The 72,089-nt window shown below is 35.6% G+C and overlaps 2 protein-coding genes and 1 pseudogene across 2 annotated transcripts; all 3 read right to left on the bottom strand.

Moving 5' to 3' along the window:
• Positions 1-22,891: 22,891 nt before the first annotated feature.
• Positions 22,892-34,022, bottom strand: LOC110265172 (putative alpha-amylase 2; annotated as a pseudogene).
• A 6,864-nt stretch (positions 34,023-40,886) lies between these two features.
• On the bottom strand, positions 40,887-41,814 carry LOC107608130 (calcium uptake protein, mitochondrial-like). The gene is made up of 4 exons (XM_088493018.1): positions 41,800-41,814; positions 41,638-41,677; positions 41,136-41,203; positions 40,887-41,051 (listed from the first exon to the last, which is right to left on the bottom strand). Exons 1-4 carry the CDS (start codon positions 41,812-41,814, stop codon positions 40,887-40,889), a joined length of 288 nt encoding a protein of 95 aa, XP_088349144.1.
• A 4,745-nt stretch (positions 41,815-46,559) lies between these two features.
• On the bottom strand, positions 46,560-47,526 carry LOC107607182 (26S proteasome non-ATPase regulatory subunit 12 homolog A-like). The gene is made up of 4 exons (XM_016309159.3): positions 47,467-47,526; positions 47,005-47,109; positions 46,865-46,921; positions 46,560-46,760 (listed from the first exon to the last, which is right to left on the bottom strand). Exons 1-4 carry the CDS (start codon positions 47,524-47,526, stop codon positions 46,560-46,562), a joined length of 423 nt encoding a protein of 140 aa, XP_016164645.1.
• Positions 47,527-72,089: the final 24,563 nt, after the last annotated feature.

The raw sequence follows: 72,089 nt of genomic DNA, 5'->3' as shown, positions 1-72,089 counted from the left end.
TTGCTTTAGTAAAGGTCAACTAAGTGGAATTTAGATTCAACTTTCATTATTGTTGAGAGAGATAACTAAGTTGGACTCACTACAAGAAAAATACCCATTTAGCCACACTTTTTTTAAGCTACATTTGAAAAGCGTAGCCTATTCATAGAATAGGCTACGTTTTTCTCCGAGTTGCCCTTTTATATGAGAAAAAGATACACAATTGTGGCATCATTTAAAAAGTGTAGCCTTAGGTATTTTAGAAATCACTTATAAAACGTAGCCGTAGGTTAATATCTATAGGTTCACTTTTTGTATCAAAGGGGACGCTTTTAGAGAGTAGCCTATTCATTAAGTTTTGGGTGCGTTTTAAAAGTGATGCCTAATGTATGAGACCAAATCCTAACACTTAGTGAAATTTTTATTCCTCTTTCAATTCTCTCCAAAAGCACACACGCACACAGCACCTTCAATTGGAGGAACCCTCACCTTCGCCAATCCACCAGGCACACAATCCTCACCTTCTTCATTCTCACCTTCAACACACATCACCTACGACACTCATCACCTTCGCCTTCTCACCGTCGCTGTTGACCGTCGCCACCCAGTCACCACTCACCACATGGCTGCGCCACTCACCAGTCACCAGCTCACCACTCAAAAGCTCACACTCTCATCCTCACTCACACACACACAAAAGAGAGAAAAATCAGAAAAGGGGAGAACGGGAAGAAGAAGAGAAGAGAGGAGAGGGGAAGGAAGGAGAGGACGACGCCGGCTAGGGCTCTGCCGTGCGGACCATCGTCGTTGCGTGCGCTGACCGTCGCCTCGCATTGCCATCTCGTGCACTCACCGTCGCCGCTCAGCATCATCGTCGCATGTGCTCACTGTCGCTGCTCAGCATCGTCGTCGTCGCTCAGCATCCTCATCGTCGCTCACCTGAGAAGGTATGTATCGATTTTCAGTTTGTTCTATGAAATTTGGGAGGTTTTGGGTTCCAATTTTAGGGTTTTTAATTAGGGGTTGTAGCTTCTGGATATGACTGATAGGAATTGGGGGTTTTACTGCATGAATGGTTTTAGCTTCCTGGTAGCCGAGAAGCATGTAGCGCAGAGCACTCGACTCCTTAGCTGATGAAGAGTCCTTGATCAAATTCTTGATCTCCTTCACAACATCCAAGTAATCTGAATCCAATAACCACAATCCATTAGTGGAAATTCTTCAGCTTTATCACAACAATACAAATTCAGCATTTTCTATATTGGGAGAGAATCACACAGAACAGAGGAATCGAGACAGAGCACCTGAAAAGAAAATAGGAGAAGTGCATGTAGAACATGTGGTTGAGACAGCATACTTGTGCTCTCCATAGGAGGAAGGGTAAGAGAAGAGAGGATCCTGAATTGGATCCAAAGGGGAAGATCTGAATAAGCATTTGGATTGAGAGAGAATGGTGTAGAGAGCGAGGAAAAGAGTTGTGAAGAGGTATACCAGAGAAAAACAGAGGAGCTTGGATTGGAAGATTAGAGGTTTGGTAGTGGTAAAGCCATTTTTGATGTGTTTTGATGTGAGAATGCAGACAGTAACTTGTGTCTTTGTTAGCTGCAAGCCTTCCAGGCAATGCTACTTTCTTCTTGACCTATGTGGCTCTCAAGTAAGATAATATTTCATGTTTCATTTATTTATTTACTATTATTCTTCTAGCAATGCTGATTAAGTCTGTTTGTTATATATGCTAAAGGGTGCATTAATGCAAACTTGATTTACAAATGGTGTTTCCATGATCTTGTTAGTTATCATCTTCTTATGAAGTTGGGTTGTGCATATGATTTAATGTTCAACCAAATTAAATGACTTCTATTATATTTGTTAGATTTTTTGTTGGCTATGGTCTTGAGCTGTCCCGGTTAGTTCCTCTTATTTTATTCCATTTGAAGAAAAAGTATCTTTGCAAGACTGATGTGGAGGTGAAAGAGGCTTAGGCTCCTAGAGATCTTGGTTATGGGACTAGAGTTCCTAGTGACATGCTCATTGTCACAATCGTTTTCTGCTATTCTGTGATTGCTCCTCTGATAGTCCCATTTGGTGCTCTGTATTTTGGCTTCGGATGACTTATACTAAGAAATCAGGTGAAGTTCTCATGATTCTATTTACCCATCCAGGATATTAATTGATCTGTGTCATTTTAATAGCTTAAAATCTCATGAATGAGTAGTGTCTTTTTATTATGCTGTAGTTGGTTTAAATTCATACCTAATTTAGATCCCTTCACTATTGAAAGTCTACATTTATCTTCCTTTTAAATAAATAAAAAAGGTAGACAGATCATGCACTTTGGATTCATTGATTAACACCAGATCATATATCTCGCCATAATTAGTTCAACATATTATTTCATTGTAAAATCGTGTTTAATAGATCATATATGATTAATGTGAATGAACAACACTAGGTTGAGTTGAATTGAATTGAATCATAGATAAGAGCATGTTAGCTGGTTTGGAATCACTTCCAGAAGCTTATCAGCAAAGAACGGCGTCCATGATGGAACAAGTTCAAATCTGTGACAGGCACCTCCTTTTCACTCTATTTGTTAACTAATTCCATGTGTTTTGAGTTCAGCTTCATGTTCCTAAATATTCCTATCATTGAATTCAGCATTTCAAAGTTTGTTCTTTCTCTAAGACTGTGCCAACTGGAGTTAAAATTTGAGTGAAGCAAAAGGAACATATTTGTTCTTTATCTTACCTTCTAATAAAGAATAGAATAGTGTCCTTATGTTTATCAATTTGCCTGGTTTTTATTTTTGACATTAACTCCACCTTAAACAATTTTGATACTCACACTTATTCACTTACTTAACATGTCAGGTGCTAATCAATGCCACTGCTGATCGAAACTGCACGACACTATCGCAGGTCAGATATTGGCAATAGATTCTTTTGTTTTTTATTTATTTGGTCCAATTTATCAAAACCTTGCATGTTTTAATGTCACCCTATTTTGCTATACTCCTTTAATTTTCTTAGTGCCAACTACTCTATCTACACATCATGTGTAATTGTAAAACAGATTTGCATAACAATCTTTTTATTCGTCGCTATCACTTTTTGGTACAATAGCAATGGGAGAGAATATGGATCATGGTATTTTGTAATTTGACACTAGTTTCATGTGACTGATAAGGGTGAATGTGAATAAATATTTGTAGGCACATAAATTTACATAAGTACTTAACTTAAAAAGTGATGAATAAATATTTATTTGTTGGCAGAATATGTATAGGATTCTTTGACATTGATTCTTTCTATTCTACCATTTTTGAAATGCTTCATAGTTGGTCTTTGGCATACATTTAATCATCATATAATTTATTTATTATGTCTAATTTGATTTATTTATTATGTCTAATTTGATTTATAAATCATATTTTTGCCTAATTATTCTTTATGGTTTTATCCTAAGCTTAATTAATTGGTTTTATCAGGTTGCATCCAAAAAAAGTTCAGGAGAAGTTCCTTCAAGAGAAGATTAAGGTTGGTGGCAAAGCTGGTGCTCTTGGTGATTCTGTCACTGTCTCCCGTGAGAAGAACAAGAGAGGATTAAGGTTGGTGGCAAAGCTTAATTTTTTTCCCCCTTAATTTTTCCTTTTCTAGTTCTTACATGCATTTGTAAAGATTTAGGTGCTCCAATTGAATATCTATAGTTTCTGTTTCATGATTTGTTAGTTTGTTTGTGAATATTTGAAATTTGGAATGCTCTGGCTGAGTTGATATTGTTGCTGATTTTGAACCTAAACTTTGGCTTTTGTGTTTGCATTTTCATTTGAATTTCTGGATATATTATAATCAGTTCATATATACAAAATCCACCAATATCATGGTTTTGCAGATTGACGGAGAGCTTCTTCAGGAAGTGGTTAATATGGGATTTGACAGAAATTAATTGGTTGAATCTTTATGCAACAGGATCCAAAATGAGGTCTGTGCCCTTCATTTCAGTCGGAATCAGTTGCGCTCAATGGGATAAGCCAAGAATTTGCTTCAATATATGTTCAATTCAGTCACAGATGTTAGGTGATCTATTTGACATTAATTTGTTTTTTCTCTTCTATCAGAAGATTAATAACTTTTATTAGAAGATTCCTATGTAAGATACAATATTTTGGTTTTTTATAGTTTATTAGTAATAAATTCTAAGTGGTCTAATGTATATTTTAATATGGGTATGTTTAATTTAGTGTGAGATGTATGAATACTCATTTATGATCATCCCAATATTTTTAGTTCATTATAAATATATTTTGTTAAAGGATAATTTTTATTATTTAAAGAATATTGTATAATATTATTATGTATTTATTTTTATTTTATAAATTTTGACTAATTTAATTAAAAAAATAGGATTATATATATAATCATATTACTAAATATTAGGTTTTAGAAAAAAAATTATTAGAATATATATATATATATAGAAAAAAAAACAATGAGGGACCTAAGGCTACACTTATATACAGTAGCTATAGTATACAAAAAAAAAGAGGGACCTAAGGCTACGCTTATAAAAAATAGCTATGGTATACAATGTGGCTACGCTTTACAAGTGATGCAGTAGCGTTGAAAAGCGTAGCCTATTCTGGAAAAATGAAAGCTGAAAAGCGTAGCCTTTGGTCCTGGACAGCATCAGTTGAAAAGCATAGCCTATTCTCAAATGCCAAAAGCGTAGCCCTTGGTGCAGAAAAGCGTAGCCTTTGAGAATAGGCAACGGCCGAATAGGAATCATCCCAAAAAGCGTAGCCGTAGCCTAAGGCATCATTTTTTTTCACTTTTGACTACACTTTTCAAGTGTACCTGAATGGGTGTTTTTCTTGTAGTGACTTCCAATTTCTCTTACCTTGCCAGAAGTTTGCTTTACAGTATTCATTTATTTTAATTGCCATCTACTTTACTTGTCATTTAAATCACTTGCTTCTCACCTTCTAAACCCCGATTACAACCTTTATAGCCAATAATAAGAACAAACTTCCTTGCAGTTCCTTGAGAAGACGACCCGAGGTTTGAATACTCGGTTAACAATTTTTAAAGGGGTTTGTTACTTGTGACACCCAAAATGTTTGTACGAAGGGATTTCTGTCGGTTTAGAGACTATATCTACAACGCGATTGTTTTTATGAACTTCTTTACTGGCAAAATCCCCAACGTCACTTAGATCAAGAGTTGATAAAACTACTCAAAAACTAAAGAGAACATTTCATCAAACACATAGAGTGCAATAGAAGCAAACATCATAATTTTGCAAAAATAATAAAATCTAACAACTACTAAGTGCAAGAAAAGTAAGATCACAACTCAATTCATCAATTAAAGAAACATCAACATCAAAATTTCATTAAAAGTAAATCAAATCCAACATGATTTCATCACCACAAAAGAGAGCAAAATGAGAAATTAACATCACAATTAAGAGAATCAAGATGTAGAAATGAGAAATTATAAAAGAAACAAGATGGAATCAAGTAATTAAACATGAATCTAAGATAATCTAACCTAACCCTAACCTAATTCTAGAGAGAAGAGGGAGCTTCTCTCTCTAGAAAACTAACTAAAGGCTCATGTTGGCTAAACTAATTGCTCCCCCTTTGCTTGGACTTCAATTCTGCATGAAATACACTCAGAAACAAGTTGGATTTGGGCCTGGGTAGCTCAGAAATTGCCCCCATCATTTTGCCTTTAAGTGGGCAATGTAAGAGTATTGGCGCGTGCGTGCCATGTACGCGTGCGCGCCATGTGTGCGTGCGCGTCAATTGGCAAATTCTCCATCCGCGCGGAAGCGGCATGTACGCGTGCGCATCTATGGACGGGACCACTTTTGCGCGTGCACGCCTTGTGCGCGTGCGCGTCCTTTGATGCATTTCCAATCTTTGTTTCTTCATGCATTCTCCCCTTTGTATGCTTTTCTACTCATTTCTTCCATCCAATACTTGCCTTATAAACCTGAAATCACTCAACACACATATCAAGACATCGAATGGAATTAAAGTGAATCAAAATTACCAATTTAAGTCCTAAAAAGCATATTTTTACACTTAAGCAAAATTCAAGGGAGAGTTACAAAACCATGCTATTTCATTGAATAAATGTGGGAAAAGGTGGTAAAATCCCCCAAAATAAGTACAAGATAAATCACAAAATCGGGGTTTATCAAATCTCCCCACACTTAAACTAAGCATGTCCTCATGCTAAAATCAGGAAAGAAGCAAAGGGTGTTAACATTTATTCAATGCAACTAGCTAAATGCAATCTGTCTATATGCAATCAGTTTACATGATGCAATGGCTTAGTCAAAATAAATCAATTTTCAAGAATACACATGCAAGCACAAGGGCTAAGGTATTAGCAATCAAAGCAAACCACAATTGGATTGAATCATTTGAAAGAGTTCATAAACTTTCAAGAAAAGATGATCATGGGTGGAAACATGTAATTGAGCGATTGAACCCTCGCCGGATGTGTATCCGCTCTATGCACTCAAGTGTATGGGGTTGATTCACTCAATTCTTTCCTAATCATGCTTTCCAAGATTTTTTTTTCATCTAACAATCAACAATTACTTTATGCATGCATACAAATATCATGAGGACTTCCCATAGGTTGTAATGGGGCTAGGGTCAAGGTAGGATGCATATGGTCAAGTGAGCTTGAAATTTGAATCTTTGATTAACTTAAACTTTCCACCTAACCTATGACAACCTAGACAATTCTAAACAAACCTAGCTATTCATTCTTCACTTTTCACACATTCATGCATTTCCTTTTTAATCACCACCCATATAAATTGACTTTTATTAAACTTCAAACTTTAGGACATTTTGTTCCCTTCTTGTTGCATTGTAAATTTTCTAAATTTTTTTTTTGACATCAATGCATATGGTTTACACATGATTAATACATGAGCATGTACCCAATTCTTGAGAACTTTTCAACAAAAATACATACACTTTTATCTCTACCCAATGTTCCCAACTTTCCAAAATTAATTGATGAACACTCTCACTAACCTAAGCTAATCAAAGATCCAAATTAAGGACATTTATTGTTTTTCACTTAGGCTTGTAATGTGCTACAATTAAGAATAAATGGGTTAAACATAGGCTCAAAATTGGCTAGCAATAGAAGATAAAAGGTTGGCTATTTGGGTAAGTGAGCTATTTAAATAATGGCCTCAATCATATAAATGTATGTATACACAAAATAATGGACATAAAGAATCAAACAAATCAAAGATTACAATCATAGGAAGAGAATAATGCACACAAGAAAGAAAATAAGTGGTCATAGGATGTAACCACACAATTAGGCTCGAATCTCACATGCTTGTGTTCTTAGCTCAAAACATGATCCACAAGTGCATAATTCAAGCAAGTTCTAAAAAAGAAAAAAAAAATTTTCAATCAATTGGGTGGTACCCTAAAAATGAATTTCTTGAAAATTTTCATCATATTGACTAAGCTTATTCTAATGCAATGTTGTGATTTAGAAAACTTAAAAAGAAAAATTTCCCTAGTTTACCCCTTTTTCGATCAAAACACAATTCTTATATAAAAAGGGTTAACTAGATTTTTAACAATCCTGAAACACTTTTCTAATCACAATCAAAAACTAAGATGCAAAATATATATATATATATACTAAAAGTGTGCAACTACCAAAATAAAAGTGTCCACAATAGCAAATATGTACAGTAATCCTAAAATGATCTAAAACAGAAAGTGCAAAGTAAAATAAAGTAGCAGAAAATAGAAATAGATGTTCGAAAGTTCACCACATAAATGAAAACACTGGTCACGAGCGGTGACCTCTCCACACTTTAGAATCAAGCATCGCCCTCGATGCTACTGCTAAAGTTTGGGATGGGGGTCAACAATCGCGCCGGGCTGTGGCTCAGGCTCAGGCTGTGGGACTAGGACTGGCTGTGGCTCTGGATGTGGCTGTGGATCCTCAGGAGGGTGTTGGACCTCAGTGGTGGCCTGTGTCTCTGCAGGTGCATCCTGATGAGTCGGCTCCTCAGCCAGCTCCTCCTCCTGATCCTGCTTATCGGAAGCGGGAGAGTCTGGGAGCGGCGGTAGCTCGATGCCCTGTGATACAAATACCTAGTTGATGCGGTCGAGACGTCGCATGATACGACGCTCGATGTGGTTGTGCTGCACCAACAGATAAGTCGGCTCAGGTGCTGGTGGTGGTGGTGGTAAGGATGCTGCGGCTACTGAGGAGGAGGCGGGTCCTGCTGCCGTGGAGGATGAGGGTCTAGCTGCCTCAACCATCGCTCTCTCTTGAGAACGGCGGCTGGTCGGGGGCTTCTCGTGCACCCATCCCCTTGTCGTCGTCCTCTGAGGGTGGTGATGTCACATTATCGTCCTCCCACGGGACATCAGCTAGCTCAACGAAACTAGTGACCAGTGTAGGAAACGGTAGCAAGCCGCGAATATGAGCTCTCCACATGCTATGTCTGATCAGCCGGGGGAAATACACCTCTTTCCCCTCCAGGACACACCCAATCAGAACTAGCATATTCATCGGAATCTCTGAGAAGTGAGTGGTAGGCAAGACATAGTGGGCAAATATCTGCTGCCAGGTCCTTGCCTCCTTAGACATATATATGGATAGCATCCCCTTGGGCTTCTTATTGTTCAAATCCATCACCCAGGGAGCGTCTGGTGTGGCAATCACGCGCTTAAGCGCCTCATAGTCAAAAGTCATGGAGAGAAGAGCTACCTCTGCCTGATGGTAGGCACAAGTGTCAGGAGTACCAACTCTGCAAAGCAGTGCATCCCCTGTGGCAGCCCCAGTGACCATAATCTCTCTACCCCTTAAGTGCACTGAATCCAAGCCCGCTCGGAAGAAGTTACAGTAGAACTCCTTAACCCATGAGATGTTAATCCTTCCCAAGTCCTTATCAACGAAATCTAGCCCCAACTCTGAGATGCGGGTGTTTATGGCACGCCTCACTTCATTGGGAAGGTTCAGCTTCTTTTCAATGTTCAGATTTTTCTTCTTATAACTGGAGAAGCGTAGCTCGCAATAGAGGTTTGGGAATTTGATCGGGTTAGTGGGTGGCAGCAGCTGATTTTCCTTATCATCTTCGTTTAACGGATTCTTGGCATAATTAGTATATGGTGAGAGGGTAGAGGTCTTGGAGCGCTTTCCCTTTTTGGAGGTAGTGGCTATAGCCTTTCCCTTGTCTGACATCTTGAAAAACAGAGATGATACAGTATAAACAGATAGCCAAATAGATACAAAACACTCAAAGCAAAGCATATTTAAGAAGTGAATAAAGTAAAGAGATTTCTTGGAATGTAAGCAACAAAATTCAGAATTCAAATCATACTTTAAACCAAGAATTCAAGTTACATTTGCACATTATTCGTTCACTAAGCCTAGGAAACACCATATCCAAAATAATGATCAAAAGAGTTAGGTTGAAACCCAAAAGAAGTTAGTTGGTTAAACAGATTAAAGTTAGAAATCAGTTTGAAAATCAGTGATATGGTGGTTACTGGCTCAATTCAAAAGGAATGCACAAAATAGGAATGTAAGCACGTTCACAATCATGAAATGCATCAAGTCATTGATGATGAAATGTGGTATAGCTAGAAAGCAACTAATATGAAACAAACCATCAATCAATGCAAGGATCACTAGAGTTAGTGAATTGGTGTTAGTGGGAGCAAAACCTTGAGAAACAAGTATTTTAAGCACGTTTAACACCAATTCCAACCATGCATGCAAGTCACAAGGATTGAGGTGAGATTTGAAAATTCACGCGCCATGTGACCAAGGGTATATAGGAATTGAATCACAATGGCCACATAGGTAGAAGAGACCATCAATCTTGTGAAAGCAAGTAAGTAGAGCTTAATTCTAATTGAAAATCAAGTTTATGGTAAATTTGAAAACTTACTCAATTATGCAATGCATATAACAAATTAGCATTGCAAGCAAGTAAAGCGCATTAGGAGCATAACCAAAAACCTATAAACATGCCTGTTTCGAGGGTTACCTGAAACTGTAGGTCGATCTCGGACGAGATCTTCTGTATTGGTCGGAGATGATGTGTCCGGCTGGTGGGTGGCAGCCGGAACTATCATGTCCGACTTGTTGGACTGGCTGCACTGCTGATCTTTGGTCACCGGAAGGTGGGGGGTACCTGCAAGAGACTCCGATGCTTAAGTTAGCATGGGTATTAAGCAGGTTTTTGGTAGAATCAGAGTATGAGTTATACCTGGGTGCTCCAGTGTATTTATAATGGTGTGGAGTGACCTTTCTGGAGATAAGATAGTTATCTTATCTTATCTTATCTTATCTTCGAGTGAGGTCATCTTATCCTCAAGGGAATTGCCCTTATCTTTGTAGGCTTGGACTGCCTTTGGATTTGGGTCGTGTTCCTCTATTTGGGCCCTTTATTGGGCTTTCTTGTCGATTTGACCGAGCTCTTTAAAAAGAGGTCGGATAATCTGACCTGAGGAGGTCGGTCACTTTGTCGCTATCATCCCGGGTCGGACAGCTTGACCCAGGGTATGAACAATGCCCATGAGGATTTTTCAAAACCCTTTAGGTAACAAAATTCTAATTGATACAGAAATCATCAACTAGAGTTAGTTACACCAATCAAAGCATTGTTAATTCATGGAATGTGGTTAGGAAAAATTCGGCAGCATTTTAGCAACAAATTGGCTATTTCCAAGTTTAAACAGCAAATCAGGTTCCATATGGATTTATCAACAATCAAAACACAAAACCATATATATGAATTCATATGAATGCAACAAATAGCCAATAGTTCAGCAGCAACGTAAATTAAACAGCACAAAGAACAGCAGCAGTTCCTTTCATTAATCAAACACAGCAAGCAGCATCACAGATTAAACGAACATAGAATAATCCAAGAAAACAGAGGAATTTCACACAGCAGCAAAGATTCAGTTAATCCTAAATCCACTACTCAACCCAGATTTGCTAACCACCTAAGTAAACTAAACTAACTAACTAAGCTAGCTAATTAATGAAATTAACATAAAGCAGTAAAAGGGAAGCAGAACAGGGGAGGGTATGGAAACCTGGGAGCAGGGAAGTTAAAGGATGGAACAGAAGACGGGGAAGGAGAATGGAAGAGATGGACCGGCCAGAGCAGAACGGCAGTCTGGTGGCACAGGGAAGCAGGTGCCGGCGACAATGGGGTCGCAGCTGGACTCACGGCGGAGCAGGGGCGTTGTGCGAGAGAGACAGAGCCGAGATAATTGAGTGAGAGAGAGGGAGAGAGGAAGAAGGGGGGTTGGGGTGTGCGACGATGGCGGCAACAGCGGCGGTGCGCGCCGGGTGCCTGGTCGTGGAGGGAGAACGTGGTTATGGGTGTTTCTGGTGAGTAGGGGAGAAGGAGAAGAGACGTTGGGTGAGGGACGAAGGGTTTGCGCGAATGCGCTAGGGCTTCATGTCCCTGGGTAAGCAAAAATTTGAATCCACGCGTGCGCGCACCGTGCGCGTCCGCGTGGGTGAGAAAATAAGGGAGTGGCGCGGGAGCGCAACACGCGCCTACGCGTAGATGGGAATATTGGGAATCGGCGCGGACGCGTACAGTGCGCGTCCGCGCAGGTGTGCTAGGCCAGAGGCATAAAAAAGGCTCAGAGTTGGCATAACTCTCGAGTCTTTTGGCCTGGGTGATGCTAAAACGCATCGACGCGTGCGCGCACTGTGCGCTTGCGCGTGGATGGTTCGATCTTAAGGGATGGGCGCGGAGGCGCCAAGTACGCCAATGCGTGGATAGTGAAACAGGGAATGGCGTGGACGCATACAGCATGCGTCCGCGTGGGTTGAGGCGCAGAGTTGGCCCAAAAGTGGCACAACTCTCTGGTCCTTGGCCCAGAAAGCTAAAATATGCAGCCGACGCGTGTGCGCGCTATGCGCTTTCGCGTGGCTAGTTTTTTTTTTTTTTTTAATGAGCATCAAAGAGAGCTCATAACCTTCTCATCCTTCTCTAAGACCCTAGACTAGCTAAGATGAAAAATCAAGCACATTTTGAAATATAGGGAATTTTTCAAACAAATTGAGGAAACTCGCAAGCCAAGCAAAAACTCAAATTCAAAGAATCATCCCCAATTAAAGCATAGAATGTATAAACACCTTAGCAAGCAAGCAAAATATGCCAAGAAGTAAAGAAATTATATACAATAGAAGTCAATTCATTCATTCATTATATCTACAAGAGAATGGAAAGAGTTTACCATGGTGGGGTGTCTCTCACCAAGCACTTTTAGTTTAAGTCCTTAAGTTGGACATTTGGGAGGCTTCTTGTCAAGGTGGCTTATGCTTGTATCCATCCTTGAACCTCCAAGAGTGCTTGTCCTTCAATCGGTGGTTAGAAGTTCCAACCTTCTTCACTAAACTTGAGTGAGATCCTCTCTAAGACACGAGCTCCCAAAATTGACTCTCACAGGGTAATCCAGGATCCCATATCTTGTCTTCGCACCCATCTTCTAGTTGATTGCCTTGACTTTGTCTGGGCGACGAGAAAGCAGAATTCTCATGAAAGCACCAAACTACTCTCCTTGACCCATTTAATTGAGCATTACACCAATCCATCCTCAATTTTGAGCTTTCAACCATAATGAGTCTAGATTTACAACGCTAACCACTAAACATCCTCCTCTTTCGCTTAATTCCACAAAGCGTCCTAAGTTAGCCATCCGTCTCAAGCAGACTATACTCAAGTGGGATAATAAAGCTGAGAGTTAGAAGTTTTACCCACTCAAGCGAAGGATTGGATGGCAAACTAGGTGGAGGAGTTCCCAAAGGTCTTGATAAAGCATGCTCTACTCCCATCCATCTTCTTCTAGAGGCTTCCACCACTTGGCAAGGGTTTTCCAGTTTCTCCTCTTGCCAAGCTTTCTCAAGTTCACATTCTTCTTCACCAACTTCTTCTATCTCCTCCCCATCACTCTCATCATAGATAGGAGGTCTAGTGAAGTCTACCTCACCATCAAGTCTAAGCATTTTGGGGAAAGATTCTTCAAATTCGAAAGGATCATATGTTGATGCAGAATCATCATAGGTAGGAGGGCTTGTTACTTGGAACACTTCTTCCAATTCTTCACTTACAATGGGTTTTGGAGGTGGCACACCCTCCTCAACATTGCATTCTAATCCACTGGGAGAAGACTCAACAAGATCGTCAAGGGGATTGATCAATGTGGGCAAAAAATCACTAGTGATGGAATCCACTTCTTGATCAATTTCCTTCAACTCTCCATTTACTTTTGCAACTTTACTCTCCTCTTCAACATCCGTTATGTGCTCAACATATCCCAAACATCCATCCATTACTTCCTTTTGTTCACTAATCTCTACCTTCCCCTCTTGTTGCTCTTCTTGCTTCAACTCTTCTTCCTCACCATGGAGCCTCAAGTTTATTTCCTCACTAAGCTCCTTGATTGTTTCTCCATATTCAACAATGGGGGTACTTAGGGTGCATGAGCTTAGATGGGATGTTAGGTGATTCACGGCTTCTACCATGCTAGCTATCCTTGCTCTTAGCTCCTTAAATTGAGTTTCATCCTCCTCTTGTCGCCTTAAGATGCGAGATTCAAGGTCTCTCAATTCTAATATGAAGGCTTCGTCGGGAGGTGGTGGTGGAAGGTTTGATTCATTGTTTAAGATAAGATTGTTAATGTTGGAAGGTGGTTCATATTGGTGGAATTCTTGAGGTGGTGTATGTGAAATTTGTGGTTCTTGGGAGTATTGGTATTGGGATGGTGGTGGTTCTATATGTGATTCAAATGGTGGTTGATATGGTGTGTATGAGTTATGGTCATATGGAGTTGAATAGTGGTGTGAGGCTTGTGAGTATGGTGTATGGCTATATTGAGGAGTGAGATTACATGCATATGATGATTGTGATTGACAACCACAATGAGGGTCATCACACACATTGGATTGATATACATTAGGATTAGGATTATACCCATAAGAGTTCGTAAGAGGTTGTTGCCATGAAGGTTGTTCATAAGCTTGAGGTTTCTCCCATCCTTGATTTCCAAATCCTTGATGTATATCCTCATTGGAGCTTCCATTTTCTACAACATAGTTTGAACTACACTCATAGCCAAAAGGATGAGAATTCATAGCGAAAGAGAAAATAAAAACAAAAATTAATAAGAAACAAAGAAGATAAAATCCTAAACTAGCAAAAACTCGCAAACGAACCAAAATTTAAACAATTCACAATATATACAATAGCCAATAACATAGCACCATTGTGTCCCCGGCAACGGCGCCATTAATTTGATTCGCGAGGAATTTATACCGGTTCGGAATCCCACAAAATAATTTCGTTGTTAGTATAGTCCAAACCAATAGACAACTCTCACATCAAATTAAATTTATGGTTTTGTCACAAATAACAAACCCCAAATGAAAATTAACCGAAGTATTTAGACTCTGGGTCGTCTCCCTAAGAAACAATGTAATGCTCAATTATTGGCTATGGAGGGGTAAAGGGGGGTTTTAGTTCATGAGATGGCAAGAAAATAAATTGAGTGAATAAGTAAAGAAAGCAAGATAAAGAACTCTTGGCTAAGACTTGGGTAATTGAAATCACCATCCTTGTCAACAAACCGAATATTGATAATTATGAGAGGCCAACCTATTAAGTCTACTTCCCAAAAGCTTTAAGTACGTAACATTTACTCCTAAGCTTGAAGTACGTCAATTAGATTTGATCACATCAACCCTTAAGTCCTAACCTACCTACTAATTAACTTAGTAGTGGGTTAGCGTTAATAGGCATCAAATTGATCACCATGGGTTCTCAAATCACCAATTCCATCATACCCAATAACTCAAGTTTACCCAATTCCCTTGGCTTAGACCAAGAGTTGATAAAATTACTCAAAAACTAAAGAGAATATTTCTTCAAACACATAGAGTGCAATAGAAGTAAACATCATAATTTTGCCAAAATAATAAAATCTAACAACTACTAAGTACAAGAAAAGTAAGATCACAACTCAATTCATCAATTAAAGAAACATCAACATCAAAATTTTATTAAAAGTAAATCAAATCCAACATGAGTTCATCATCACAAAAGAGAGCAAAATGAGAAACTAACATCACAATTAAGAGAATGAAGATGTAGAAATGAGAAATTATAAAAGAAACAAGATGAAATAAAGTAATTAAACATGAATCTAAGATAATCTAACCTAACCCTAACCTAAATCTAGAGAGAAGAGGGAGCTTCTTTCTCTAGAAAACTAACTAAAGGCTCATGTTGGCTAAACTAATTGCTCCCCCTTTGCTTGGACTTCAATTCTGCATGAAATACACTCAGAAACAAGTTGGATTTGGGCTTAGGTAGCTCAGAAATCGCCCCCAGTGTTTTGCCTTTAAGTGGGCCATGTAAGAGTATTGGCGCGTGCGCGCCATGTGCGCATGCGCGTCAATTGGCAAATTCTCTATCCGCGCGGAAGTGGCATGTACGCATGCGCGTCTATGGACGGGACCACTTTTGCGCTTGCGCGCCTTGTGTGCGTGCACGTCCTTTGATGCATTCCCAATCTTTGTTTCTTCATGCATTCTCCCCTTGTATGCTTTTCTACTCAATTTCTTCCATCCAATACTTGCCTTATAAACCTGAAATCACTCAACACACATATCAAGGCATCGAATGGAATTAAAGTGAATCAAAATTACCAATTTAAGGCCTAAAAAGCATATTTTTACACTTAAGCAAAATTCAAGGGAGAGTTACAAAACCATGCTATTTCATTGAATAAATGTGGAAAAGGGTGATAAAATCCCCCAAAATAAGCACAAGATAAATCACGAAATCGGAGTTTATCATAAGGGTTGTGGTTTGCCCCATTTGCTCTGGGTTGAGTTTATAAACACCCGCTTGGGTAGTATGTAGTAATAGTGATTTATTCCACTTGCTCTGGGTCAAGCGGGTAGTATGCAAGGGGTTGTGGTTCAGACTCACTTGCTCCACGAGGTGGTAGCTACCAAGACATGTCGGGTTTGGCTATATAACTGACAGATGATATCATCAGCCATAGGACAGGCATACATCATATACATTTTTATGATTTGTTTGAGTATGTATTTTTTTTTTTGCTTACCTAATCGTTTATCTGTAATTACCTATTACTTGTCCTATCTACTGTACTTGCTATCCATAATTGTGTTTTCCTGTTTGTATTTATATGTGTGTGCATTTGAGAGATCCCTCATGTGGCAGAGGTGTGATGAGGGATGTTTTATATGGTGATTAGGAGGTTTGAAGTAGACAGAAAGTGAAGAGTTAGATTAGAAATAGAATCCCTGGATAGATTACCAAATTTTTGGATTAGAATAATCTTTAAATTTAATTTTAAGTATCTGAGTTCTAGAAATGCCTCTGACTTTCTGAGACCTTATATATTATCTTGAGGCAAATTCTTATTTTAGGACACATGTCTTTTCCCATTTTCATTTTGATCAGCCACTACCGCCATTATCTTATCCATGGCCATAACCACAGCTTCCCCAAGAACTATATATTCTATTTTTTAGTCAAATTGAGAAACAACAATACATTTTCTAGGATCGAAAATCATAACAAATTATGTACCGCCTATTCCATCAGTAGTATTCCACACCACCACAGATGGAGACAATAGAATGAACTTCATTACACCATCTGCTTGGAATGGTTTTGGACATAGACTAATCTACAATAGTAAGCATGTAGTATACTAAAGACAAAATTCTTATCATGATCACTAGGAACAAAAGCAAGCTACAAGGAGGCACAATACATATGGCAGCTCAAGTTGTTCCTGATAAGTTATTATTGGACTCTCAACTTCATTGTCTACCACTTTTGGCCACTCTAGAAAGAGAATGTCATCAATTTCGATAAGAATGATCAGGATGCAAAATTGATTATAAACACATCACAGACACTAGCAGGAGCGCCAACAATTTGGATTTGAATGTAAGTGTATCACCAGCTAAGGAGGATGGGGATGGTGATGATAATGTGGTTGAGGATTATTTGGTGAATGCAAATAATGACAATGATTTCATTAGTTTGTGAGATTTATGTTCTGATACTGACAAAGGCAGTGATCATGGGGGAGGGGGTGCTAGTACTATTGGTGGTGATTAAGATGGTGTAACTAGTGGTTGTTAGCTTCGTGATAGTATAGGTAATCTAATTATGTCTATGTTAAAAATTAGTTTTATACAGGATGTTTATTTGTTATGATCATACTCGCATTAGAGTTTGTATTCATATTTTCTCAATTGGCATTGAATTAATTAATAAGGAGTAGCAAATTATATAAAGGTGTTGCAAATGTGAAAGTAGAGCATGCGTGAGGTGTCAAAATTGATCTATCATGCAAGAGTCAAAATAGATATAGGCCTTTGGTAAATACAAAAGCAGTAATCAAAAGATGCATACAGATGGTTGAAATTTTGAAAGAAAATTGAACAAGTAGAATTAGTTTGGATATTTTTAGATTAGATAAATATATTGCATTAGGTCTATTGAGACAAATATGAGAGAATATTTTTTTCAATGAAATTTTATACATTAAATAGCTCTTATTAAACTTTAGGAACAATTGTGATATAGAAACTCTAGGAACTGATAATGCCATATTAAAACCCAAAAAAATTATTGAAACTCTACTTATTATTATACTACAACAAGAAATTATGGATGCTTATCGTAAAGGATAGAGTAGGTATAGACACTAAAAAGGTGAAGATCAAGACAACTCAAGATTAGAAGTAACTAATAACTAACTATATTTAGTTATTAACCTATAAAGAAATTAGAGGTGTTAAGCTCACTGTTATATATAGTAGCACTCATATAGGATTATGTAAGCAGAATTCTAAATACAATTTCATGCATAAAATTTCTTTTAATTTTATCTTTCATTATCATGTTCTAGAGATCATCTACTTCATTATTTTTGTTTCCACAATGTCTAGATACTACTTAGTAGAAACACTGACATGGTATCCAAAGCAAGCAGTTAAACACCATGAAAATGATCTTTGCTAATACTTCCACTACATCTAAGTATCCCCTTCTAGTAATCACTAGTAAATTGGACAAAAATAATTTTTTCACATGGAATAATTCAACAATTATCATTGTAGAAAGCTAGAATTTGGAAGGACATTTCAAGAAGGAAAAGATCCCTCCTCAATTTACTGATTCAACTGATCCAACAAAGCCTGCTAAAGTCGAATATAAAGCATGCAAAAAATGGAAGCTTCAAGACCTGTCTCTTATGACATAGTTGTTAGCTTCCATGAACAATAATTTCAAAAATAAATTGGTTTACTGCAGTTAGTTCTATGAGATGTTGGACAAAATTCAAGAATTCTTCACTATTTCCTCAAGAACTAGAGTTCAAATGCTAAAATCACAATTGAAATCAGTGAAACAAGCAACTACAACAATTAAAAATCTTGCCAAGATCATAATCTTGTTGATTCTTTAATAGTAATTGATTCACCATACTATGAAGACGATTCATGAGAGGAAGAAGAATATCAACGATTCATCACTTCAGTCATGTTCAAAATAGGAAAATTCACAGTAATTAAAGTAGGATCCTTCTTAATTACATATTAAGAGATGCTCAACTATTTCAAGAAACCTAATCAAACTATCCTAAGCAAATCTTTCACAAACATCAATGCCCATTGGTTAGAGTTTTTAGTGAGGTTTTAATCTAAGAAGAGGCAGAGGTGAAAGATTCATGAGAGAAAGAAGGTTTAACAATCAAACCAATTGATTGTTCCATCAAATTTGCAGCAAATCTCATCACGCTACTTAGAAATTGCTACTAGAAATTCGATCAACTAGTCAAATCACCAAATGCATCTTTTTTATCACAATCATTTCAGCCATTTACACTACCTTCCTCTTATACCTAGCCAAGAGCTATTCTGGCAACACCCTTCTTTAAACGAGACTCCCCTTAGTATCCAAATATGGTGCTAGTCACCATGTTACATTTGAACCAAGTAACTTTCTTGAAGTAGCTACATCTCAAACAGGTTTAGACCAATGCTATATAGGTAATATTGAAGGGATCAAAATATATAACTTAGGCTCTTCTATTTTATTTGATTCAAAATTTACTCCTTCATTAAATTGAACAATTTTTTCTTGTGTTACAAATAACTCAAAATCCTCTTAGTGTATTACAATTTGCAACTAATACTTCAATATTATTTGAATTTTGGCCTCACCACTATTATGTTTGCGATTAGTTCTTCAGAAATCACCTGCTACATCTAGAAATGGAATCTATATTTTTCCTAATTTATTTATATCTAGACCTATTCTATCAAAGAAAATGAATGTACCAAGAAAACTTCCTTGACTGTAACAAGTAATATACATAATTTCAGTTTATATGTGGCATAAATGATTAGGTTATCCTTCAAATAAAATTGTATTAAATGTTGTTAATAAATGTCAGATTTCTCATTCTCATTCTTCCAATATTTTAAATGTTTGTGAATTTTGTTCTATGTATAAATTTTATCAATTACCTTTTTCTGACTCTAAATTAGTATATGTATATCTATTAGAGCTTGTCTATGTAGATATTTGAGGTCCATCACCTATCATATCTTGACATTGTTATAGGTGTTATATTAGTTTTGTAGATGCACATACCAGATACACATCTATATATCTTCTTGTTAACAAATAAGAGGCATTGAGAGTTTATAAACAACACAAATGTCTATTTGAAGCACAAACATGTTTCGAATTGAAAGCATTGCAGACAAACCATGCATGGTTTAAAATTTTTATCAAATTCATTTAAAATCTTTCTTGTTGAATAAGAAATTTTACATAAGATAACTTGTATATACATACATCAGGCAGGGATAGCAGAAAGAAAGCATAAACATCTCACTAAGGTGGGACCTGTCGCTACTATATTACCATTACAATTTTGGGATTATGCATTCTAACCTGCTGCATACTTTATTAATAGACTACCTACACAAGCTTTACAATTTTTATCACCCTACAATAAATTTGTTTTCAAGACAACTAAATTATCAATTTCTTAAGGTGTTTGGTTGTGTATGCTATCCATTGTTAAGATCATATAACAAGCACAAATTTGATTATAAATTACATATATTCTTATTTTTAGGGTGTGATAGTAATCATAAGGGATATAGAATCTCCTCTGATGGTAAACTCTACCTTTCTAGGAATGTAATCTTTCATTAATTGAATTTTCTTATTCAACTCATTTTTTTACTAATCAAAATACTAATCCCTCATCAAGTTAATTCTTATCTTTATTTCAGTTTGTTATTAGAACAAGATCATCCCATTATTCCACCTTATCACCAACACAAAATAGTATATCATCAATTAATGCAATTGTACCACTTTCTACAGATTGCTCCACCTCTTTACAACACGAATCAAACTTGCCTACTTCATCACATACACATATAACTCCTCTTGGACAAATTTCTATGTCAAGAACTAAGATCCAATTGCCTCAATTATCAACAATAACCCCACCTCATCCACTTCCACTTCTTTTAAAATCTCATCCCATCATAACGATATTTAAATATATTATTTTTAACCCACTGCACATACAATAGTATTTTGCTTACATACACCAAAATCTATCTAGCAAGCGCTTAAACTAAATCATTGAAAAATAGCAATGGAGGATGAATATCATGCTTTTTCGAGATGTCAAACATGGGAACTTATTACCCTACCATCTAATGCTATTTTTATTGGTAGCAAATGGGTTTTTGCCTTATTGAAAGGTTGAAAATTAAGACAATTTAACTTTTATAATGAATTTTTCAATGGTGATTTACATGAAAATGTCTATATGAAACAATCACAAGACTTTTGTGACACGAATCTTTATCTTGTTTGCAGTAATGTTTAAAGAAAGTAATTTATGGATTAAAATAAGCTTTTAGAGCTTAGTTCTTTACACTTTTAGCAACATTAAAGAGCTTTGGTTTTTACAGTAGAAAAATTTGATCCTTCTTTATTTGTGAGAAAAACTTTTAATTTGCTTAATTTACTTTATACAATTGATTTGCAATCTTTAATTCAGAAGGTTCATTTATTTTTTCTCTAAAAAATCTTGAAAATTTCAATTTTTTTCTTGGCCTAGAAGCAAACTATATTAATGATGATCAACGTTTACTAACTCAAATGAAGTATACAATTGATTTATTAACATTAATTAACATGCTTATGGAAAATCCCACCGATACTCCTATAGTCTCTTCTTCAAAGTTAAGTACAAATGACTCTGCACACTTTGAGGATCCAAAAGAATTTAGATCAGTTGTTAGTGCCTTGCAATATTTGACACTAACTCAACCAGACTTGACATATATTGTGAGAAAGGTGTGCCAATACATGAATAATCTAACAGAGAATGATTGTAGAGCCCTCAAAGGATACTTCGATATGTAAAAGGTACCACAGAACATGGAATTCTATTTTCCACTTGCACTAACTTTTGTTTAATTACATTTTCAAATGCCGATTGGGAAGTAGATGTTGATGATCAAAAGTTAGTGATTGGATATTGCATTTATCTTGGAACTAATCTAATTGCCTAAAAATGAAACAAATAGCAAGTTGTGAGTAGATCAAGCACAAAAGCAAAATTTAGAGAATTATTGGTTGTAGCTAAATTTGAGCTTACTTGGATACAAAATTTGCTGAAAAATTGCAATTTCTCATCCCATCTCACCAAGATTTTTTGCGACAATAAGAGCGCATGTTTACTAGATGCCAACCTCATACTTCACAGTAGATCAAAGCATTTTGAACTTGAACTTCACTTTGTTAGAGTTCAAGAGACATATTATAAGCCCTTCATTACAAATATTCCTTCACATGACAAAGTGGTGGACATTTTCGCAAAATCGTTGTCCATTAGTCTCTTGATTTATTTTTAAGAGAAACTGAGATAGTGAGCTCAAACACTCCTCTTAGTTTGAGGGAGCTGTGAACAAGGATGAACCTATATATAGAATAGTAAGAGGCTAAGAGCTAGTACTCCCATTTAAAGTTAAAAATTTACTTAGTAGTATATACACTACAAGAAAAATTATTTTTAGCGGCCATTTATTTTACTTTTAGCGGCAATAAAAATAGCCGCTAATACATTTACCGGCAATTAGACATTAGTCGTCTTATACTTTGTCGCTAAAATGTTTTAGTGGCAATTATAACCTTTGCCGGTAAACACCTTTTTAATGGCCACAAAAAATATATAGCTTTTAGTGGCCTTTTTTTGGCAATTTATATGGCCACCAAAGTAATTCTAAGATTGCAATGTTATTCACTTTTAGTGGCCATTAATATTGCCACCAAAACTCATTTTACCAGCAATTTATATGGCCACTAAAAATAATTCTACAATTGTAATATTATTCAATTTTAGTTGCCATTACTATTGCTGCTAAAAACTTAAGATTTTTTTAATTATACTCACTCTTTTAGAAATAATAACCTATCATTTTTCTAAAATTTCAAATTATTTTTACCAACAATTACTATTATTATAAATAATATAAATATACTAAAACTAATTACTACAAAATAAAATATTTATACACAAAGTTCTCTTAAAAAGTAATAAAGCATAATACAAATTTAAACAATATAAATACTACAAGTCTATGTTGCATCAATGATGAGCACATAGTTAATGATCAAAAGTAAACAAATAAAGCCTAGCACAGATGTAATATAATAATATAGCAGAGAGAATGAAGCAAAGTTCCCAATTTTTAATTAACCAGGATCCAGCACTAACATCATCTTAGGCATAGGTACGAAGAACAAATCTGTCAAGTCATAATGGGAACAAGATTTAGTTATATACATAGTTAGATGGTAGCTAAGAATTTTCACTACAAAAACTGGTACCAACCTGTTTATTGATACAAATTTAGCCCAGGCTCGTGATATGACATACATCTCTCCTGATGGATGACGAAAATATCTGTTGAACAGTTGATAAATCATCAACTTAAGTGGAGAAAATAGAAAGTATGAGAAAAAAATTTGTGAAACACCGTACAAATACATCAAGAGTTGTGCTGCAAATATAAGTTAAATATTATCTTATTGCATAAATATAAGTTAAATCAGCTGCACATCTTCCCATTCATTCTAGAATCTTATCTTCAGCCTCTAGCTGGGCAGCTGACAGTGAAATTCTTTTAAAAAAGCTTTAAATTAATTTCTAATCAATAAAATATCAGTTGCTCAAAATCTAGTTTTAAAGTGCTAACAAAATACTAATAACAAATTAACACCCAAATTTCAAATAATGATTTAACATGATGTGGATACTGGTACATAAGCAATAATCACATGCTTAGTAAGTAGTTAGGCATAAAAAAGAATATATGATAAAACCAGTATTTTATTTTAGGTGCCCTGAATAATATAAATAAACAGAAGTACATAAATCGTTATCATTTCTCACAGAAGTTCAAAAGATTTTAGGGAAAATAAGAGCAAAATTTAAAATTAACACCAAATAAGTTCAAAACTTGTTGTGTAACACTACAAGATTCTTGCCATTTTGTGGCAATTTTTTTTAAGTTTTGTGGCGGTTTCAAACCCTCACAAAAAGAACAGTAGTAGTTTATAAAACCTCCAAAATTGGAGGTGCCACGAGCTTATTTGTGGCAGTTTTAGAAAACCGCCATGACGTTATTTAGTGATGGTTTTTTTGCTGTTCTGTGGGGGGTTTTGAGTTAATGGATTTTGGCAGTTTTTGTCATTTTTGTGGCGGTTTAAAACCCCCACAAAGTTAACTCAAATTAGAAAAAAAAGGGGCCACAAATTGAACAACGGCAAACCACTACCAGATTGCTATACAAATAAGAGGTTCGTAGCAAGCCAAAAAAGAGGTTCGTAGCAAGCCACATTACTAATCATATTAACTAACCATAACTATACAAATATAAGTAAATAATTGAAATATTAATACATTGATAGAGTATGATTCTTGGTAGTGGATTTACAAAATTTCAAGTACAAAACAAAGATATCCCAGCACGAAATTCTTAGTATAAATCAAACCAAAATCAGTTCAACCAAAAGCAAGATAATATTACACTAGCTAAGGTAACATTATCCTAGGATCATAACTATATGATAATCTTCCATAAATTAGTTTAACTAACTAAGGCAACATTATCCTTCAACAAAAGACAGAATCAAATCTCGAATTCTAGCATTCAACACATCTATACAATGTCATTGTGTATTTTCCATTTTTTGTCTGTTTTAAATTAAAAATTACTCAAAAGCGCCAATAAAAAGATCAATTTAGAGTTTGAGAATGTTAGCATCTACTAGCACATCATTGTAGAATAAAATTGCATCAAATATGGATTGTTGAAATTGCACCTCTTCATCAATTCAAATACATTCCATTTGATGTCTGGAACCACTATATCTTCGGCTTCCCTTTCCTGCATTGCAAATCTTAAGACGTTATGAAGAATATTCACACTAGACTGGAACACCTATCAACATTAAGTTTATATTTGAATATTTACAAGAAAAAAGGAGCTTAATCAAAGATAATCTGCACTTCATACATAATTAAAATGAAAAAAAATAACTTATAAAAATTTTTCAAGGATACTCAAGGCCTACCCTATAACCACCATCAAACCTTGCTCGAAATATATCTGACTTGACTAAACAAACTCGATGAGCATAGAATCTTTTTCCAGTAAAAGGAAAATAGGGCAAATCAGTACATAAACAAAAATCAACTAAAAATTTTAAAAATAAAAAACAAGTAAAAAAGAATTTAGCAGCAACATATCCACCTTCAACCAAGAATGTGACATCAGAAAGCTTTGAATTGTTAACACAGTGCTTGCCTAATAACTCCTACATAATAAATAGATATTAATGCAAAGTTGTGGGAAAAAGGTTTTAAGTAATTACTTTACCTAGACCACAAGCACGACAATCACAGAATAAGAGACCTAAAAATTGTGAAATTGGCAAACACTAAAACACACTCCCCAAGACTACCTGAGTGGAGCCAGTATCATGATTGTCCACAAACGTGACTGATCTTGAAGGCCACCATCCCATCACACCCGGCGGCTTCCCTTGACCATCACGCAGACGCCAAAATTCTCCCTTCACAGCTTCCTGCACGCATATATATATATAATTAAAACAAGTCCATCAACCGATCAAGATGAACACGCATGAGATAAAGGGCATATGTGTAGGGGTGACAATCTGGAGAGTTCTTTTTGTTGTGAAGTCAAGTGCAGCTGAAAGCTATCCAGTGCCATCAATCTAATTGATTATTCGCTGCCTATGGCTGTCTGTAATGCATCCATCATCATGCTATTTTTAAGAGTTCAATTCCGATCCTCATTTACATTTTAATTTTAACAAGTACAGTAGTGCATACACCCACCCTGGTTATAGTCCAAAGAAGAACCTCTAGTTGCAAGAATCCCAGTACTCCCATACACAGAACAATGGCTTTGTTGCTTCGATATATTTTTTCACATATTTTGCTTAAAACCTATGTATACGTATGAAATAATTCAATTATTAACAATACATAGTCGAATTAACCAAACAAGGTTGAATAAGTTACCCTTTTGCAAAATCAAAACAAAAAATCTCAAAGCTTACATTATGGCATAGCCATTTTAGTGAACATATATATTCTTTCTCACAAAGTCTTGGGTGTGGTCAATATTGGGGAACCCCTGGAATATGGCGCCGGTCTTTCTGTTACCCTGAATATGGATGGAATGCAGATAGAGAGATAAAATTAAAGATGTTTTAATTTGTGATCGATATATTGGATCTCATTATGTACCTAATAATTAAGAAGCATTGAATTGAAATATTACAAGTCCACCGGTATCTGAAGTGACAGCACGTTCATCCCAAGAGAGTGGGATTCCATCAAAACGGTTGTAGATTCCTCCACGTCCCTGGGTGGTGCCAACACGATGATTGCTGACAATGTCAGCAATGGATCTGAGTTTGTGTTGCTTCGTCTTAGCAAGCAGAGCTTTCAAGTGATGCTCGGAGCCATAATTAGTGTTGAATGAGTAAAGGTTCTATAGAGTGTAGCCTTGAGGTGAGAAGGAATGAGTTGGTGGTGGCAACCAAACAGAAGTGAATCCATCTTTGGCTATCTCTCCAACTTTACTCTCTAGATTCTCCTACCAATTGTACTTGTACGACTCCCAGTTGAATCCCTGCAAAGTGCAAACAAATTTCTTTATTCGTAGATTTTATCTTTTCTTCAATATCAATGCTAGCTACCTCTTGCTCTGTCTCCTCTATCTCCACGCTAATAAGCATACATATATTTAGATTATTCATTCTTTTAACTGTACCTGAAAGAGTATTTCCTTTCCATTCTATCAACTTATCTTATCTTTTAAATAAGAACATCTCTAACACATGCAAGAGTTTAAATATTAAGTTAAATAAGATAATTTGGATTATTATTTTCCTAGTATTCCTAAGAAACAGAAGTATAACATTTTAAAATTAACACTGAGTAAGAGAATTTAAATAAACTAACGCTTCTGGTAATTTATTACAGGAATATATTATCTAGTAATTGGTAATTATCAAAGCATAACCATAATCTTAACTTGCACTTTTGCAAAATCACATCAAACATCATATACACCTCAGAGTGCAAAATCCACGGCACAAATGAGTTCTAATGTAATAATTCCTAAACAATAATTAATACTAGGGGAGGGGGGAGTAGAAGTTACCTGGACGGAAAGAAGTCCAAGTGCAAAAATACTCCCTTTCTCAACCTCATGCTCAAACGGCAACAGCTTCTGAACAAGGTCTTCTTCCGTCATGAGAGGAGCTTGGAGGTGCTGAACCAAAGCTGGAATAGCTCCTCCATCGACAATCACATTCACCACTTCCTCTGCAAGACACAACCACAGAAGAATTTACACGAAGATACATGCATGACCAAATTTGCCAAAAACTGAAACGAAAGGAGCAACACGCTAAGGGATCGAGGAAGAGGAACAGAGGATTTACCATTTTTGGCAAGATCGGAGAGCGCGTGAGTGGCGCGCTTGGCGGCGGCTCGATCTGACTCCTTCCGTGAGAAAGTGGAGTTGAGGATGGAAACCTGCTCCTGGATGTCGGCAAGGATAGCGTCGCGGGCGTCGCTGGTTACTCTCCCTCTGATCTCAGATGCTACGGCAAGCTTGATGGTGTCTATAGCGAAGAGAAGAATACGGTGGCATAGATCTAGGGTTTGTTTCTCACCCTTGTTCCTCTTTTGATTTTTTTGGACAAGTAGATTAGGGACTGACTATTTGTTTGGACAATTAGGCTTAGAAATTTAAACTATTAATTAATGGAGGTTTCATATTTTACCATAAATAAAATATGTTATGGAGGTTTTTTAAAACTTCCACAAAAAAATCCCAAAAATAAGTAGAAATCTTGTAGTGTAACACCAAAACTTAAAGCATGAAATGAAGTACATGTGGGAATATATTTATTTATTTCAATTAACTCATTTTAAAGTTGATATCAAGCAAAGACAAGGAACTAAATAAGACCAAAAAAGAATTTATATAGGCAATTGCGAACCAACCTCTTCCCCAAAAGACTAGGGTTCATGATCGTTTGTGCCTTCTTCAGAATGACTTCTACAGAATGGAGACACTAATTTTAAAGATATTGGCCCAAAATCGGGTCAACAGGCCGAATCAGTTGAACCGGGCTTGAACCGAACCCAAGACACATATATAAGGACCAATCTTTAGCCATCTTTATTTCGTTCTTTCATTCTTTAACTGGATGAGAGAGAGATTAGCTTAAATTCCTAACCCTCATCACGTTAACTTCCGTCGCCCGTAACTTTCAATCTGGAACTTCGATTGACGAGTCGTTAGCGACTACGTGTTTATCTCGGAATTCTCTTCAATTCTATCGGAACAAATTAAGAATTTGGCGTTTCTCTTATAGTTCTACCTCTCCCTAATTTCATGATTTTAGGGTTTGAGTATTGAGAAATTGAATGATTTTAGGTGAACTCTAGCAGCAGATAATCACTAGGTTTTGTCCAATAGATCTGTGAGTAAGGTAAGAAACTATTAAACCCTTGTGAATCATTGAATTAGTGAACTCTATGATGATTATAGTGATATTGTGTGAAATAGATTATGTTTTGGTTGATTTGGAGTTCAATTGGGCGGTTTGGAACAAAATTCGAGTAGTTAGGTTTGAAGAATTGACATTTGGAGGCTTGGAGCTTGTGAAAGGAGAGGTTTTTGAGGTGTTCTGAGCTTAGAGAGGAATCGGCTAAGGTATGGTTTTGGTTTCTCGTAGTTAATGTTTAATGTCACGTGAAAACTTAGGCTAGAAGACCTTAAGATAGGAATGAGCTGAATGAATTATTGATGGATTGGGTATATGGTATATGATGTATGATTCAATTTCGTAAACGGTTTGATATTGGGGTTGGTTGGTTTTGGAAAAAAATTTAATATTAGAATTGATTTAATTTTGAAATAATTTGATATTAGGAATGATTTGAATAACTGAGAGGTGTTTGATTTGGTGGTTGGAGCCCTTAATAGGTGTCAAAAGTCCAAGTTAGAGGATATGCTGCTGAAATTTTTATGAAAATATGAGACTTCATTGGAAGTGATTAGTTAGAAAGGTTTGTATTTTTAAGGATTTTATAATTTGATTTTGAGTTATTAAGAAAAGGATTACGTTTTGAGTTTGAATTAATTAGAAAGAATGAATTGTGTTTGAGTTGGGATTTTTGGTAGACGGAATGAGAGGTATGAAGATTATGATTAAATTTGAATAAATATAATAAATGAGACATGGTTGAGGATGATTGATGACAAGTATGTCTGTGTTTTCTCTCTGGTTGTAAGGGTGACAGGGCACATAATCCCTCTAATGGTGACAGGGCACATAATCCCTCTAATAGTAACAGGGCACGTATTCCCTCTAATGGTATTGATGCGCAACAGAGAGACAATGTCTGAGTTAGCTACCAGACATGTCGGGTTTGACTTTATAACCGACAGATGAGACTCATCGACCATAGGGTAGACATACATTATATGCATATGCGTGTTTTGTTTGAGTATGCATTAATTGGGCTTGCCTATGTGATTATTATGCTTACCTGCTATATTTGCTACTTGCTGTATCTGTATCCTGCTTGTGTTTGATTTGTCTGTATTGCTTGTCTGTGCACCGGAGTTTTGGAGGATTGGAGGAAGGTGGAAGTTAGGGCTTAAGTTAGAAAGAAATTAGAAATAAGAACCTTAGATAACCTACCCTGTTTATGGTTTCCATTTATAAACTTTAAGTTTTAAACCTGAGTATCGGAGTTCTAGGATCGCTTCTGGCTTTCCCGGGACCTTATATATTATCTATGTGGGCACCTTTACCATACTGAGAACCTATGATTCTCATTTCATATATATTTTGTTGTTTTTCAGATGCAGGTCGAGAGACACCTCGTTAAGCATCTGGAGACCCTCCTTACAAGCGAAGAACTATCTTTTGGACTGTCATATTTTGTTTTAGGCTATGTATAGATGTTTATAAAATCTCCACATGTATATTTTTGTATTTTGTCCCTCCTAGAGATTGACTTGGAGATATAGGTGTTTATTTTGTAGTTTGAGTTTTATTTTGGGTTGTATATAAATATATAATTATATACTCTGCCCGGCCTTAGCTTCGCAGGTCGAGTATGGAGCTTGATATCTGTATTTTGGAACTCTGATATGTACATTACGTTTTCCAGTTTTCATTGATCTTGTCCATTCTGTTTACGCTAATACGCATGAGTGTGATACAATTTTCTATTTTCGCTTTTGATTAGTTTATTCTTCAAGGCTCCTCATTATAAAATTATTTTCAACTTAATAGAGGTAGTGTGGTGTTATGGACCTCTAAAATAAAATACATACGTATAATAGCGGAAAGATATAATATACTAGGAGCCTTGAAAAACAGATAAAGCAAAAATCGCAAAATAAAAAGCGCAATGCTCAAAAAACGGAATTACTTGCGTGCTAAGAAACCTAAAGATCATAGATATGAAAAAGCGAAAGAGTGGATATATAGCCAAGAATACAGCATAACTAGCTCCTGACTCAGCCTGCGAAGCCAAGGCTGGCCGGAGAATATTTACATACATATACAAGTATCCCAAAATACCCAAAATACTGAAATAAAGCCTTAACTCTCCTTAAACCTCTAAGAGGGACAAAATAAACAAGTTTCTTGGAGAGAAAGCTAAGCATATATGTACATAAACTGATAATCAAAAGAACACAGGGACCATTCCGCTTCAGAAATCTAGACGCCTAGCGAGGAGCCTCTTGACCTGCATCTAAAAATAACAACACAGTATGGGGTGAGAACCAGAGGTTTTCAGCATGGTAAAGGTGCCACACATATAATATATAAGGTCTTGGAAATGCCAGAGGCAATCCTAGAATGCCAATACTCAGTCATAAAACTTAAACTCTAAACAGAAGCCATAAGAAGGGTAGGTATTATAAGGAATTCTAAACTTACTTACTTGAACCTAACGTTATCACCAACCTGGCCCATCCTTCCTCCGCTCCTCCATCACCAATGATTTAGCAGAGACATACAACCAAACAATTTCAAGCACAAGTAGAAAACAGGTAGTACAGGTAGCAAATACAGCAGTTAGCAGAGTATATGTTCAGTTAGAATTAGTTTGATTCTGGAAAATGGTTTGAGATATTGAAATTGGTCTGATTTTGGAATTGAGTTGAAAGGAGTTTGAGAAATGGTTTGGTTGGGACCCGAAAAGGGTGGTAGAATCCAAGTTTTAGAGGAGATGCTGCCCAAATTTTTATAAAATTGGAGATTTTGTTTGAAGTGCTTGTTAGAACGCTTTGGATTTTTAAAAAGGATTTTATAATTTGAAAAGGGTTATGTTTTGAGTTTTGCTTTATTTAGAAATGAATGAATTGTGGTTGATGAAATGATATTGAATGTGATTCTGATTGTGATACCAGAGTAGTAGCAAGGATGGTGGTTCGTCCCGCTTGCTCCAGGTTAATGTATGAGATTTGATAATGATGACGCTTGATTTAAACTGAATAAATGTATGTTTGTGATGCCTGGGTAGTAGCGGCAGTAGTGGTTATTCCACTCGCTCCAGGTTGAGCTTTTAAACACCCGCCTGGGTAGTAGCTGCATTAGTATTTATTCCACTGGCTCTGGATTAAGCGGGTAGTAGTAAGGGGGTTGTAGCTCAAACCCACTTACTCCGCATGGGTGTTTCAGTCAATGGTTAGCTACCAGGACGTGTCGGGTTGGCTATATAACTGACAGATGATATCATCAGCCATAGGATAGGCATGTATCATATGCATTTGTATGCTTTGTTTGGGTTTGAATTTGTTTTGGTTTGCCTAATTGCTAAACTTTTATTAACTACTATCTGATCTATTTACTGTAACTGTTATCTATACCTGTATTTTCCTTGTCTGTTTTGCCTGTGTTTGTTTGAGATGTGGTAATTTTTGAGATTGAGTATTGATGATGAGATGATGATTGTGTTGATTGATTATGTGATGGGCTAAAGGCTGTGATTGGTTTCTAATTTGATTGGTTTCTGATTGAGATATTAGTAAAGTATGAAAAATCAAGCTGGTTCAGTATAGACTTAATAAACCGATGCTTGGAAACAGGTTGGTTATTCATACCGTCTAGGAAACTGATTAAGATTTTCTTATAAGAAAAGAAAAGTTTTGGATTTCTGAAAAATTAAATATTGTTTCTTTGAAAAGGTTTTGAGTGATTAACAGTTGGTTATTAAAAGATTCATAAGACAATGATAATCACTGAGTTTGAAAACTATTTTCTTATTAAATATCTTCTTATGACAATTCTGAAACTCCATGATGAGACCATGGGGTTAGGTTCTCACCCCCTACAGCTTTACCTTTTCAGGAATCGGATGAAGGAGCATTATGATGAAGAGTTTTACTGCATTTTGGTTTATATGATGTTGTATTAGTTAGATAATTTTTCTTCCTTCGTCTTTCTTATTATAATTTTGTAAGAGGGATAGGAGTTGTATGTTTTATATGTATATTACATTATAAGCTATTATGTAAGGAGTCTTGTTTACGAATCTATGCCTGTTTGTTTTTTTTTTTTTTTTGAGATAAAGTAATTATTTTTGGTTTTCAAAGAAATCAGCGGTACGATGTCGAGTCAAAGGCTCCTATTTTAATATTAAGTATATAAAGTAGTTGTAATACTTCTTGCTATCAGAGTGAACCTACACCCATCCACCTTCCAAAAATCCTAGGTGTTGCAGTTCCAGCAAATATCCTAAAATCAAGACTAAAAATAGCTTACTGGATTCCAATATTTATGTTGTAAATACATAAATATTCAATAAAAAATATTACCTTGCAAAACCATTGACACACTCAACAAAGACAAACTTCACAAAATAAATTCAGAATCACGCTGCAGAACCGCATCTTACTATTATATAATTGAATCACATCCTACTTGCATATATTACCCACAAGTTTATTATAAAACATGCCTTAAAAACAGCAGGTTCATTCATATCATTCCATATGCCATCAACACTATTGGAAATGAACTCTTTAACTAGATTAGCCCATAGAAGATAAACCTGCAATATATAGGATGGATATTCCAAAATGGAGAACCTAAAAAGGTTAAATTCGATATGAAAACCCCCCACTAAGTTCAATTTATCAATTCCACTACCTATAACATATCACTGGAACACTTACAGCATCAGAAAACTAGCTAGCATGTACCTTTTTATAATAACATCAGTAAAATCTGGTCCATAAATAAGGCTCTTGTGCCTTCTACATGGCAACTCCCTTCCTCGTCCATATGATAGTAGCGGATCAACAACTAGCCAATTACCAAGGTTCTGTAATAAGTAGCATGGCATGCCATTAAGATAATAACTTATAGATTGATTAGACCCTAAATTTAAAATTTGAAATACAATCCTTGCATGATAAATTGGTAGATATCTTAGAAATTACCAACCACTCTACCAGCTATTGATTAATACAAACTTCTACTGAAATTGGCCTACTATATAGATTTTGGACTATCCTACTCCAATATCGTAGCCAATTATTAGAAACAATAATGTTTTACCATGGATCATAAAAAACATAGATGTTGTATAAACAAACCTATCTACCATAGGCAGGTTTGTTCTACCTATTAGCTCTACTCGATTATTTTGTTTGATAAACCACCACATTCTTGAACTAACAATGACAATATTCCAAATTCCAGAGAAAAATCTAGCATGGAAAAGAATGAACATTAATTTAGTTACCTCCATTACTCTATAGTAGTTGCATTATACAGAGGCAGAGTCACCAAAAATTGGTGTTGTTTCTAACCACGGGAATTGTAGCCGCTACACACACATGACACACAAAAAAGAAAGACGCAAAAATCACAAAGTATTCAAAAATCCCAGAATCGAAGAAATTGAAGACGAAAACCTAAATCAAGAACAATCAGAGCGGTTAAAGTGATATCAAGACCGAAATCGAGATATGAAAATTGTATGCACGCGCATGACCGACGATGGTGCAAGCAGTAGAGGCGCGTCGGTTACAATCGACGATGAAGAAGATTGAGTGAGAATGGTGATTAAGATATTGCAGTGTGTTTGAGAGATTGAATTGAGAATGAGATTTGAAGAGTGTAGCGCGTGCGTGAGATTTGCAATAGTGCATGTGGTGGAAGTGAGAATATGATCAAGAACCTCCTCAACCTCTGCGTCAGATTTTCCTACCATCATTAATGTACGATGGTTTAGAAGATGAAGGTAGTGCTGCAAGTTTCGTCATATTTTCGTTTCTTCCTTGGCGAATGACATTGGCGATAAGAACCAAACCTAGCAATGGAGATCTGAGACATGGACAAACAAGAATAACGATGTGGATATAGGGGGAAGATGAAACATGAAGAATGATCAATTTTAATGAGTGTGAATGATTGAAGGATGATAGACGGTCATCGACGATGGTAAGGCCTACGGTGGTGGTTGGCGAGGGAGGGAAGGGTGTAATGAATTTCTCTCTTTTGATTACTTGATTTAGGGAACAAAATTTCTGACTAAATTAAGACGAGACAAAAAAATATAAAAAAAAAAAATTAGTGACAATATTGACAATGGCCACTATTGATTTAGAGAAAATAGAATTAAAAGAATAAAAAGATAATAATTTAATGGCGATAATAATAATACCAGTATAATATATAGTAATAATGGCAATTACATAATTACCACAATAACATAGCTTAAATAAAAAAAAATAGTGGCTATTATATTATGACCACTAAAAGTTTGTCGCTAAAATAATTTTTTCTTATAATAATAAATAGTAGTATTATTTATTTGTCCTTATTAGTTTGTTAAATTTACCCCAACTATATTAGAGGAATATAATATAAATTTTTTTATTAAATTTGACTCTATAAAATTATTTTGTTAATCAAATTGATCTCATAAAATTACTTTATTAAAACTCAATTATTTTATTAATTAGTTAATATATACATAGTTTCTAGATTTTAAGTCCCAACAATTATTTTATAAAAGTAAATATTTTTATATACCTTACTTAAATTTAAGATATTTTAGTGTGACAACAAAAAAAATAATTTGATTATTTTAATTATATCTATTATTTTTTTTTCTAATTCAACTTTTAACACTTAATAATCAACTTGATAAATTTTTATCAGGTGTACGAGCAATCTAAATATCAATAATCAAACTTAAATTGGATTTAATTTGTGTTATTTTTTATTTTTTGAAGTTAGAAAAGATATGTTTATATGTTGATATTTTTCTTTTAAAGTTATCTTTGATTTTGACCATCATAGATAAAAGAATTCTTTGCTATGAATATTATAATAAAAAATTGATTTTGTGATTGTATGAAAATGTTTAAATGATTATTTAGTAGCATAAATAAAAAGAGGGATTATGCTCTTTGAAAATGAAGAGTAGATTGATAAAATGATTTGAATGAGGATAACAAACTCATGTTATGAAAATTATAAATTCAATAGTGATTGAGATTTTATTTTTTTACTTTAAAAGATATTTCTCTTAAAACGAAAGTGTTTGATTATATTAACAGTAAAATTATCCTATATTTTTAAAATAGAAAAAATAGATAAATTTTAAATAATATTTTATTATTTTAGATTATTAAATTCTTTTTAATATTATCCTATATTTTAAAATATAAAAAAACAGATAAATTTTAAATAATATTTTAATATTTTAGATTATTAAATTCTTTTTAATAGATATATTAGTCAAATAATTTAAAAATTAATTATATTTTATAATAATAAAAAATATCATTATAATATATATACAGTACTTGTCTCTTCTATTAAAAATTTTTGGATCTGTGAATAGCCATAAAGAATAGAGTAGGTATAAGCATTAAAAGTGAAGATCAAGACTCAGCTCAAGATTAGAAATAACTAACTAATTATATTTAGTAGCTAACCTGGAAAGTAGGTAAAGTTGTTAAGTTCACTGTTATATATAATAGCACTCAAATAGGCTTGTGTAATTAGAATTCTAAATACAATTTCATTTCATGCATATTTTTTCTTTCAATTTCTTTCATTATCTTATTCTAGGGATTATCTTTTTCATTTTTTTCGTTTCTAGCTACACTCTTTCAACACTTCTTAGCAGAAACTTTGACACTGATAATTTGCAACTGCGTTCGTTTTATGATATATTCTAAATTTTTTAGAAAGTAAGGTTTGAATTTGCCTTAGTGAAACCTTAAAATAAAAAATTCATCCTAGCGTATTTCTCATTAGAAAAAAAGAAATACAATAGGCTTCCAGAGATAATTGTTTTTTATAAAAATGAAAAATACAAAAAGAGAATTCTTCGTCAAAGAATTGTATTTTCGGTAAACGTCTCCTACAAAATTTCTTTCCCCCTGTATTCTTAAAAATCATCTATAGTGCATATTATTAGACTAGACATTTCACCTAAAATACGGCCTCATTCAAACCTTTTAGAATTGGAACTGTTCCTGATCAATGTTCCAATAAATCAATGAAATGATAAATTAAATGGCCCTACACGGCAATACTCTAAGAGCAAGTAGTACTTGAGTTCATTGGCATGCTTATCCCATTATTCATCAATGACAGAAACAACAAATTCTTTCACGTGAAGAAGCAAAAGTACTTTGCCCCGCGAAATTCTATATCTTATTACTATTATTTATATATTTATAGAGTAAAATGTCGTTTTTGTCCCTAACGTTTGAGGTAAATTCTATTTGTGTCCCTAACGTTTAAATCGTCTTATTTTTATCCTTAACCTTTGTAAAAGTTATTCAATGTTATCCTGCCGTCAATTACACATCATGAACGCTTTAGTTTGAGTTTTAAAAATCTCTTCTTGAAGTTAGAATACAAATGTCTGGGATAAAATCGATGATCTACTCCGAAAAATAACTCATCAAATATTGAAACTAATTTCTACAATATTTACATAATTCACTTTTCTAGGGACATAATTAAATCTAAACACAAATAGTGGGTATAATATTAAAATCGACCACATCCAAGTGAGACCTAATTGAGAATGAATACATCCAAGTGAGAATAATTGAAAAATATAATCTAATTTATTAGTATAATTGATTGTAGGATAACATTGAATCACTTTTATAAACGTTAAGGATACACATAGGACGATTTAAATGTTAGAGACACAAATAGAACTTATCCCAAACATTGGGACAAAAACAATATTTACTCTATATTTATATATATCCAGCCTCAAATTGACGGTCCACGAGCTAATGTAGACTTCTTCGTTGCCGGTTTCCATGCAACTAACATCCTGTTTTATATTTTATTTATTTATTTAACATTTAAGAGTAAATACTATTTTCAATTCTCAGACCACTTGTTTGAAATATAAAGTATTTTTACAATTTAAAAATTTAACTAATTAGTGGCCTTTAATATATTAGTAGAATACCATTTACAGGAGTAATAAAAACAAATATTTAAGTAATTAGTGGCCTTTAATATATTAGTAGAGTACCATGTACAGGAGTAATAAAAAATGCTTAAAGGAATTACTTAAATAGTTAAGAACCGATTAAGTAAAATTTTAGTCTCTATCATCTATTTTTACTGCACATATTTTGCTTTTAATTTACTAAAATTTTAAATAAATATTACTCTCTCCACTCCAATTAACTAGGCGATTATATCCACCACTTTGACAAAGTTATATATGCAAGAAATGAATGTATTCAAATATAAATTATTTCTACATATATTAGTTCTTTTAATATATTATTTGGTCAAAATAATAAACAATTATATTTAGAAGCCACGCACAAGATTAACTTTTGAACTTTTGTGAATTAACCTGTGTTTTTAACTTTTGTAAATTGAAGAAAATGATAGAGGAGAAGGTGAAGTGCTCAGTACGTACTACGTAGAAGCTAAGCTACTAAAATACTCGCATGCAATAAACGTGCAATTTGCAAGAATTTAGACGTCAAAATTACATGAATGTCAAATGTTGCATACTTTTCAAAGTCAAGTTTCTATCAAATACTCATTGTCCTTTTGTCTTATCATCATCATGAATAAGCTTTAATATTACTTATTCCAAACTATAGTTTCATACTGTAAAGGGTAGTTAGGACTTTTGGCTTATAGTTCTATCTATATTTACTCTTTTTTAGATATTTTTTTAATATATGTATTTTATTTTTGTACTTAGTTTATTCTTTCTAAAAACTCTCATTGAGATCCAATGTGTTCATCTATTTTTATATGTTTATCAAGAACCCAAATTTGCATTGTTATTGAACCTTAACATGATATCTAGAGCCTAAATCGATCCATGACGTTAACAATTTCCTCTGCCACTGCAAACAAAATTTTTTTAGTCCCAAATTTGAATCTGAAACTACCAAAGCTTCTGGAACAATTTTTGCTAAGTATGAAAAATGGAGTTAACAAGACAATAATTTGAGTTCATAGATTCTAACTTCCATCAATTCCTCTTTGAAGAATATTATAGTGCATTGCTGGTCATCTCTGAAAATCTAGCAAAAGCTTCAACACCATTCGGTTGAATCTAGGAAGACAAAAATAAAATAACTCAGCAAATCAACTCAAACATAAAAGAAGAAGAATCATTCTACACTACAAGGATTTTGCTCATTTGTGGCGGTTTTTTTTTTTTATTTGTGGAGGTTTCAAATCCCCACAGAAAGGATCGTGGCAGTTTCGGAAACTCCCAAAATTTGATGTGCCACGAGCTCCTTTGTGGCGGTTTTCTATACTTTTTGTGGGGGTTCTGTGCTTGCGTTTTGTGGCAATTCTTGGTCAATCATTGTGGCGGTTTAGAACTCCCTTAAAAATAATTTTCAATTTAAAAAAAAACACATTCATGTGGGTTTCAACCTCCACAAATATGTCAATATTAGTCTGAAACAATTAATCTAGATACTAGAATTACACTATTATACTACTAATCAATTATCATTTAAAAGAAATCTTTAAATAAGACACATTAAAAATTTAGAAGGAAATTAAAATATTACATATTTGAACAAAATTTAACATGAATAATTTGAAATATAAAACAAGGTCTGTCAATATGACCTCGACCAAACTGGATAGTAAACTAATATAAAAACCCATTCGCATCCCAATTGGATGAAATAAAGATTGTATTTCAACTATATAAAGCACTAAAATTAATTTGGCTGATTAAAGCATTCTAGCTGTCACTTGAAAATATGATGACACCCTATGCAGAAACCATAAATATATATTGAAAATTTCAAACCCTAGACAAGTAAGCCACTAGAAAAGAGGTTATTTGATTCGGTGAGTTACCGAAATGATCAAACACTATTCCTGGTTGGCAAACATGCTTGAACAAGCGAATGCCAAGTTCTCTTCCTTCTTCTTCCTAGTTGATCTTGGGATCTTCATCATTCAGAACAGGGTCAAGTTCCTTCACTATCTCTATAGCCTCTTCCAACATGTCATATAGAAGCTTTTGTGCTTGCCACGAGCATCATCATCACCATAAGACCAAAAAAAAGGAATTGGAAAACATGTGGAATATAACATCCACTCATTAGAGTTTTCTTTCAAAAAATTAAATTCCTAAGCCGACATATTAGATATAAACCATTCCTATTTTTTTATCTAAATTTTAAAAGAAAAAGACAAATAAATGAAAATTTCTAATTTCTTTATTACGAAACAAATAAATTCCTCTAACCATTGTAAATAAGAGAAAGGACATATGTGTCCTCAGCTTACAAATCAAAATTTAGAAACAGAAAGAAACGAAGGTGCTGCAGGATACGAACCTAGAGTTGGTTGTGCTTAAGGGTGTGGGGGTTTGGGCTTGCATTCTTGGGCAGCATTAGGGTGACTCCTTTGATGAAACGCAAGCTGTTTTTGCTAACCATCTGCTGCACACTCTACTAGTCTTTCCAATAACATTATTGTTGTATTAGATCTCATCTCTTCCTCTATCTCTATTGCAATTTGACTCAAAAAATAATACAACCCAAAATTAGAGGGGAGATGAGAATAGAGACCGTTATTTACTCTACATTACTAAGCCCATTAATCAATCATAACTACACAAGTACATACAAATAATTGAAATGTTACTTAATACATTATTAGTTATTATTTATACAAATAATTGTACTGTCAAAAGGAGCATAATATTAGTTATTATTTATATATCTAGAAAGTGAATACACAATGAAAGCCATTAGATGTCAATAAATACAAAGTACTAAATGCCTTGATTGACACATAGCCATCATATGTTTATATAACTAGTACGTATAAGAAAGAAGGAGAATGGAAAATGGTAAAATGAAAAACAACCCTAAATTTGATCCACTCAAGCGGTCAAGCCCTCCCCTCCAACTTTAGGAAACAATGGATTAAATAAAGAAGGGGTAATAGGATAATACCGGTTTTTTTTTTCTTGAATAATTTGCGCTGACGTTCAATTGCCTCCTTTGTTTCTATTAGTTGCCTATACAAAAGTAAATAAATGAAAATAAAAAATCAAAAGACAACAGAATTCATGTATGTATTATTTAAAATGCAACCTTTTCATAAGCAAGGTTCCAATTTTGGCCATAAAAAAGAGGCCTACAATCATAAGGAATTTACATGCTCTGCAATATGGTAAATTCTTTTTATAAATACCATCACTTTCTTGAATTCTTCTTTGTCTATTTCCCTATTAACATGATCCTTAGAGAGCTCAGATGCACAAACCAGGATATCATTGATAGTGGACAAAATCAATTGCTATTGTAACAATATATGTGTATAATCATTATGATTGTGACATTTTTTCTTGAAGGAAGGAAGAAGATCCTACCCATTATTGTTAAGATCAAACATTTTGAAGGCGACTGTGAAGCTGGATTCTGGTACGCTGAGGAGAGTAACAAAAAAGATGTACCTGTAATTGAGGAAGAAATGGATTTGTTATCCAAATTAGCAGCACTTGAAATCTGAACAAATGAGATTGATTCATGTATAGAAGAAGATGTGATAACAACAGAACAGAATACTCACTCTGGAAAAGAAATGACTCCATCATTGTTAGTGTCAAAGAGCATAAAGAATTCAGAGGGTTAACACCGCAATGTACCAGGAACCTGCTCCCCTCTGAGAAAGCCCTCTCTAACACGGTTTGATTCCGAAGGAGGGAACACCGGAACAACAGCACGCATCAAATCTACAGGTGTCATATAAACCTCGCCATTCACGGTTTTGATCGATGCAAAGTACTCAAAAACCTGCAAATTAAATGAATAAGAATCAATATCACTGATCATTGAAGAAACACATAATGGAAAAGACTAAAAAACTGAAATGATTACCTTCTCTGGAGGGCTCTGTAAGCGGATACGTTTTTCATAGTTGAAGAATACTCTTCTTCTGTAGCTGTCTGTAAAGGATAAACACAAGAAATCCAAAGATTACATTTGGCATAACCTGCTAACATAGAAGATAGAGGCATGACGACGGCAGAGAAAAGACAGAGATCAGCCACAAAACGCAAACACACAAATTCTATTTATCATTTGAGGCATTTCCGGAATCAATTAACAGGCATGTCATCATATCATAGAAAACAATCTAATCAATAATCACACTTACTAAAACAACTAAATGAAAAATAGAAAACACAAAGATTGAAGAATAGAAAATCACTAAAGTTTGAAAGAAAAAAAAGAAGAAACAAAAGATCAATTCGAAGGGAATAGAAGAAACACATTTTCTAGTAGACGAATCAGATCAGAGAACAAAGAAATAAAAAATAGAGAACAAAAAAAAACTTGAAAACAGGTCTGATTTGAGAGAAAGAGCGTTTTTATTTACCTTCTTGAAAGAGCCTGAGCTTCTTCCTCCGTGAGCTTGCCTCGATGCAAACAACGAAAAGCAAAAATTAGAAAAAGAATTCGAAAAGTCAAAGAGAGAGAGAGAGAGAGAGAGAGAGAGAGAGAGAGAGAGAGAGAGAGAATAGTGGATGAATGTGTGAACCTGGCCTCCATTCATAACTCCAGTGGGCGACGGTTGACGGAGGAAACTTGGCGGCAACGGCGGCAAGGAGATGAATGGCGGTGGCGATGGAATCGTGATTCTGGGGTTTCAGTCTCTCCCTGCTTGTTCTCTCTCTCTCTCGAATAACTCTTTCATTTTTTTATTTTTGGTATGGATTTGGTAAATATTTTTTTGGGTTGGGTTTTTTATAAATAATAGGGTTAAAAAGTGAAAACAAATAGTGGGAGTTTTTAGTCACAAAAAAAAACAGTGAGAGTTTTTGTTAACTCTTTAAAGTTATAAATAAACTATATTGTGGAGGTTTTAATAACTCTCACTAAAAAACTTCCACAAACAAATAAGAATTTTGTAGTGCTATCACTGATTACCTTTCCAAAATTAAGAATCTAGTTGCATCATTGGCTGCTACAGATTATAATCTTTCTAACGAAGACCATCTTGAAGCGATTTATGAAGGTCTCCTTGGGAAATTTTTAAGTTGAATCTCTTTAATCCAAGTGAAACCAGAACTATATTCAGTATCGGTGATGTATGTTGAACATCTACTCACCTCTCATGAAGACACAATGAAGAAGTTCAAACAATTATCACTCACTTTGGCCCAAGCTAATTTGGCACGAAATTCCTCTTTTAATCAACCCTTTTATGAGCATAGCTTGGAGCCAGAAGAGGTACAAGAGGAGGCCGTTCTAATCATGGTGGAAGGTTCAATTGGGGCTCTTCACGGCCTTAGTGTCAATTGTGCGGTCGTTGAGGCCATGTAGTGCAAAATTGTTACTACCAGTTTGATACACAATTTCAAGGTCAAAATGCACCATCTCGACCACCAACCATGATTTCATATGCGAATTCCATGCCACCACCTCCATCATCCACGTTTCATCAACCAAGGGCTTACTTCTCCAACCCCTCATCCATCACTGATTCACCATATGGTACCCTGACTCTGGGACTACTCATCATATCACTGCAGATTAATCCAACTCTTAACCTCATCAGACACATCTTCAGGTTCAGAATTATTTGTTGGTAATGAGCAAAGTATTCCTATTCATCACAAAGGTAGTTCTATTCTTGTTAATTCTGCTAATAATTTTTGTTTTCGACTAAATAATCTATTGCATTTACCTAATATTACATAGTATTTACTTAGTGTGTCACAATTTGCTACTGACAATCATGGTTTTTTTTTTTTCGAATTTTGGCCTCATTATTGTATTGTTCGTGATTAGGTTACCCGAAAATACCTTCTCCAGGGCAAAGACGATAATGGCATCTATAAATCTGACACTATCTCTATTCATAAATGTTTACATGTTCCTAATTTTGTTGATTCCATGTGTGCTCAATATCCAAAATGTAATCAAACTTTGGCACCTTTTACCATTGGTCCTTCTAATTTTTTTGCTTTAGATACTGATTCATCTTCTGTATTGGATAATAACTATTTCCAACAATAATCACTACAAGAGACATGCCGAATAGCGGCGGTTCTTTTTGGAATTTGCGGCGGTTTTTAACTGTTGCGAAACGAAATTCCAGCGATTTCACAAGCGTTGCCTATTAGGGGTGGAGATTTGATTTTACGGCGGTTTTGAGAAACCGCTGGCACAATTGTAGCAAATCCAAGCGAATGTAAATGACTTGCTAGCATAACCTTCCCTTATAATAAAAAACAAGATTATATCACTAGTTCATGCACATAAATAAATTCATGAAGCCATTTCACAATTTAAGACAAAATAAAACTTTTGAAAAAGAATAAAAAAAGCATACTTTAACCTCTTTTATCATGATTCCTTGTTCTAACTGCAAAGCAAATGCAAAGTAAAATAGTGCAGTTATTAGCTAAACTACTTAATAATGCTTGTTGAACTCATCTCACATTCCAAATTAGACTTCTTCTCTCGGCTCCATTGTTCTTCATTGGTTGTTAACTCCATTTCAAGTTTCATACATTAGTGAGACTGTTGTTGGTTCTCAGGAATCAAAGAATGCATGTTAAACTTGCTTTGAGTCCCCCTCCCCCATTACTCTATGCTGTTGGCTGTTGGAACCATCTTCATTAACACAAGCTCTCTCATTTTCAATACTAGGGGTGATTGTTGTTGTTGTTCTTGTTGGCACCTGTTGTGCCTTTTGTTTCAAGCATGTGTATTTCCTCAACCATTGGCTTTCACATTCGGACTCGAACATTTATGAACCAATTTGACACCTACATTAATCAGTTTATTACATATTTAGAGTGTCTTCTGTTAGTAAAAACTAAAGAGAAATGTTTCTTGTACTCATTTTTCGTTATATAGTAACAAGTATTTATATTGACTGGTCCCATTCCCTTGCATGGGATGAAAATTGAAAATAAAAATGCTTACTTTATGACACTGTTTAAAGCTATCATATGATGAAATAGACCCCCTTTCAAAAAAGCTACCATATGAACATTGTAGATTACAAATTCAATGAACTGAATATATAAAAAGACCAAAAAATAAAATGATGAATTTGAAAGGAATAATCCCCCACCTGGCTTCGCGAAAGACCTCTTTGTGTTGCCAACATGTGTTTATCCGTGTTTATGGGGTAACTAAAATGAAATTCAAACAAAAAATAAATAAATAATAAAACACTAACAAAAATTCAATGTCCTTTTATTTCTTTTTCTAATAGAATGAAAGAAAAGTCAAAGGAGAGAAACAGAGAAACAAAGAGGAACATACAGATGAAGAAAATGCTCGAATAACCATGCTTTGTGGGGATACATCAACTTGGGTAAACAGGAAGACTCATAGCTGAATGTTGATACATGAAAATAATCCACAAATTAAATGCACATCACTTAGTTTATCAGTTAATGACACATTTTATTTATATTCTTATAGGAAATGTAATTTATTGGGGAGAATGAAAGATTCATGAAATTAGTAACTTTACTACAAACACATTTTTCAAGTATTAAAGAATAGAAGTACTAAAGACATCCATCCAAAATTGAGCTGCCAAGCTTGGGCATACTATATTACACATTTTTCAACTTGGGCATACTATATTGTTTTTTGTCAACATGCAGAGAGATATTCAATTGAGCTGCCAAACTTTAAAACAAATAAGTACTAAATCAAGCAAATTTTCACTACGAAAATTTATAATATATGATTTTGACATCTAACTAAAAGAAAGGGAGAAGCATCTAACAGAATAAAGAAACAAACATTGGAACACCTATGAATGGTTGACAATGAACATGTTATAGAACACAATTAGTCTATGCACTAAGAATCTATAACCAAGGATAATTAGTTTAGTTTATGTTCAACTAGATTTATCATGTTTCACAATAAACGGTCATATATCTCTCTCTTTCTGGCTTCTTGGTGTCTTGTAATTTATAACATCAAATACAAACACCAGAGCACGATGATAATATATAAAACCAATTCATTGTTAGGATTATTGGACCTTACCAGTTTCCTCTTTCATTCTTCTACATCAAATTTGCCAAGGATGGAAAAATTAAAGTCTTTGGCACATTATTTATCTATTTATTTTTTAAAATAAGACAAGACAAGAGCCACAATTCAACAAGAAACAACATATTAATACAATTATAGAAAGAAACACCCTTTTATATTCCACAAGGGAGGAACAAAATGATGCAACTCTAAACCAAAATAGAAAATCATGAAAAAAAAAGCCGAGAAAAAGTAAGATAAATTGATTCAAATATTAAGAAAAATGATGCAATTATGTACCCCAAAATTCAATATTTGTTAAATGCTATATAGCAGATAGTGCAGTAAAAGCAAGAGGCTTTTTTTCCATTTTTGACAGACAATATGCCCAAATGAAAAAGATAATAAAGTAAATGATATAAAAGCAGGTGAATCATGTTAAAGGGAGTGAAAACCAACCTCCTCTTGCATGAAAAAGAAGCCTTGCCTTCTTTTGTTGGTAATCTGGCCGAGGAGATAGACAAGAACCACTCTCGGTTCTCCAATCTGCTTTATTCTCATTTGCACCATGGAACATCGAAGATGAAGAACCTGAATTGCTACCTTCTTTTGCTGCAGCCTCAGTTTGATTATCGACAGTGATAACATCAGGTGAAAAAAGGGCATGTTTGCGAGATAAATTTTTGGAGGCTAAACAAAGGAAGTGAAAAGTTTAAATTTAAACCCTTACCTCTTCGAAATTGAAATAGGAGAACAAAGGTTTCAGATAAATTTATTTACTTCTACTTAACCTTCTTTTGAGGTCTTCTCTTAACCCAATTAAACATGAGGCATAATCTGAATCAAAATTAATCAAATATATAGAGAAATAAGTTTGGTTTAGTTTACAAGAGGAGAGGTAAGTAGTCTACTTGCTGGTTTTAGTTCCTAATTGCTGTTAATTGGCTATCTGTTTGTTCCCTTTGAGATGCACTAGCAGGCATGAGGGAAATAGTCTTAGTCCTAGCTGCTGCCTATAAATACTAGTTGATTAGTTAGTTTTAGTTTTGGTCATTCTATTAGATCAGTTAGAATAGGAGAGGAAGAACTCCCTCCATAGTTGGTAGTTCCAACAGTGTGGTCCAATAAGGGATTGTGATTTGCAATCCCTAATTTATCAATAAAGCCTACTGATTCTGTTACTACCTGATCCTATCAAAACCACATCAAGATTCAAAACATCGCCCAGTAACAAATTTCTATTTAGATTGAACAAGCTAAGCAACATAATGGAAAGTATTGATTAATTTACCGAATCATTAATTCGTAATAGATCCGCTTCAACTCTGGTAGAGATGGTATATCAGCAGGAGCTTCTTCAACAACACTATCACCTTCTTTAGGTTTTTTCTTTTCCTTTGAAGCATCAGCATCAAATACTCTCGTACTAATTTTTCTTGAAAGTATCTGTGAACAAACATAATCTTGATGGTCTAGGCACAAATGAACCTGCACAATTTAATGCAATAAATTCCTTATTTCACAGCTAAAATGCAACATCAAATTATGGCAGATGCTATCATCTCTAAAGGAAATAGAATGATGTCTCATACTTGTTCAAGAACGAAAGAAATTTTCTCAGTTTTTGCCATGGCACCAAAAGTTTCCACCTGTTATAAAGGGCCATTACATGAGTCAACTAACTACTAATTACATAATCAAAACTATCGCAACATTCAGTATCCACACCAACCGTAATTTCTTGCATCAAATCAGCAACTTCAGCTATAACCCCTTGTTCCTCCTTAATCTTGGCAAGTTTCTTGACCAATCGAGCTCTCTCAATCTCAACATATATCTAATAAATGATAAAAATGTCATATGTACATATCACTCAAGCTCAACAACAGATTTTGCTTCACCGTCTTTTGTTTTCTGTTTTTGGCAAGAACAAAAAAAAGTGTAAATTGAAACCAAATAAAAAAGCAAAAGGGATGGATTTGTAACCAAATAATAGAGAAGGAAATCTGAACCAAGTTAAATAAAGGCATAATCTCAACCAAGTGGCACATGAGTAGCGAGCAGATCTGGGACAGAAGCATGGTTTAGAATGCATAAGTGGGCGCTTATCCTCCGGTAAAAACATGAAAACCTAGATAAAAAAGAAAAAATAAGCAAATTGCCAAATAAATAAAGAAAGGCAGAAGGAGAAGACCTTGCGATGGGCGCTGGTAGAGCTGATGGAGGTTAGAGGCGACACTGGCAGGACGCTCATGCACAGCTTAGAGGAGACGGCGAGTGGACTTGGCAGAGCAGAGAAAGCAGAGGAGCAAGGCGTACAGAGAATGCCGTTGAGAGATCTCAAGACTGTAGCAAAGACAATAAGAGAGAGAGAGAGAGAGAGAGAAAACTCTGGTAATTGTTAGGGTAAACACAGTTGAGATTGAGATTTAGGAAAAAAGAGGTGAAGCTACGAGAAAAATAAAATGAATTGCAGCTTTCTCTAAAACGGCTGCGTTAACAACTACTAAATTGGTAGATAGTGGCTGATTTAAAAACAGCCTCTAAAATAGCGCCGCTATCTACCGTCTGTCTTGTAGTGAATGTACTGTGAATACTTCCATGAATAATAAGAATGCTAATATTTTTTCAAATTGTGCTATATCTTACCCTTCTCATAGATTGAATGCTAATTTGCATTCTCATCCTAGAATTACTGTTCTTACCACTACCACTAAATCTAAAGAACAAAATTTTGCTTTGTGGCACAAGAGATTAGGCCATAATGCCTATAAAACAATTTTACATGTTTTAAAACAATGTGATATTCCTGTTACAATGAATTTCTCACCTATTTCTATGTGTGAAATATGTCCTTTGGCTAAAATGTATCAACAATCTTTTACTACCTCCAAATATAATTATAATGCACCTTTAGCGCTTGTGTATACTGATATTTAGGGTCCTGATCCTATTTACTCTAGAAATAGTTTTTATTATTATATGTTTTTTGTTATTGATGCTTTCTCAAAATTTACTTGCTTTTACTTATTAACTAACACATCTTAAATTTTTGTTGCTTTTTAGGATTATAAGCTCTTTGTTGAGAAACAAACAATTTACTTTAGTAAAGCATTATAGTCCAATAATGAAAAAGAATTTCTCTCTAATAATTTTGTCTCTTTTTTACATTTCCATGGAATTCATCATTGCCTTTCATGCCTATATACACATGAACAACAAAAAACTGTGGAACACAAACATAGGCACATCACTGAAATTGGTCTTAGTTTGCTTACCACAGTCTCTCTACCTATGCGTTTTTTGGATGATGATTTTACCACTGTCCTTTACATCATTAATCATCTTCCAACATCAGTTTTACAAAATCAAACACCTTTTAAAATGTTGTTTTATAATAAACCAGATTATAGTATGTTCAAAATCTTCGAGTGTGCATGTTTTCCTCTCTTAAGACCCTATAACAAACATAAACTAGACTATAAATTTGATCTTTGCTTATTCTTAGGTTATGATACTCAGCATAAAGGTTATAAGTGTTTTTCCAAGAAAGGACATGTGTATATCTCTCGTCATCTCATTCTATGTTTCAATCTGCCACTAATACTCATATTACTAACCTTAATTCTAGTGATACTACTCTAGTGATACTACTATTGTTGCTACTGTGCCTATTTTGCAGACAGGATCTTCTTCTCCTACTAATTCTCCTAATTCCTTAACACCCGAACCCGATCCTTCCACATTAAGTCACACTACCTCTCACCCACCTACAATATCTTCTATAACATCTACACCTCATTCTCCTATATCCAACCCTCTTTCACACTCTCCTCATACTAATGCTCCCTCAAACTCCACAACTACTCCTCATGACTGGCCTCCTCTTCTACAATCCCTATTAGAGGCATTGAAATTGTGATTTCATTACAAAAGCCTCCTACCACTACTGAGCCTTCTATTAACATCGACCCAATGATTATTAGATCCAAATCCTCTAAATTACAACCTACAACCCATATCTCCCAACATAATCCCATCACACCTGATCTAATAAATTATATGCCTAAAGCTATGAAAGAAGCACTAACCTCTTTGCATTGGAAAAAGGCTATGGAATCTGAATTTGTTGCTCTCCAAAGCAATATGGATCTGTGCTAGGAGCTCTCTAATACCTCACGATTATCTGCCCTGATTTAGCTTTCTCTGTAAACAAACTCTCTCAATATATGCATTGTCCAATACTAGAGCATTAAAACTCAGTTAAATGAATCTTGCGTTACATCCAAGGAATAGTAAGTCATAGTTTAATCTTTACAAAGTATACTAATTTTCATTTATTGGCCTTTGCAGATGCTGATTGGGGGCAAATTTAGATGATCGAAAATCTGTGAGTAGTTATTGCGTTTATTTGGGTAGCAACCTAATGTCATGGAAATGTAGCAAACAAACAAAGATAAGTCGTTCAAGCACTGAGGAGAATACAGGGCATTGGCAGCCACATTTGCTGAGCTTGTACCCATCCAATCAACTCTTAATGGAACTAGGACTACCTTAATCTATTTCACCAACGATCTATTGCGATAACCAAAGTGCATGCCTGCTTGCATCCAACCCAACTATTCACAAAGGATTGTTTGTGGTTAACATTCTAGCAGTTGACCAAGTAGCAAACATTCTCGCCAAAGTTCTGTCTACTATCCTTTTTCAAAAAATTCAAAGCAAATCTCAGGTGTTTGCATCCCCCTAAGTTTGAGGGGGATGTAAAGGGTAGTTAGGACTTTTGACTTATAACTCTAACTACCATTGTTAATGTATGTTGATTTCAAGGTGTATAATGATAAGCTGAAATCTCTTGATGTTGACAGGATGTTCAATTATTATAATTGTGAAGGCTACTTTTTAACTTTAGAAGGACTTAGCGTGAAGTTTTGACACCCAATACTTGATTATACTCCCACTGGCTGGGAGTGATTCAGTTTAGTGTGAGAGTTTGATTTCATCTTGTCATGCCTAATGAATAGGATGTGTCGCACTATTTAGGTGCTTTAAATAATTATTTAAGTAGTTTTGATTCTGTAAAAAATGTTTCATGTTCTAGAAACGACTCTTCTGATGAAATTGAGTCGAATAGGGATTTCAATTCCTAGTGTAGCTTCAATTCCTAAAATTGAGTTTAGTTGTGTTCTAGGTACTTCATGTATTTCCATTCCTATGATTAATATTATGGATCAGTCTGACATCGAAATGTCTAAAGGTCTTAGTGTTGTAAATGGTTCGACTGCTGATCTAGTCAATAATAAAGTTTTCTTTGCTTCAGATGATCCAGTTGATTTTACTTTCAATTGCATTTATGATTTAGAGCCTTTAGGTTTCGAGAAAACTTCAGTTGATGATGCTCATATTAAAAAAGGGTTCGAATCCCAAGATCCACTTGAAGAAATTAATTTAGGATCAGGTGATGATTACAGACCTACTTATATTTGTAACAATCTTAATGAGCAATTTTGAACGAAGTTGATTAGTTTATTGATTGAATACAAAGATTATTTTGCTTGGGATTATGATGAAATACCTGATCTTGATCAATCATTAGTAGAACATAGATTGTCATTGAAGCTGGTGCACGAAATTGTGATTCACACTTTTCACAACTCCGTACAACTAACCAGCAAGTGCACTGGGTCATCCAAGTAATACCTTATGTGAGTAAGAGTCAATCCCACAGAGATTGTCAGCTTGAAGCAAGCTATGGTTATCTTGTAAATCTTAGTCAGGAGATTAATGATAAGAATGATTTTGTTTATGAAAAGTAAATAACATGAAATAAATGGTACTTGTAATTCAGTGATGAGGAACAGGTTAAGGTTCTGGAGATGCTCTATCATCTGAATCTCTGCTTTCCTACTGTCTTCTTCTCCAAACACGCATGGTTTCCTTCAATGGCAAGCTTTATGATCCTCTCGGATGAAAATTACCAGGTACGATCTCTGCACGGCTAATCAACTGTCGGATTTCTCGTCTCAGATGAAAAATACCATGTACAGCTACCGCACGGCTAATCATCTTCTCACTAGCGTCGGAATAGGACCCTTATCCTTTTGCACACTATCACTGCGCCCAACATTCGTGAGTTTGAAGATCGTCACAGTCATCCCTTACCAGATCCTACTCGGAATACCACAGACAAGGTTTAGATTTTCTGGATCCCAGGAATGCTGCCAATTGGTTCTAGCCTCTACCATGAAGGTTCTGATTTCACGGACTCAGTCTGTGGATCAGAAACCCAAGAGATACGCACTCAAATTGTCGCCCAATGACTACGTTGAGCTCAGATAGAACGGAAGTGGTTGTCAGGCACACATTCATAGAATTGAGAATAATGATGAGTGTCACGGATCATATCATTCTCTAGATTGAAGTACGAGTGAGTATTTTAGAATAGAATCAAACGTGATTGAATAGAAAACAGTAGTAATTGCATTAATCCATTGAAACACAGCAGAGCTCCTCACCCCACCTATGGAGTTTAGAGACTCATGCCGTAGAAGATACAATATGAAGTGTAAAATATCATAAGGTACAAAATGAATCTCTGAAAGTAGTTTTTATACTAGACTAGTAACTTAGGTTTACAGAAAATGAGTAACTAAGTGCAGATAGTGCAGAAATCCACTTCCGGGACCCACTTGGTGAGTGTTTGGGCTGGCTTTCAAGCTTTCACGTGCATATGCCTCAAGTTGGAGTTAAACACCACCCTGGGTGCCAAAATGGGCGTTTAACGCCAAGAATTATGCCAGTTCTGGCGTTTTACGCCAGAAAGTTTTTGGCTGGATTTTAACGCCAGTTTGGGCCATCAAATCTCGGGCAAAGTATGAACTATTATATATTGCTGGAAAGCCCAAGATGTCTACTTTCCAACGCAATTGAGAGTGCTCCAATTGGGCTTCTGTAGCTCCAGAAAATCCACTTCGAGTGTAAGAGGGTCAGAATCTAACACCATTTGCAGTCTGATGAGCGGATAATTTATACACTTTTTGACATTGTTTTTAGTATGTTTTTAGTAGGATCTAGTTACTTTTAGGGATGTTTTTAATAGATTTTGTGTTAAATTCACATTTCTGGACTTTACTATGAGTTTGTGTGTTTTTCTGTGATTTCAGGTATTTTCTGGCTGAAATTGAGGGACTTGAGCAGAAATCAGATTCAGAGGTTGAAAAAAGACTGCTGATGCTGTTGGATTCTGACCTCCCTGCACCCAAAGTGGATTTTCTGGAGCTACAGAACTCGAAATGGCGCGCTTACAATTGCGTTGGAAAGTAGACATCCAGGGCTTTCCAGCAATATATAATAGTCCATACTTTGGCCAAGAATTGACGACGTAAACTGGCGTTCAACGCCAGCTTTCTACCCAAATCTGGCGTCCAGCGCCAGAAAAGGATCCAAAACCAGAGTTGAACGCCCAAACTGGCACAAAAACTGGCGTTCAACTCCACAAATGGCCTCTGCACGTGCAACACTTAAGCTCAGCCCAAACACACACCAAGTGGGCCCCGGAAGTGGATTTATACATCAAATACTTACTCATGTAAACCCTAGTAGCTAGTTTATTATAAATAGGACCTCTTACTATTGTATTAGGCATCTTTGGTCTCAGTTTTATTCCATTGTTCATCTTAGGAGACTATTGATCTCGTTTAGGGGGCTGGCCATCTCGGCCATGCCTAGACCTTTCACTTATGTATTTTCAACGGTAGAGTTTCTACACTCCATAGATTAAGGTGTGGAGCTCTGCTGTTCCTCAAAGATTAATGCAAAGTACTACTGTTTTCTATTCAATTCTTCTTATTTTGCTTCTAAGATATCCATTCGCACCCAAGAACGTGATGAAGGTGATGATTATGTGTGACGCTCATCATCCTTCTCCCTTATGAACGCGTGCCTGACAAACACTTCTGTTCTACATGAATTAAGCTAGAATGAATATCTCTTAGATCTCCTAACCAGAATCTTCGTGGCGTAAGCTAGAATGATGGCGGCATTCAAGAGAATCCGGAAAGTCTAAACCTTGTCTGTGGTATTCCGAGTAGGATTCAATGATTGGATGACTGTGACGAGCTCCTAACTCGCGATTGCAGGGCGTTAGTGACAGACGCAAAAGGATAGTAAATCCTATTCCAGCATGATCGAGAACCGACAGATGAATAGCCGTGCCGTGACAGGGTGCGTGAGCATATTATTCACTGAGAGGATAAGATGAAGCCATTGACAAGGGTGATGCCTCCAGACGATTAGCCGTGCCGTGACAGGGCATTGGATCATTTTCCCGAGAGATGACCGAAAGTAGCCATTGACAGTGGTGATGTATCACATAAAGCCAGCCATGGAAAGGAGTAAGACTGATTGGATGAAGATAGCAGAAAAGCAGAGGTTCAGAGAAACGAAAAGCATCTCCATTCGCTTATCTGAAATTCCTACCAATGATTTACATAAGTATTTCTATCCCTATCTTATTATATTAAATTCGAAAACACCATTATCACTTTATATCTGCCTGACTGAGATTTACAAGGTGACCATAGCTTGCTTCATATCAACAATCTCCGTGGGATTCGACCCTTACTCACGTAAGGTATTACTTGGACGACCCAGTGCACTTGCTGGTTAGTTGTATCGAAGTTGTGACAATTATGAATTAAGATCAAAGCACCAAGCTTTGGAGCCATTACCAGGGATTGTTCGAGCCTGGACATCACAATTTCGTGCACCACAGTCCTTTTTCAGCCTCTAAATCAGATTTTTGCTCAGGTCCCTCAATTTCAGCCAGAAAATACCTAAAATTACAGAAAAATACACAAACTCATAGTAAAGTCCAGAAATGTGATTTTTGCATAAAAACTAATAAAAATATAATAAAAAGTAACTAAAACATACTAAAAACTATGTAAAAACAATGCCAAAAAGGGTATAAATTATCCACTCATCACAACACCAAACTTAAATTGTTGCTTGTCCCCAAGCAACTAAAAAAAAATAGGATAAAAAGAAGAGAATATACAATAAATTTCAAAAATATCAATGAAGATTAGTTTCAATTAGATGAGCGGGACTAGTAGCTTTTTGCTTCTGAACAGTTTTGGCATCTCACTTTATCCTTTGAAGTTCAGAATGATTGGCATCCATAGGAACTCAGATTTCAGATAGTGTTATTGATTCTCCTAGTTCAGTATGTTGATTCTTGAACACAGCTACTTTATGAGTCTTAGCCGTGACCCTAAGCATTTTGTTTTCCAGTATTACCACCGGATACATAAATGCTACAGACACATGACTGGGTGAACCTTTTCAGATTGTTACTCAGCTTTGCTAGAGTCCCCAGTTAGAGGTGCCCAGAGCTCTTAAGCACACTCTTTTTACTTTGGACCATGACTTTAACCACCCAGTCTCAAGCTTTTCACTTGACACCTTCACGCCACAAGCACATGGTTAGGGATAGCTTGATTTAGCCGCTTAGGCCAGGATTTTATTCCTTTGGGCCCTCCTACCCATTAATGCTCAAAGCCTTGGATCCTTTTTACCCTTGTCTTTTAGTTTAAAGGGTTATTGGCTTTTTCTGCTTGTTTTTCCTTTTTCTTTCTTTTTCTATATATATATATATATATATATATATATTGCCAGCTTTTGTGTTTTTCACTGCTTTTTCTTGCTACAAGAATCAATTTTATGATTTTTCAGATTATCAATAACATTTCTCTTTTTTTCATTATTCTTTCAAGAGCCAACAATTTTAACATTCATAAACAACAATATCAAAAATATGCACTGTTCAAGCATTCATTCAGAAAACAAAAAGTATTGCCACCACATCAATATAATTCAACTAATTTCAAGATAAATTTTGAAATTATGCACTTCTTGTTCTTTTGCAAATAAAAACATTTTTCTTTTAAGAAAGGTGAGGGATTCATGGAATCATTCATAGCTTTAAGACATAGACTCTAAACTTTATTGATCATGGAATGAAAATAAGACATAAAATAAACATAAAAGCAGACAGATAATAATAAAAGAAAGGAAATTAAAGACATAAAAATAGATGACTCTAATACTAATGCTTATGTAACTCTTAAAATAGGTTTCTAATAATAAAAGTTATCACAGAGTTAGGACTCAACAACCTTGATTTTGAGGGGTAGGTGCTCCTTCAATCTTTGGGACGTCCAACTCTTCAAGGGACAGCTTCTGACGCTTTAGCTCCTGTATTTCACGCCCTTGTTTCTCTTGTTCCATGAGCATTTTGCAGAGCATGCTGTTTTGATTCTGCCTGTCTTCTTTGAGTTGATTCACAGCTTCTTGCAGCTTGGTGACAGATGCTTCTAAGCGGGCCCAATAGTCAAATTGAGGAATTTCTGGGAGGAGCTCATGCGCCCCCCTCTTGATGAGGTTATCTTGAATTTGAGGTCCATCCATCACTTTTTTGGTGATTAGATGTTCAACTGTGATATATTCATCCACACCCATCTATACCCCCGCATCTTTGCATAACAGCCTAATCAAGCTTGGGTAGGCCATTTTGGCCTCAGTGGATTCTTTGTTTGCAAAAATGTAAATTTCAATAGGGATCAGCTGATGAATCTCTACCTCCTTTCCCAGCATAATACAGTGAATCATCACTGCCTTCTTGACGGTGACTTCAGATCGGTTGCTGGTTGGGAGTATAGAATGTCCAATGAAATCCAACCAACCTCTAGCAACTGGTTTGAGATCAAATCTCTTTAGTTGGTTTGGGACACCTTTTGAATTAGTAATCTACTTGGTTCCAGGGAGGCATATGTCCTCTAGAACTTGATCTAGCCTTTTATCCTTGGCCATTCTCCTATTAAAGGACTCTGGATCATCTTGTAGTTGAGGAAGTTTGAGAACTTCTCTCACTTTGTCAAAATGGAAGTAAATAATCTTCCCTTTGACCATAGTCCGAAAAGAGTAGAAAGCAGTTCCCTCTAATCTTTGCTTTTCTGTCATCCACAGATTTGCATAAAATTCCTGAACCATGTTTCTTCCAACATGTATCTCAGGATTAGCCAGGACTTCCCAACCCCTATTTTGAATCTGCTTTTGAATCTCCGGGTATTCATCTTCCTTCAGATTGAACCTAACTTCCAGGATCACTGATCTTCTGCACACAATTTTGAAATAATGGTCTGCATGTTCTTTGGTGCAGAAGTTCTCATGCATTCAACGTGGCTTTGGATTGCTTTCTTTCTTCCCTCTTGAAGCGGATTGTCTTCCTTTGGGTGCCATGAGATTGGTTTATTTTAACTCAGGGATCACGGAAATCACACCAAACTTAGAGATTTGCTTGCCCTCAAGCAAAATAAAAAGAAAAAAGATGAACAGATGGAGAGAAGGATTCGAATAATGGAGGAAAGGGAATGGCCAAATGTATAAATAAAGGGGAGGGAGGGAATGGGTTCGAAATTTTAGAAAAATATATGATTTGAAAGATTTGATTGATAAAAGATAAACATGATATGAAAAAGAGAAGATTGTTTTCAAAATTTAAGAGATATAAAAAAGATATGAGGAAGTTAGATCTGAATTTTTGTTTATGCATCTAAGAAATAAAAGATAATATGAATGAGTTAAAAAGATTTAAAAAGAAATTGGAAATATGAATGACTTTTGAAAAAAAATTGAGAAGAATTTACAAGATTATGAATTTTTCGGATTGGAAATTGAAAGATGAATATTTGTAACATTTTTATGCAGAAAATTATGAACTAAAACATGAAAATTTGAAAAAATTTGAATTGGAAACGAAATTACCTCCCCCCTACTATTCTGGCGTTAAACGCCCAGAATGATAGCCATTCTGGCGTTTAACGCCCAGAATGATAGCCATTCTGGCGTTTAACGCCCATCTGGTGGCCATTTTGGCGTTTAACGCCCAGCCAGGTACCCTGGCTGACGTTAAACGCCAGAAATCCTTCTTTATTGGGTGTTTTTCTGAACGCCCAGAATGCTGCCAATTCTGGTGTTAAACGCCCAGAATGCTGCCCATTCTGGCGTTTAACGCCTAAATTTCCTCTTTTCTGGCGTTTTAACGCCAGTGAGCCCTTTTTCTCTGTGATTCCTATGCTTTATGTTCTGAACCTTCATATCCTTGACTTGTTCACTGAAAAGCATTAATAAACACGAACACAAAATTAAATGGACTTATATAATTGTTATAAGCATCTAATAATATGGCTGGGTTGCCTCCCAGCAAGCGCTTCTTTACTATCTTTAGCTGGACTTTACTGAGCTTTTTAATTTAGTCTCAGCTTTGAGCATTCTTTCTCAATATTGCCTTCAAGATAATGTTTGATTCTTTGTCCATTAACAATGAATTTTTTGTCAGAATCAACATCTTGAAGCTCTACATAACCATATGGTGACACACTTGTAATCACATATGGTCCCCTCCACCGGGATTTCAATTTCCCAGGGAACAATCTGAGCCTAGAGTTAAATAGTAGAACCTTCTGTCCTGGCTCAAAGACTCTAGATGATAGTCTTTTGTCATGCCATCTTTTTTCTTTCTCTTTATAAATTTTAGCATTTTTGAAAGCATTGAGTCTGAACTCTTCCAACTCATTCAACTGGAGTAATCTTTTCTCTCCAGCTACCTTAGCATCAAGGTTTATGAACCTGGTTACCCAGTAGGCCTTGTGTTCCAGTTCCACTGACAGATGACAGATTTTCCATACACAAGCTGGTATGGAGAGGTCCCTATAGGAGTCTTGAATGCGGTTCTGTATGCCCACAGAGCATCATCCAGACTTCTTGCCCAATCCTTTCTACGGGTACTTACTGTCCGTTCCAGGATCCGTTTTAGTTCTCTATTTAAGAGTTTAGCCTGCCCATTTGTCTGTGGATGATATGGAGTTGCCACTTTATGGTTAATTCCATATCGGACTAGAGCAGAGTCAAGCTGTTTATTGCAAAAATGAGTGCCTCCATCACTGATCAGTATTCTAGGGACACCGAACCTACTGAAGATGTGTTTCTGGAGGAATTTCATCACTATTTTAGTATCATTAGTGGGTGTTGCAATTGCCTCTATCCATTTAGATACATAGTCTACTGCCACCAGAATATAAGTGTTTGAATATGATGGTGGAAAAGGCCCCATGAAGTCAGTACCCCATACATCAAACAACTCAATCTCTAAGATCCCTTGCTGAGACATGGCATAACTGTGAGGCAGATTACCAGCTCTTTGGCAACTGTCACAGTTACGTACAAACTCTTGGGAGTTTCTATAGAGAGTAGGCCAATAGAAACCACATTGGAGAACCTTTGTGGCTGTTCGCTCACCTCCTAAATGTCCTCCATATTGTGATCCTTGGCAATTCCATAGGATCTTCTGTGCCTCTTCTCTAGGCACGCATCTACGGATCATTCCATCTACACACCTCTTAAAGAGATATGGTTCATCCCACAAGTAGTACTTTGCATCAGTAACCAATTTTTTTGTTTGCTACTTGCTGTACTCCTTGGGTGTGAATCTCACAACTTTATAGTTTACAATGTCTGCAAACCATGGTACTTCCTGAATGGTAGAGAGTTGCTCATCCGGAAAGGTTTCAGAGATCTCAGTAGAAGGGAGGGACGCTCTTGCTACTGGTTCTATTCGGGACAGGTGATCAGATACTTAGTTCTCTGTCCCATTTCTGTCTCTTATTTCTATATCAAACTCTTGCAGAAGTAACACCCATCTTATGAGTCTGGGTTTTGAATCGTGTTTTGTGAGGAGATATTTTAGAGCAGCATGGTCAGTGTACACAATCACTTTTGATCCCACTAAGTAAGATCTGAACTTGTCAATGGCATAAACCACTGCAAGTAGCTCCTTTTCCGTGGTTGTGTAATTCTTCTGTGCGTCATTCAAAACACGGCTAGCATAGTAAATGACATGCAGAAGCTTGTCATGCCTCTGTCTCAGTACTGCACCAATGGCATGGTCACTAGCATCACACATTAGCTCGAATAGTAATGTCCAATCTGGTGTAGAAATGACTGGTGCTGTGACCAGCTTAGCTTTCAGAGTCTCAAACGCCTGCAGACACTCTGTGTCAAATACAAATGGCATGTCAGCAGCTAGCAGATTGCTCAGAGGTTTTGCAATTTTTGAAAAATCCTTTATAAACCTCCTATAGAATCCTGCATGCCCCAGAAAGCTTCTGATTGCCTTAACATTGGTAGGTGGTAGTAATTTTTCAATTACCTCTACCTTAGCTTGATCCACCTCTATTCCCTTGTTTGAAATTTTGTGCCCAAGGACAATTCCTTCAATCACCATAAAGTGACATTTCTCCCAATTTAAAACCAGGTTAGTCTCTTGGCACCTTTTCAAAACAAGGGCTAGATGGTCAAGACAGGAGCTGAATGAGTCTCCAAATACTGAGAAGTCATCCATGAAGACTTCCAGGAATTTCTCTACCATATCAGAGAAGATAGAGAGCATGCACCTCTGAAAAGTTACAGGTGCATTGCATAGACCAAATGGCATCCTTCTGTAGGCAAATACTCCAGAAGGACATGTGAATGCTGTTTTTTCTTGGTACTGAGGATCTACTGCAATTTGGTTGTAACCTGAATAGCCATCCAAAAAGTAGTAGTATTCATGACCTGCTAGTCTCTCTAGCATCTGGTCTATGAATGGTAAAGGAAAATGATCCTTCCTGGTGGCTGTATTGAGCCTTCTGTAGTCAATACACATACGTCACCCTGTAACTGTTCTTGTAGGAACCAGTTAATTCTTTTCATTATGAACCACTGTCATGCCTCCCTTCTTGGGGACAACTTGGACAAGGCTCACCCAGGGGCTATCAGAAATGGGATAAATAATCCCAGCCTTTAGTAACTTAGTGACCTCTTTCTGCACCACCTCCTTCATGGCTGGATTTAGCCGCCTCTGTGGTTGAACCACTGGCTTAGCATCATCTGGCTGGGCTAATGCCCTTATGATCACTTATGGACCACCCAAGAGCTGTCTTATGTGTCCTTAGCACCTGAATTAGTGCTTTCTCTTCCTGTAAGCTCTAAAGTAGAGCTTATGATCACGAAAAAAGTGTCATCTTCCAGAAATGCATATTTCAAGGATGGTGGTAGTGGCTTGAGCTCGGGTTTAGGAGGCTTCTCCTCTTCCTGAGGAGTTTTCAGAGGTTCTTCTGTTTTTTCTGGTTCCTCCAGATCAGGCTGAACATCTTTAAAAATGTCCTCTAGCTCTGATTCAAGACTCTCAGTCATATTGACCTCTTCCACCAGGGAGTCAATAATATCAGCGCTCATGCAATCTTTTGATGTGTCTGGATGCTGCATAGCTTTGATAGCATTCAACTTGAACTCATCCTCATTGACTCTCAGGGTTATCTCCCCTTTTTGGACGTCAATGAGGGTTTGTCCAGTTGTTAGGAAAGGTCTTCCTAGAATAAGAGTTGCACTCTTGTGCTCCTCCATTTCCAGCACTACAAAGTCAGTGGGAAAGGCAAATGGCCCAACCTTGACAATCATGTCCTCAATTACGCCTGATGGGATCTTAATGGAGCCATCAGCAAGTTGGAGGCATATCCGGGTTGGTTTAACTTCATCAGTCAAACCAAGCTTTTTGATAGTGGATGTAGGTATTAGGTTGATACTTGCCCCAAGATCACATAGAGCTGTCTTGGTACAAGCACCCTCTAATGTGCATGGTATCATAAAGCTTCCGGGATCTTTAAGCTTCTCTGGTAAGTTTTTCAAACTGACTGCACTACATTCTTTAGTGAGGAAAACTTTCTCAGTTTCTCTCCAATCCTTCTTATGACTTAAGATCTCTTTCATGAACTTAGCATAAGAGGGTATTTTCTCAAGTGCCTCTGCAACCGGAATCTTTATTTTAATAGTCCTGAGATAGTCTACAAAGCGGGCAAATTGTTTATCCTGTTCCTTTGGTAGCAGCTAATTAAGACTAGCCACCAAAAAAATACACCCAAATTTTATTATTAAAGTTAGTTAAATTTAATTAAAAAAAATTTGCAACTGTAGCATTTTTCTTACGCTAATAACCTACCAATTGAACTACTGACATGGTAATTCGGTACCTTGACCGAGTTAATTTACGAGTTGGCTTTGAATCCTTTGATAAATATTGTGATTCAATTGGAACACAAAAAAGGAATAAATATTAAATAGTAATCAGGATTTAGGAATTTCGGTGGTAGATTTGGAAATTGTTGTACCCTATGAGAGAAATAGGTAGTGAAGCGTGTACAACGTGCTTCGCACAATCCACCCGCCGCCACCCTTATTGTTTCTTCCGTGTAATTAAGGGACATGCATGGAGTCTTCAACTACTCACAAAAAGGATAATGTGTTTCTAAAATAAGATATTTTTCATACCATTATTATTAGTAGGGTTAAAAATTAATTTGTATTTTTACATTAACATATAGGGTGAATCACATGAAAAAATGAAATGACATTTATAATTATATGATAGTCCTAAAAGAAAAAACGTTACATACTGATAAACCCCATTTTTAAGGTTTATCTTGTGCTTAATTTAGAGGATTTTATCACCTTTTTTCATATTTATCCAAGAAAATGGCATGGTTTCATGATTATCTCCTAATTTGTGCTTGAATGTAAAAACATACTTTTTAGACCTTTAATGTGTCAATATTAATTCACCTTTGATTCCACTAGATGCCTTGATATGTTTGTTAGTGAATTCAAGATGGAAAGGCTAGGAATGGATCAAAGGGATGAAGAGGAAAAGCATGCAAGTGGAGAACTCATGAAGAAACAAGGATTTGGGATGCTGAGATCGACACGCACACGCAGAAGACGCGCACGCGTGGATTGTGGAGTTGCATGGCGACGCGTACGCGTACATGGCGCGTACGCGTGGATGGCAAAATGTCAAGCGACGCCTGATAAACCACTATTTTATGGTTTATCTTGTATTTGATTGAGTGGTTTCATCAAGTCTTCACCGACTTGCTCATACTAATTGTATGATTTTACATTTTCCTTCCTAGTATTATTTTATGGTTGAAAACTTGCTTCCTAGAGATCTTTAATTAGTATATTTTATTTCTCCTTTATACCATTCGATGCCGTGATCCATGTGTTAAGTGTTTCAGGCTTTATAGGGCAGGAATGGCTTAGAGAATAAAGAGGAAGCTTGCAAAAATAGAAGGAACACAAGAAACTAAGGAGAGAAGACGTTTTACAGTATGTAAACAAGGCAAGGAAAAAGTAAGGAAATGAAGCAAGCGCAGTTTTTCTCTGCTCCAAGAGAATAACTCTCTTGTTAGATAAGTGCACCCGTGTCTAAGTTAAGAAGCCTGCAGGCTTCCTTTCAAGATAGTTCCAGTTTGGATAAAGAATCCAATGTTTTCGGGAACCTCTAGTGTGATCGCAGCTTGCCTGGCAGGTGAAACAATACCTCTTGCCCTGGATGCTTGGTTTTCCAGGCCGATGCACAATCTTTCTTGAAGCCGTCGTGCGGATCTGATAAGAAGAAGAATTCTGAGGGGCTTTAATGGCTTATTAGATTAGCCGAGAAACTTCTTTTGATGTATTATCCCAGAAATGCATATTTCAAGGATGGTGGTAGTGGCTTGAGCTCGGGTTTAGGAGGCTTCACATCTTCCTGAGGATTTTTCAGAGGTTCTTCTATTTTCTCTGGTTCCTCCAGATCTGACTGAACATCTTTAAAAATGTCCTCTAGCTCTGATTCGAGACTCTCAGTCATATTGACCTTTTTCCACCAGGGAGTCAATAATATCAGCGCTCATGCAGTCTTTTGATGTGTCTGGATGCTACATAGCTTTGACAGTATTCAACTTGAACTCATCCTCATTGACTCTCAGGGTTATCTCCCCTTTTTGGACGTCAATGAGGGTTTGTCCAGTTGTTAGGAAAGGTCTTCCTAGAATAAGAGTTGCACTCTTGTGCTCCTCCATTTCCAGCACTACAAAGTCAGTGGGAAAGGCAAATGGCCCAACCTTGACAATCATGTCCTCAATTATGCCTGATGGGATCTTAATGGAGCCATCAGCAAGTTGGAGACATATCCGGGTTGGTTTAACTTCATCAGTCAAACCAAGCTTTTTGATAGTGGATGCACGTATTAGGTTGATACTTGCCCCAAGATCACATAGAGCTATCTTGGTACAAGCACCCTCTAATGTGCATGGTATCATAAAGCTTCTGGGATATTTAAGCTTCTCTGGTAAGCTTTTCAGACTGACTGCACTACATTCTTCAGTGAGAAAAACTTTTTCAGTTTCTCTCCAATCCTTCTTATGACTTAAGATCTCTTTCATAAACTTAGCATAAGAGGGTATTTGCTCAAGTGCCTCTGCAACCGAAATCTTTATTTCAAGAGTCCTGATATAGTCTACAAAGCGGGCAAATTGTTTATCCTGTTCCTCTTGGTGAAGTTTCTGAGGATAAGGCATCTTGGCTTTATATTCTTCAACCTTAGTTGCTGCAGGTTTACTTCCAACAGAAGTGGTTGGAAAAGCCTACTTAAGGGGGTTGTTATCAGTACTTGTAGGTGTCTGACCCCTTACTGGCATTTGAACGCCAGCATTGTGTGCTGTATGGGCGTTTAACGCCACTTTTTCACCCTTTTCTGGTGTTTGAACGTCAGAATTGGACATCCACTGGGCATTTAACGCCACTTTTTCACCCTTTTCTGGCGTTTGAACGCCAGAATCATTCCTCTCTGGGCTCTTACTGTCCTCAAAGGGATTTCGAGTAGTGGATTGGTCATCTTCTGTCAGTTGTTCCTTCTTAGCTTTCTGCTGCCTTGAGTTGAAACATTCAATGTCTTCCCACTCCTTAACTGAACAGCTTGGCACTCTTCTGTTATTTGTTTAGATAGCTGCTGTCTTGTCTAGTTCAATTGTGCTTCCATATTCTTGTTGGTATTTTTAGTGTCTTGTAGCATCTCTTTAAATTCTGCTAACTATTTTGTTATAAGAAGCAATTGCTGATTAAGTTCAACAACTTGTTCTGGAGGACTAAGTTCAGTGGATAGTGCTTTAGCCTCTTCTTTCATGGAGGACTCACTACTTAAGTACAGATGCTGATTTCTAGCAACTGTATCAATGAGCTCTTGAGCCTCTTCAATTGTCTTTTTCATGTATATAGATCCACCAGCTGAGTGGTCTAGAGACATCTGGGCCTTTTCTGTAAGCCCGTAGTAGAAGATGTCTAACTGTACCCATTCTAAAAATATTTCAGAGGGACATTTCCTTAGCATCCCTATGTACCTCTCCCAGGCGTTATATAGAGATTCATTATCCTCTTGTTTAAAGCCTTGGATGTCCAGCCTTAGCTGTGTCATCCTTTTTGAAGGGAAATACTGATTCAGGAATTTGTCTGATAACTGTTTCCATGTTCTTATGCTTGCTGTGGGTTGGTTATTTAACCACCTCTTAGCTTGATCTTTTACAGCAAATGAAAACAGTAATAATCTGTAGACATCCTAATCTACTTCCTTATCACGTACTGTATTAGCAATTTGTAAGAACTGTGCCAGAAACTCAGTAGGTTCTTCCTGTGGAAGACCAGAATACTGGCAATTTTGCTGCACCATGATAATGAGATGAGGGTTTAACTCAAAATTACTGGCTCTTATGGGTGGTATACAGATACTACTCCATATGCAGCAGTAGTGGGGTTAGCATATGACCCCAGAGTCCTTCTGGACTGTTTATTTCCACTTAGGTCCATGATGGGGAAAGGGAGATGATGTGGATTGCAAATAAAATATATTTTTGTTTTTATTTTATTTAATTAAGAATAAACCGAATTAAAAAGGAAATAAGATAAAATAAAATAATTGAAAAATAGAATATAAGTTTCAAAAACTAAAAGAAAAAAAATAAAATAAAATAAAATAAATTTGAATACTAAAATGGCTAATTAATTAAAAAGATTTGAAAAATTTTGGATATAATTCTCGAAAAATTGAAGAAAGACTGGTTAGGGAGTTTTGAAAAAGATATGTCTTAAAATTAAAGATACTTGTAAAAATAAATAAATAAAAGAAAATATTTGAAAAATATATGATTTTAAAATTTGAAGATTGAAACTTTCTCAACAAGGAAACACCAAACTTAAAATTTTTCAATTTTTCAATCAAAATAATAAAATGGTACAAGTAATTCAAAAATTATGAATAAGAAAAGAAAAAGATTTTGAAAAATTTTATAGAGGATTTTCAAAAAAAAAAGAGAATTGAAAAAGATTTAAAAAGATAAATTTTAAAATTGAAATTCTAACTTGACTAACAAGAAACTATCAAATTTTTAAAAAATTTGACTAAGTCAACATAGGTAATTCAAAAATGATAAGTAATTAAAGGAAAAGATATATTTTTTTTGAATTTAATGAGGAAAGAGAAAAACAATAAAATGACACCAAACTTAGAATTTTTAGATCAAAACAAAGAAAACAACCAAGAAAACTTTGAATGTCAAGATGAACACCAAGAACACCTTAAAGATCAAGATGAACACCAAGAACAAATTTTGGAAATCTTTAAGAAAATAAAAACAAAAAGGATACCAAACTTAAAGATTTTTATACTTTGGACACTAATAATTCGAAAATGCACAAGAAAAACAAGGAAAGACACAAAACAAGAAAAACTAAAGATCAAACAAGGAAAATAAACAAGAACAGCTTGAAGATCAATGAAGAACACAATGTATATATTTTCAAAAATAAAAAAAAATTAAAACGTGCAATTGACAACAAACTTAAAGCATGAAACTAAACTCAAACAGAAAACTCAAGGGAAAATTAAAGATTAATAAAGAAAAATAAGATTTTTGAATAGAAAATAAAGGACTCAAATTTAGTGACTCTAAACCAAAAAGATAAATTTTTCCTAATCTAAGCAACAAAATAAACCGTCAGTTGTCCAAACTCGAACAATCCCTGGCAATGGTGCCAAAAACTTGGTGCACGAAATTGTGATTCACACTTTTCACAACTCCGTACAACTAACCAGCAAGTGCACTGGGTCGTCCAAGTAATACCTTACGTGAGTAAGGGTCGATCCCACGGAGATTGTCGGCTTGAAGCAAGCTATGGTTATATTGTAAATCTTAGTCAGGAGATTAATGATAAGAATGATTTTGTTTATGAAAATTAAATAACATGAAATAAATGGTACTTGTAATTCAGTGATGAGGAACATGTTGAGGTTCCAGAGATGCTCTATCATCTGAATCTCTGCTTTCCTACTGTCTTCTTCTCCAAACATGCATGGTTTCCTTCAATGGCAAGCTGTATAATCCTCTCGGATGAAAACTACCAGGTACGATCTCTGCACGGCTAATCAACTGTTAGATTTCTCATCTCGGATGAAAAATACCATGTACAGCTACCGCACGGCTAATCATCTGTCGGTTCTCACTAGCGTCGGAATAGGACCCTTATCCTTTTGCACACTGTCACTGTGCCCAACATTCGTAAGTTTGAAGCTCGTCACAGTCATCCCTTCCCAGATCCTACTCGGAATACCACAGACAAGGTTTAGACTTTCTGGATCCCCGGAATGCTGCCAATTGGTTCTAGCCTTTACCACGAAGGTTCTGATTTCACGGACTCGGTCCGTGGATCAGAAACCCAAGAGATACGCACTCAAGCTATCGCCCAATGACTACGTTGAGCTCAGATAGAATGGAAGTGGTTGTCAGGCACGCGTTCATAGAATTGAGAATAATGATGAGTGTCACGGATCATATCATTCTCTAGATTGAAGTATAAATGGGTATCTTAGAATAGAATCAAACGTGAATGAATAGAAAACAGTAGTAATTGCATTAATCCATTGAAACACAGCAGAGCTCCTCACCCCCACCTATGGAGTTTAGAGACTCATGCCGTAGAAGATACAATATGAAGTATAAAATGTGATAAGGTACAAAATGAATCTCTGAAAGTAGTTTTTATAATAGACTAGTAACTTAGGTTTATAGAAAATGAGTAACTAAGTACAGATAGTGCAGAAATCCACTTTTGGGACCCACCTGGTGAGTGTTTGGGCTGAGCTTTCAAGATTTCACATGCATATGCCTCAAGTTGGAGTTAAACGCCACCCTGGGTGCCAAAATGGGCGTTTAACGCCAAGAATTATGCCAATTCTGGCGTTTTACGCCAGAAAGTTTTTGGCTGGCTTTTAACGCCAGTTTGGGCCATTAAATCTCGAGCAAAGTATGGACTATTATATATTTCTGAAAAGCCCAAGATGTCTACTTTCCAACGAAATTAAGAGCGTGCCAATTGGACTTCTATAGCTCGAGAAGATCCACTTCGATTGCATGAGGGTCAGAATCCAACAGCATCTGCAGTCCTTTCTCAGCCTCTGAATAAGATTTTTGCTCAGGTCCCTCAATTTCAGCCAAAAAATACCTAAAATTACAGAAAAATACACAAACTCATAGAAAAGTCCAGAAATGTGATTTTTGCATAAAAACTAATAAAAATATAATAAAAAGTAACTAAAACATACTAAAAACTATGTAAAAACAATGCCAAAAAGGGTATAAATTATTCGCTCATCAGAAGCCATTTTCTCGAATAGTGAAAAAGGCACTTAGACGATTCGCCCTTGAAATCAATCTAAAAATCAAATAAGAAATCGAAAGGCTAATCAAAGCAAAGTTTATTCAAACCGCTTGCTATGTCGATTGGGTATCAAATATTGTACCAGTAATGAAAAAGAATGGTGACTTGCGTGATTTAAATACTACTCCTAAAGATGAGTATTTTATGCCTATGGCAGATATGTTAATCAATTCAGCGGCAGGTAATGAAATTTTAAGTTTCACAGATGGCTATTTTGGTTATAATCAAATCTTCAAGCTAAAGAAGATGTTTGGAAAATAGATTTTTGATGCCCTGGAGCTTTGGGAACTTATGAATGAATAATGATGTCCTTTGATTTAAAGAATGATGGAGTAACATATCAATGTTCTATGAATACTATTTTTCATGAATACATTGAAAACTTTATGGAAGTATACATCGATGATGTAATGGTGAAATCAAATTTGATGGATCAATATCTTGATCATTTAAGCCAAGCATTCTAAACTATGTGAAAGAAAGGTTTAAAAATGAATCCTTTGAAATGTGTGTTTGGAGTTTCGGCAGGAAATTTCTTAGGATTCATGGTACAAAAGAAAGGGATTGCTATTGATCAAAACAAAGGAAAAGCAATTTTAGAAATGCTATCTCCTAAATCGAAAAAAGAGGTTCAATCGTTTTTGGAGAATTTAATTTGCTTCGTCAATTTATTTGTAATTTATCTGGTCAAACACACATCTTTTTTACCTTTGTGAAGCTTTAAAATGATTCCCAATATTTGTAGACGGAAGAACACCAACAGACATTTGGTTCGATTAAAGATTATTTATCAAAAGCACCTGTAATGGCAACAGTCCGACCTTTTGAACCTTTAAAATTGTATGTTGCGGCTTCAACAAATACAATTGGTTGTATGTTGGCTCAAAAAGATGAAGAAGGACGTGAAAGGGCAATTTATTACCTAAGTTGAGTGTTATCTGATATCGAAACGAGATATTCTACCATCGAAAAACTGTGCCTTTCCCTTTACTATGCTTGTACAAAATTAAAATGTTATATGATTACAAAAACTATTCGAGTTATTGCACAAACTAACCTAATTAAGTATATGTTGTCTTACCCGATTCTAAGAGGTCAGTTGGGGAAATAGATGCTTACTTTAACTGAGTTTGATTTGCAGTACGTCCCGGCTAAGGCCATTAAAGGTTAGGTCATTACAATTTTTTTGGTTGATCATCCAACCAATCTTAATGACCAGGGGACAAATACTATTGATAGTGAGTCTGAACCTTGGAAATTGTACTTTGATGGAGCAAAACATAAAGATGGTGCTGGTGTTGCCATTTTAATTATATCTCCAAAAGGTATCCCATCGAAATTTTTGCTTGAATTAAAATATCCATGCTCGAACAATATAGCTGAATATAACACTTTGATTTTGGGATTAGAAATTTTGATCGACAAAGGGACATTAGATGTCCAAATCTTGGGGGATTTTCAATTGATTTTAAAGCAGTTGTTAAAAAAAGTTTAAGTGTAACAATGAAAAGTTACAAAAATATTTGTCGAAGTTTATTGGAATGCAATATTTGATGGATTGCATAACTTAGATAATGAACGCATTTTAGAACTCGACAATCTTATTCGCGAAAAAGAGAGTATAGCTCGTATCTATAATTGACGAGTTAAGAAAAAGGTGTTTGACAATGGCGAGTTAGTTTTAAAAAAGCATATTGATACTGGAATTGAGATAAAATTGATAATAGCAAGTATTTTTAATGTTATTGATGTCACAGATAATTAAAACCATGCGCAAATTTAAAATAATTTAGTTGAAAGGAATTTTAGTTACAAAGAAACTTGGCATCCCAAGCCTTCAGTCTTCATGTGGTTGTAAAAGTTAGTCCAACTGCTATTTGATCTTTCCACGATCTTGTACGAGTAATTGAAGCTTTTAAAGTTGCTCGTTTTCTGCAGTTTTATGTTGGAGGGTTTGATTATCCAGTTCATCCTTTTCCTTTGATAAGGTAGAGACTTCCTTGTCGAGCAGTTGCTTTATATTTCAGAGCTTGTCAAGTGGCTTTTGAAAAAGAGCTTTGTTCTGTCTGATTTCATCAAGTTCTTTCTTAAGCTCTTTCTCCCTACTAATTAGTTGATTCATCTTAGTAGAAGCCTCAGTCAGATGAGTTCCGTAATCTAATGCTTTTCATTTTTTATCAACCAAAGAAACTTCAACTTTGACACTTCGATCTTTGATTTATTTTATCTCTTTTTAATGAAGTTCAAGTTCGTCCTGACACGAGAAGAATTCTTTGGTATGATGGATAAAATATACAAGTCGTTTGGCATGATCAGGAGGATCTTGAGTTGGAATGGTGGAACTCAAAATTTGGTTAAGGGTAGCATTGAGATCATCTTGCGAAAATAATGCCTCGACGGGATTAACTAACAAGAATTTTAACTTTTGAAGAAGATCGAGCATCCCAGGATCGATTGAAACTTTTGTTGGATGTTGAGTGTGTGTGCCTTCAGGAGGATTGAGAACTTGTGGATTCTGGTCCAAGTGAATTAACTTGTACTCAGAGCTTGATAACCGAATTTTCTTAACTTTTGAGATCTTTAAAATACCCCAAGAAGCTCACTTAAAATATTATCACCCTGACTAAGGTCGATGATCTCTTCTCTTTGGTTGCTGAATTCTATAACTTCAGTTTGGAACAAATGAGAAATAGGGTCTTGTGCAAAAGGTATGAGCTCGTTCTCGTTGACATGAACATTCACAATAATATCATTTGTGGTCGACAGTAAATCAACAACTTTTTCCGCTTGCAAAAAATTGAGTTCATCATTCTTTGCTATTTCTGGTCCAATATATAAATATAAATAATGCACATCTTCTTACCAATGGAAATTTTGCCTTTGCAATTTATTTGTATTAAATGTATTAATGCATTTCTCAGACCAATCACCACTAATCTTATTTTATGTAAAGTATGAAATGGAAATCCTACACACTATTTTATGTTTCCAACACTTAAATTATTATGATGAATTTTTCTGGAATATTTCTTATCCCCTTATTTATATTTCTTAAATGATTTTGGAATACAAAATTTTGAAAAGACTTGTGCATGTGATTGATAAATTTGATAGAAGGTCCCTTGAACAATTGAATGTGTAAGAAGATTCAGTACTTAGTTAATTAGGTTCATTTCTTATCACAGAAAATTCTACACGATAATTTCTCATCATTTTATTAGATTTAAAAAAAATCTGTAAGCTATCTTTTTCCCTGCTTTCTCATGTATTTATTTAATTATAATTATGAATTTCTGACAGTTGATGGTGGGTATTGTGCACTCTTTTATTAGAATCATACTAATTAACATAGAAATATAAAGAATGCAAGAGACTTTGTGATCGACACTCCAATCTTCATTAGGACGTTATGCCCTTTCACACTTTATGATTTTTTAAAGTGTGAAAAGAAAAAAAATTCTTTTTCATTTCCACCTAGATTTCCTTTGCCAGCAGAAAAAACACATGAATTTCTTAAGCTTAAAAAGTGCAGTACAACTCTTAAAAATTTGAGCTTCTTATTGTGTTGCTGAATATTCTGCAAGATAAGAATTTAACTTGAAAAATGAAAATAAGGTTATTATTAAAATACAAATTAGAGTTTTAAGATACATTAAGATCCTAAATGCTTTAGGTGTATTCTCTATGAGAAAAACGTTAAATACTATCGAATTTATTGTCAAATTTAACGTTACAGAGTAGCGGTAGATTTATTGATGGTAACAACATCGAATTCATAAGGTTAAGTAATTACTGTCGGATTCTGTTTTTCGATAGTAAATCCGACGATAATATTTGGAGGAAAAATAAATTGATTTGGCGCGTCCTTTACCGGTGGTTTACCGTCAGATTTTTCCAACAGTAATTCCAATTAGTGAAATGCTGCATTTTGATGTTCCAAAATAGGTTATCGTCAGAATTTACCGATGGTTTCAAATCATGAACCCTCTTTCCCCTTATTCGAAACCATCACCACCATCCTTCTCTCTCCTTCTAGTCACTGACACCACCTTCTGCCGCCACCACCAAGACCACCATTGTCGGCAACCCCCTTTCTGTCGCCGACAACCCACCACTGACCCCTTCTTCTTCTCC

This window comes from Arachis ipaensis, chromosome B7, assembly GCF_059453495.1.
Source record: "Arachis ipaensis isolate K30076 ecotype BB chromosome B7, ASM5945349v1, whole genome shotgun sequence".
Lineage (NCBI taxonomy): Eukaryota > Viridiplantae > Streptophyta > Magnoliopsida > Fabales > Fabaceae > Arachis > Arachis ipaensis.
Note: the sequence above shows the minus strand (reverse complement) of the source record. Positions and strands in the feature narration are given on the sequence as shown.

Bases quoted from the DNA above. Each gene is read 5' to 3' on its own strand.
- LOC107608130 (XM_088493018.1), bottom strand. The intron at 41,204-41,637 runs GTAAATAAAAAC...TATCCTTTACAG, and splicing joins GCTCAGGCTCTTTCAAGAAG to ACAGCTACAGAAGAAGAGTA. The intron at 41,052-41,135 runs GTAATCATTTCA...TTTAATTTGCAG, and splicing joins TACAGAGCCCTCCAGAGAAG to GTTTTTGAGTACTTTGCATC.
- LOC107607182 (XM_016309159.3), bottom strand. From the start codon at position 47,526: ATGAGCGTCCTGCCAGTGTCGCCTCTAACCTCCATCAGCTCTACCAGC. The intron at 47,110-47,466 runs GTCTTCTCCTTC...ATCATTTATTAG, and splicing joins CTACCAGCGCCCATCGCAAG to ATATATGTTGAGATTGAGAG. The intron at 46,761-46,864 runs GTATGAGACATC...TAAATTGTGCAG, and splicing joins TTTCTTTCGTTCTTGAACAA to GTTCATTTGTGCCTAGACCA.